The 72,089-nt window shown below is 34.2% G+C and overlaps 1 protein-coding gene across 1 annotated transcript; it reads left to right on the top strand.

Annotated features, from left to right (window-relative positions):
- Positions 1 to 14,817: 14,817 nt before the first annotated feature.
- Positions 14,818 to 66,955, top strand: Smp_129120 (putative shoc2; the record flags this gene model as incomplete). Its single annotated transcript, XM_018799284.1, has 16 exons — positions 14,818 to 14,843; positions 17,853 to 17,956; positions 21,901 to 22,074; positions 31,532 to 31,660; positions 35,586 to 35,742; positions 37,033 to 37,259; positions 40,695 to 40,821; positions 45,201 to 45,309; positions 46,523 to 46,616; positions 49,218 to 49,322; positions 51,983 to 52,097; positions 53,516 to 53,640; positions 59,425 to 59,512; positions 61,014 to 61,083; positions 63,534 to 63,601; positions 66,912 to 66,955. Exons 3-16 carry the CDS (start codon positions 21,934 to 21,936, stop codon positions 66,953 to 66,955), a joined length of 1,599 nt encoding a protein of 532 aa, XP_018651088.1. The 5' UTR covers positions 14,818 to 14,843; positions 17,853 to 17,956; positions 21,901 to 21,933.
- Between the last annotated feature and the right edge of the window lie 5,134 nt (positions 66,956 to 72,089).

The raw sequence follows: 72,089 nt of genomic DNA, 5'->3' as shown, positions 1-72,089 counted from the left end.
TCAAAATGTCGACGAAATGAAATTCCTAGACAATACTATAAGATCGCCTTGAACACTAACCATGACATTCGTTGGTCGCTCGGGAGACCCAATAACGCACAATTAATGAGTAAACGATCATATGATTTGATTGCATTTTTATTTTGAATTATCGCGAAGATCAAACGCTTCAGGTTATTTTGCTCTCTCCCCCTCCATGGTGGTATTGATGCTTCACGACTTCTTAAGATGTTTTTTTCCAATTAAAAGTTACTGGGGTTCGAAATAAAGGTATCATCTACAGTGTTACAATGCTATCTGATTTCGAATTTGTAATGAAACAACTAATTAATTGTTGCGATAAATTTGTTGTCAGGAGTGTTAAACGAAGAATGGACGACAACTTGTAGACCGCTGGATGTGGCTAAAATGGAGACTCGATATGTTCCTATTGAGTTTCTGGTCGTCAACATTTTGACAGAACTTTTCACTAATAGCTAAGTAAGTATCCACTGAGTACATGTTCATAAGGGAGTTCTTCCAAAACATAAGTGTTTTCACCACCACTCTCATCTTCTGCTGTTGTTGTAAACGAGTATATTGCACTCATACTAAATTTTATACAAATAGGTTGCATATTGATAACGTATCATAGCAAATTATTTTTAAAGCGACTACTGATCTACTTAGTGAGATCGATTAACTGACTTTTTACATTAGAGGCTCACCTGACGTGGTCGAAGACAGGATTAGCTGCTGCAGTCTCCTTTTTTGGAATTCCTGTTACAGACACAAAAACTACGTATCCCAGAGGCTGCATTGGATGGACGAGGATCCCATGATCAGTTCGCAATTCGACAGTTGTTTTTTGTAAAATTTAAGGCGGTGAAATAGCCGAAGACTATTCATGATGATCCTTGGAAGTCTGCGACGGCTTGTTTAGCTTACGTGTCGGTGCCTAGACTGACTATTATTTATACCTTACACGGAACTAACAGCAAAACGGGTGTAACTACCGACCCTACAGAACAGCTTGCAGTGAGTCAAGATTACAGTCAACATTTTTATACGGTGTTCTTTGTTAACGGTTTAGAAGTCCGACCTGTCTCGATTATGAGATAAAAAACGATGGATATTGTAAGCTGGGCGCACGACGCACGGGATAAAGTAAATAAGCGTGAATAGCGATTCAACGAAAAGGTAAGCTCAGTAGAAGTAATGTGTATTATTGAATATCTGAAAATGTTTCTATTACTTTCTGCAAATGGCTTATCTTTAAATTATTATTTACGGTATACTTCCTTGTCAGCTGGCTTCACAAGTACATACTGACCTAACCGTAAGTTTTTAATTCAGTAAACATTTTTACATTACCTTCCATAATTAATGTACATCTCACATGGTGCTAAGGGTATAGGCGATGTAGATACGATTTCTACGTGATAAACACACTAACTTAGTTGGAAAGAATATGAAGATATTAATTATTTCCGAAAAATGTATACGTACGTTCTATGTAGAAAGCTTATGCAAGCTACGTCGGTCATTGTCTTTAAAGAGATGTGTGACATGAAGAACAATAGCTCAGTGGTTTTAAAATGGAATTAAGTGTGCGAAATTCAGTGAAAATAAGGAAGACTTTCATATTCACTGAATTCAGTGAAAAATTCAGAGTAACTCTCAATGAAGTCCATATAACATACCCAAGACATTGCGGAAAGTTTGAGGTTTTATCAGTGAACTTTAATGGATTTTCTCCAAATTGTTGGATACACTGGGTAAATTTTAAGGAGATATTGGGAATAAACCACAAAATCCCGTAGGAACTTAGAGATTTACCAAAATCAACTTAAGATTCAATTAAAGCCACAAACCTGGAGATATTTTGGAGTTTAACATTTTACTCAGAATTCCCCCAAAATTGATAGAATTATAATTCTATCAAATTTGGGTATATATATACCCAAATTTGAGAGATTGAATTATAAATTACGGTTACATCCTGACTTAATGTCTCTAGTCAGAATGTTTTTCACTAGGACGTTTTCAAGCTGACAAAAATCAAAACTCACAAACTGTTTTTTGGTTATATATCATTAGTCCTAAATAACACAACAGAGGAAGTTAGCGCGTATTTCAAAAAGGGCAGTGATTTCGTACTTGTTGTGATTATCTTTGCTTTTGTGTACTTGATGCATCAAAAATTATTCTTGGTCCACTCTAACTTGAAGTATTTCGGTTAAGGTTTGAAATGTTGCTAAACTTTGTCTTGTGGTACCTTCTTTCCCATTGACTCTTACACTTGTGTTCATATTGTGTTTTAAACCTTCTTGATCTGATCACAATGATTGGTAGTACTTATAAATGTAGACGGTCGAACTATTTATTCCCCGTGGATGAAGGAATGCAGTGTGATGAGTGTTAAAACTGGTTCCATAAGATGTAAGCCCGTTTAAGTCCCACCGCACACAAAAGATGCTCGTCGCCTGACTCGCATCGGCTTTGCATGTTTTGCTGTTCAAATAATACGTTACTGATCCAGGAGGCTATGAGCCTATTAGCTTTGGCCTGTAAAAAGAAAGATAGTGGTTGCGTTGGTTACACAAGTACTGACAGTGAAGAATGCGGTAGTGTTGTATGTGCTGTTACAGGACGAGTTAAACACCCTAAAGTGAAATTTCCGTTAAAACTAACAAGGAGTGAAGCGCTACTTGATATTGACATTGGTAGTCATGCATCTCCAATGGAAATTGAAGACTCGGATAAAACTGTCACCATTCCAAATAGTCCTGTAGCTGTAAATAATCCCCCAAAATCAATAGCTTTCTAAGTGTTCGACATTGGATGCTGACCACGTTGTTTAAGTGCACTTGTTTAACTGAAGGCTTTCGGTCATGCATCCGTACCAGATCACGTTTCAACTCGGCGTGGGACATTGCTCCTACGTTCATTAGCCAGCTTATAGTAAAGGTTCCTCGATATATTGGTGACGTATCAAATATCTTTCCTACCTCTTCTCGTCTGACTTCTGATTTACTTTTGCCGGGAACGATCGATTATAGAAGATACTACTGGTTGCTAGTTGTAAAACTAGGATATCCGTCGTATACTTCAGTGGTGAGACCGACGTGATCTGGTACACCAAGCGCACAAACTGTGAGTCCGTTCCTTTTTGGAATATTATTATTCATTGTTATTCTTTATTTGAATTTTATGTGTTGTAATATACTGTTTCTTTCGCGAATTTTTTTTCCCGGATATATTTTAATTAGACATTTTTCGTTCTCTATATTACTATGACGGAACACTCACTTAAGGTTCTTAAGTTTAAGTCTATTCCCCCTATTTCGATTCAATTAACTCCTTTCTGGCCTGATAATATCGAGTCCTGGTTCTGCTACGCAGAAGCCGACTTTAACGGCCACGGCATTACAGACTCACGCTCACGATTCCTCGCGGTAGTTAAGGCGTTACCGCGCGAGTTTAACAGGTACGTAACATCTAGTATGTTTACTAGTGATGCTTCGGAACCTTACGAAACTCTCAAACGTTCGATTCTAAAACGTGGAGAACTAACCGACCGACAATGGTTAGACCAACTCCTCCGTAACATCGACCTGCAACATGATTCTGCTACAGATATGTTGCTTAGGATGAGAGAAGTGATAGGTCAAAGAACCTTCGACGAAGGCCTATTCAAAGGACTTTTCTTATCCAAACTCCCAAAACAGGTGCAGGCAGTTCTCATCTCGTTCCAAAACAACTCTGTAGACGAACTAGCTGCATCTGCCGACCGAATCTTAGAAATCACTAAATCTTCTAAGGCCGAGGTTTTTTCCGTCAAGGAAAAACCTCAATCGACCCCGACTGACATAGCCGAACTATGTCACACGCTTACACGATATCTTGAAGTTCGTAATGACCGTAGTCGGTCAAAAACCCCGCGTAAAAGTGTCTCACGTGGGCGATCTGTCTCTCGACCACGAGGGACAGATAATCCCGACTGGTGCTGGTATCATAACCAGTACAGTAAGTTTTCCAGAAATTGCAGGAAACCCTGCAATTATCCGACCTCAAAATCGACTGACACGAATAAGATTTCGGGAAACTTCCCAGCCGGCACGCGTTAACGGCCAATCATTGGTATAGACCTGTTACAATACCACAATCTACTCATCGACACACGCTCACGAAGGTTAATAGATGGAAACACTAAGTTATCTGTTTGCATACCTCCTTGTTCTAGTTGCAGGTTATCCCCAGTCACGATTAAGCACACCATAGACCCCTTGTACCAATCATTACTGGACAAATACTCAGGGATATACCAATCGCAATCGAAATTGCCTTGTGTAACCAGCAATGTTACACATCACATCTCGACTACAGGACCACCTGTATTCTCGAAAGCCCGTCGACTCGCCCCCGAAAAGCTTAGGTTAGCCAAAAACGAATTCGACCATATGATAGACTTAGGGATAATTCGACCATCAAATAGTCCATGGGCATCCCCATTGCACATGGTCCCTAAAAAGGACAGCAACGATTGGCGGCCAACTGGTGATTATCGGCGTCTGAGTGATAAAACCATTCCCGATCGTTACCCGTTGCCTCATATTCACGATTTGACAGCTACCTTGAAAGGTACAACTGTCTTTTCGAAAATCGACTTAGTTAAGGCTTATAATCAAATACCGATGGCTAATGACGACATTCCGAAAACCACCATCATCACTCCTTTCGGTCTTTACGAATTTCTACGAATGCCTTTTGGTTTAAGAAATGCGGCTCAAACCTTCCAAAGGTTTATAGACGACGTCTTCCGAGGTCTCAACTTCGTACATGCGTATGTTGATGACTGTCTAATAGCAAGTCCGGACAGAGAATCACATCTTTAGCATCTGGACATTGTTTTCGATCGACTCCAAAGGCATGGCATTACTGTAAACATTCAGAAATGCCAAATCGGAACCAACTCCTTAGACTTCTTAGGACACACTATTGATGCCCAAGGCATCCGACCCCTTAGAAGCAAAGTGGCGGCCATTCTGGATTACCCAGAACCGACCACGATCAAGCAGTTACGAACTTTTAACGGACTTGTAAGTTTCTATAGACGGTTCATACCTAAATGCGCATCCCTTATGAAACCGTTAACCGATCAGCTTCGTGGAAATGAGAAATCAATTAGTTTAGACGACACAGCTCGTAAAGCATTCTCCACAGTTAAGGAACACATCGCTAAAGCAACCCTGCTTGCTCATCAGGACACTCAAGCGCCCATTAGTATCGCCGTAGACGCATCCGACTCAGCAATCGGAGGAGTCTTACAACAACTCATGGCAACCTTTAGGATTTTTCTCGAGACGGTTGCTAGACGCGGAATCTAGGTACAGCACGTTCGGTAGGGAACTCATAGCTATGTATTGTGCTGTACGGCATTTCCAACATTCCATCGAAGGAAGAGAATTTACGCTTTTTACCGATCACAAACCTCTTACCTTCTCTTTAAGTTCATCTTCAGACAAGTACTCACCGCGAGAGTCTCGACAACTTGACTACATTTCGCAGTTTACTTCAGACATACAACACATTTCTGGAGCAAACAATGTAGTCGCAGACGCCTTGTCTCGAATTAGTTCCTTGAACAGTTTCCAAGGAATCGACCTTCTTAAACTCGCTCAGCTTCAAAAAGAAGACATTGATCTTCAGCATGAGTTATCTTCAACAACTCTTAAACTAAGTATTAAGCAGATGGGAACAGGTATGGAAACCTTACTGTGTGACACATCTACAGGTAGGGATCGTCCAATAGTACCAAAACATTATCGACGCAACGTCTTCAATACGTTGCACAATCTTTCTCACCCAGGTGCTCGTGCAACAGTCAAACTTATAGCCGAACGCTTTTGCTGGCCTGGCATGAATAAAGACGTGAGGGAGTGGGCACGCTCCTGTGTAAGCTGTCAGAAATCTAAGGTGATCAGACACAACAAATGTCCCTTAGGCTCTTTCAAAACCCCTGACGCCCGTTTCGACCACGTGCATCTAGATTTGGTAGGACCCTTACCCGACTCAAACGGATACTCTTATCATGCGTAGACCGTTTTACTCGATGGCCAGAAGCAGTACCGATTAAGGACATTACTGCTGAAACAGTGGCTCGCGCTTTCGTCGAACGATGGGTAGCAAATTTCGGCTGCCCTTCCACGATCACTACAGACCGCGGACGCCAGTTCGAATCTGGACTTTTCCGTTGTCTGACCTCACTATTGGGAATCACGCGCTTCCGTACGACCGCCTACCACCCACAAGCAAACGGGTTGGTAGAACGTTTTCATCGACAACTAAAAGCTTCATTATCAGCTTCAAACGTTTCACAGTGGACAGACGCTCTTCCACTCGTCTTGCTAGGTATCCGCAATGCAGTGAAAACTGACATTGGATACACGGCATCTCAACTCGTTTACGGAACGACACTCCGACTCCCAGGAGAATTCGTGGATCCTTCAGCTTCTTCATTGAACATGGATCTAAACTCTTACACGAGTAGGCTTACAAACGCTATGCGTTCAGTTCAACCTGCTCACACTCGACCTCAATCAACTGATGTTTTCGTTCAACCCGAATTACGACATAGTACACACGTCTTCGTTCGTCGAGACTCACATCGGCGACCTCTCGAATCAACATACGAAGGACCCTTCAAAGTTCTTCAACGCGAACCCAAGTACTATGTAGTCGATAAGAACGGTACAAACGATAGCATCAGTACCGATCGACTCAAAGCAGCGTACTTAGAAGGAAACCCTAGCTACGTCGATTTTCCTTCGGTACAAGCAAATGACACAGCTACTACACTCGTAGTACCCTACACGACAGCCGACACACAACTTGATTTTTCGTCAACGTCGATAGATAAACCTAAAACAACGCGTTCCGGAAGACGAGTAAGATTTCCAGAACATCTTAACGACTATTGCACGTAGGACACAGGTTTAATCTTGAATTACCCTTTCATTGTTTATTATAAAAAATTTTTTAATATGCTCATTTTTTTATTTATATAAAAAAGCCAAAAAAAACAAAAATTTTTTATTTTTTTGAGCGTATATAAAAAACAACCAAAAAAAAACATTTTTTTCCGATCGCTTTTACGCTGTTTGTAAGTGTATTAGTTTATTCTTTTTTTTTCCCGCTCATCATGTGTTCTTACGCAGGTACGAGTGTATTTTCGACATGCATTCACACGTTTTATTTTTCCTCTTTTCCAGGACGGCTGGAAAAGAACGACGAAGTTTCGCAAGGAACCGAAATTTTCATTGTACTTTATTTCTTTATTGCTACGTTGTACATTTTGGTCCCATAGTTTAAGGAAAGACGACCAGACGCTGCTAAACGAAGCAAGCTATCAGAAGAGTGTTTACCAACGACAAACTCGTTTGGTTTAAACTTCTGGCTGGTCACGTCTTAGGGGCATCACTACCTCACTAGGGGGGGGAGTGATCTGTAGCTGTAAATAATTCCCCAAAATCAATAGCTTTCCAAGTGTTCGACATTGGATGCTGACCATATTAGTTTAAGTGGACTTGTTTAGCTGAAGGCTTTCGGTCATGCATCCGTACCAGAACTCGGCGTGGGACCCAGCTCCTACGTTTCTATAGTTAGCTAAGAACGAACACCTCTCGATATATTGGTAACGTATCAAATATATCTTTCCTACCTCTTCTTGACTGACTTCTGATTTCTATCGGACGTAAGAAGGTTTCGAATATAGAAGGTACTACTGGCCGCTAGTTGTAAAACTAGAATATCAGTCGTATCCTCAGTCCCAATGTGGCTGTCCTGAGTGACGAAAATGAACGGCAGTACGGAGAAAAAGTGAAAGAAAAAAAGCTATAAGCAATACGTACTTGGTCAGCAAGTCATTGGTGAACTGGTATTCTGAGTCACGAAACACACTACCAAATTCTGATAGTAAGACAGAACTCCACCCTGTCGTGACTGAGAAGAATTTAATCTCATCGAATATTATTGTCATGCCGATTCAAAAAATAGACAAGTGCATTAATTGGAGAAGCTCGGAGAATATATCCGTAGCAGATAACTCTAAAGGATTCCAGATCAAGAAATTGGTTAGAATAGGTAAGAAGGCCGATGATAGTGATCAACCCTGACGATATAGCCTCCTTAAGGTTCTCTTAGAGTCGGAGAAACAACATGATCTGCTGTAAAGTGGAGCTCGTAGTCACGAAAATTCTGGCATTCGAGTAAGACCTGATATATCTCTTAAAAATCGAATAAAAAGGGAGACGGCACTAGCTGAACTAGGAACCCATCGGTAAAACGGTGAGGACAATCTCCAATTAGTGGGTTTTCGAATAGTCAGGTCTTGGAAGCGAGGCCTGTGTGGATAGGCCGTTCTCCCTAGGGGGTTCGTATGCCAACGCTCGTAGTCTAAGACATACATTCTATGAACTAGGAGCGTTAGTGGACAAATTAAGGCTACACACTGTAGCTGTGATGGAAACTTGGGTATTCCATGACTTTGGCATTACCCTAGAATTATCGGATACCACTAACTAGGAAGTGATGGACATAGATGCAGGAAAGGATTTGGCGTCCTTTTATACATAGTCAATAATATAAATATCCGCTTCTCTATTTGCAAATCCCATGATAGTGGAACTAGTGAAGTCATTAGCTGTAAGCTCACTATCGGATGTTTTACATTTATACTAGATATCATCTATCGCAGCCAAACCTGCTTAGATGGTGACTTTATTTTAAAACACACTCAGCTATATAGTGCAAATAACAGATGCTTGATATTAGGAGACTTTAATGCACCTGATATTAGTTGAACTGAGATGGCCACGGAAGGATCCATAAACTCCTTTGATAGTAGGTTCCTGATAACAGTAATGGAGCATGCGTTATTACAGCATGTATCCAGAACCACATGTTTTGGTGTAAATCAAGGTTCTTATCTGTTGGACTCGGTAATCACTCATGTGGCTGAGGGTATTGCCAACCTAAATATTCTTCCACCGTTAGTGAATAGCTATCATGTTGTTTTGTCATGCACGTTTAGAGCTAGTGACATGATATACGATCAGGTTAAACCTCACCCAAATGTATGGAGAACTAACATATCAGCCATTCAGGAATGTGCCGCCAAGACAGATCGGTCAGTAGACACTAGCTCGTCAGTTGAAGAAGCATGGTCTATATTTGAAGGCGAAATTAGTTCAGTCACGTCCTCGTTCATATCATACCTGGTACCACGTAGACCGAATAATAGTCCATCATGGATAACTAAACAAGTCGAGAAACTTCTTAGACGTAAGAAAAGCACCGGAATATGTTCATCTCTAGTGGCTTAGAACAGCACAAATGCAGTTATTTTAAGTTTAGAAGTGTTTGTAAGGCGTTAATTAGTAAGACTAGACGGTCATATGAGAAACAATTGGTTAGGGATTGTAAATATGATCCGAAGCGATTATTTTCATACATAAAAAGGCGAATTCAGAGAAGTGATGAAATCCCATCACTTTTGGTACAAGGAACTCCGTTAATATTGGCAAGAGATAATGCCGAAAAAGCTGAAGCTTTATCGGAATAATTCAGTACAGTATTTTTTATCAGTAATGAGGAACGATCAACGATTCAATGTGATTGTGGTGGCTTGTTGATGAACCCTGTATTTTTTGAGAAAGGTACTGTCGTAAGACTAATTCAGCACCTCAAACCTGATAAGTTCAGTGGGCCTGATCATATTCATCCTAGGATTGTGGAAGCCCTATCAAATATAATTGTTGAACCTTCAGTGATACTGTTTGATATGTCTCTGTGGCAGTCCGGATTGCTCTGAGACTGGTAAGACGCGATAATTAACCCAATGTATAAGGCTGAGAGTAGAGATTTAATTAGTAAATATCGACCCGTTGGCTTGACTAATACAGCTGTCAAACTAATAGAAAAAATTATTCGGTTGGGTGTTATAAACTATATGGAAGGGGATAATCTTTTATCCAGGAAACAACATGGTTTTCGGAAAAGCCTATCATGTTTGACAAATCTTCTCATTGCAAGAGAAGATTGGGCTGAGGCAAAAGATCGCAATATCCCTGCAGATGTGATTTTCAAAAACTGCGGTTCCCGGAGACACAATCCTCGGTTCTCTTCTCTTTTTACTCTATGCCAATGAATTACCGATTGTAGCTAAATCATCCGTTCCCTTCTTCGCTAATGACATAAAGATTTGGAGACCCATATACAGCATGTCAGATAGAATAGTATACTGGCCTATCCTATGCTGAACGATGACCTTGGTATTGATAAGTCTTGATACCTCCTATCTTTTCCTTCCGTGTAGGACTGATCATTTGAGGGGACATTCGAAGGAAGTTCGAAAACCGAGATCGAAACGTCTACAGCCGGAGTTTCGTTTCTCGCACCGAATAGTGAATTACTGGAATTCTCTACCACAACACGTAATATCAGCACCTGCTGATATATACAAAAGGAGATTGGACCTTCACAGTGTAACAAACTGAAAGGATTAAAATAGGTAAATAAATCTCCTATCCTTATTACTGGTAACTGAAATCCACCAAACGCACAGAATTGTGAACAGCGGCATTTCCCCTCATCCCATAACATCGGACCTTGAAGATAATTATGACAGAAAACAATAGCAATAAAGAAAATTTTGTCTTAATCGTTAAAAGCCTTTCTGATTCGTACTAAATTTTTTTGAATACATTTGCATTGCCTGGTCTCTTGATCTTGGGGAAATTTCGGGGAATTATCTGTAAATCTTGATATTTCCCTTAATGTCATGTGAAGATTCCTAGCCCTCCCCAAAGTTAAGGGAAATATACAAAAATGAATTAGGCAAAACCTGAAATCCGGGTAATATAGAGGGAGTTTCTCCAGACCTAAGAACGTTTTAGGGTTTTCAGCCATTTCTGTTGTGTCCTCCCCATAATTTCCACCAAGCTGGCAAAATTTTCCTCAAAATCGAAAGATTATGTAGGGTTTGTTACCGCGTAATATCAGGAAAACTGTCAGTATCACACGTCTGACTAAAGGTTAAATTTAGTGCATCCAAAGTCAACTTTCAGGAAGCTAAGAATCCCATATAAACCAATAAGACGCACCTGAGCCTTTTTATTTGATCGAAATTTTCGGCACAGGTTTCAGCTGACGATAAAATTGTTCTGTCGTATTAGTTACCGATACTCAATATATTTTCGATGATCATGAATTAACCAGTAAGTTTGTTTGGACTCGCTTTTTGATATTGAGTAGCTGACTGATATTTTTCGGTTACTTCTCGAGACGTTTGTCCAACCTTTTGACTGAAGTGGTTCTGGTGATTGGCAGTTTGGCATTTAAACGTTCCTCACTTAAAATTTGTAGTATTACTTTCGTTCGGCTGCACCAAGGTTTTCTTATTCCATAACTATCAGTCCACTATGGATAATACTCGTGTGGTGTGATGCACGACACTTATATATTTCGTGCTTTGAATAGATTACTGGGGAGAATGTTCAACAGAATTGATACTACCTAATATTATCTTCAATTTATGGACTTAGTTACTTGACTCTTGTTGCTGATTAATTAACGCCGAGTCTAATTGGCTGAGCTCTGGGCTTCTGCTAATAAATTTGTATTCTGTGCTTTTCACAGCCGATTGGTGGTTCAGTGGGTTGTTTATTCTGTTTATTCATGCAAACGTACCGAAAATTAAAATTTACAGTATTTTTCACCCTTCATTTTTTCTTTTCCTGAGTATTGCTGGACGGTGGTATCACAGGGGACAGAGTCACGTGCGTCAGATGAGTGACTGTTAGGTAGTTCGTAATTGTTGGCAGCCTGAAGTCTTCCCGGACACATAAAAGGAGATAATTACCTGTTTCGAGAGTAATGTCAGCATTTGGGTGGGACACAAGGGTGTTTTCTTGTGCTACTTCACTTGGAACATTTATTTAGGGAACACAAAAACGTGCACGTCACATTTACGTAACGATTATTATGGTTTTATAGTTAATCTATAACAATGCTAACCGTGCTAGTCCGAATGAAAACTGCTGATAGGTGAAGATCTGCCCAACGTTGTGGCCGTACTCTGAGATGCTCAGATTCAGACCGATCCATGTAGTTGATGAAGTGTGGTTTGCTTACCTTACCTCGTTGTTCCCTTCTTACTTCTTTATAATGTTAATTCACCTAGTAGTTGATTCTATAGTACCAAATATGTCTTTAACTGAATTAATTTTTGCCAGGCTAATCAAACGTTTCAACAGCAGTTCCAATAATTCGGATATTTTCGAAGTTTCCTGACAAATTAGAAAATTTTCTGCGCTTAGAGGCAATATAAAACCATAAAATTTAAGTATTTGTCCAAAAATAGATTTATTCTATAGACTCCGCGAACCAAGATGAACTTTCGTAAAAAGTTCCTCGTTGTTCGCTGTTAATTCTAGTGTAGCCGACAGTCAGAGAGCCTCCGTTACAATAAAACTAAGATCCGATTCAAGAATCCTACTAATGACAAACTGTTACAAGCCAGGCATACGATCTCCAGTATTTTCCAGATTTATGAAAGATCTGGCCAGTGAACAAATAAGGAGATGAATGGGTTTAGATAGAATATATCCTTAGGTCAAACTCAGACTAAGGAAATTCAAGTATCGCCAACCTAATATCTTCCTAAAATGGGCCAGGGTGTAAAATCGCTGAGGCTAAAAAGCATTGGCGTAGCATTCAGAACTCTAGGACCTACGACTTGATCATTTGTCAGGAAGTTGATGTGACAGGCACTCGTCTAAAGAACCAAGTATTGAAAAACATAATGACCAGGTAGCCATGTGGTACCAGTGAAAACAAAAAAAGGTACTAAAAGTACGAATATTTTGTAGCAACTTAGGTTTTCTGATTAAGAGTTGACCACAAACATCCCAAATCTGATTGGTGAGTCCACAAACCATAGACTCGCCATGAAATTATTAGTAACCAACTCAACGGATGTCCGATATAAAGCTCAAAGCGTAATAAACACCCTAGATAAGGTCGCGCAGAAGTGGACAGTAGGGTTATTATCATAGCCCGCCGCTATCAAATTTTTTGCTGAATCCTACATAAACCATAGCCATCCATTTTCTGTCTGTCGGAATCGTTCTTGCTGTATTTAGTTGTTCAGTTGATTGAAGAGTCAGCTGAGACTATTCGGAGTAGCATGATTCACACAAACGACGTGAGAGTGTCTTGGAACACGCCTGTTTGAGTCTGATGCGTGGTGTGCTACTGGTGTCGACAGATATAAGAAGTACGTGTCGCCAATCAAAAGTGAAATGTCTGACGGTAGAACGTTAAGAAGAACGAAAAGAAGAGAACGAGAACAGATAGTGGTTGGTATGAAAACGAAGGAACAATCAAGTCTGAAACGATTGATTGACCTTTTGCAGAAGGAACAGTTAAGTTTGAGACCGTTGATTGATATTCTGCAAATGAAGAATTTACTTTATGGTTCTCAGATTTTACTAGGATATTCTGTAACTTCGTGTTGAAATACATTTGGTTCTCCACACTTGTGCTCTCGTCCACTACAGGTGCACATGTTGTGATAACGGTTGTTGCAATCATCATATTCTGCTCCATTCTAAACCGGGTAGAAACATATGCGTTCACTCCAACGACGTCTGTTGGTACCAATAAAATTACCAATTGAACATCAATGAGAAAACAAAACGAAAAGCATCATATTGTGTGGAAAGTAATGTAAATTCATTGAAGTAAAAACTGATTTCTAGAATCGTAATGTTTCAAAAATACTTAAAATAGATAGAGAGTGACACACAAAGTTTTATGACTTCTGTTTTGCTATAATCAAAGTTGCACGGTTTATAAGCATAAAAGAAGCTTTAGGTCTTAGGATACAATCAAAACCTAAAGATTCGCTCAACGATCAAATATATTTTCGTGTTTCTCGAACAGCATGCGAGGAAAATGCAGTTGCCTAGGCCGACACTAAAAATGAAGACAGATCCGTTCAATTCAGAACCTACCTTCTGGACGAAACAAGCTCATTGAGTCTCTTATGGGTGATTTTATTAAAATCATTTGACCCCTAAAATGAGAGAGAACTGATTTAAGCTACAAGAGAGTCTTTTGTTCGGCAAAACGAGGAAAGACCAGCTCTCCTAAACTCAACCTATCACAATACCAACTTGCTAACACTGATTCTGATGCAACAAAAGCAACCCAAGTGACTGTTCTTCTATAGTTTAAGCCTACTAGTCCCTGTGAACTTGAGTAATAGTGCAAACTACTACGTATACAACTCTTGACATAATCCGAACGAATTTTGATATCGCAACTAAAAATATGTTTTGACACCCCAAATACTATACCCAATGCATATGGAAAACTACAATGCTTTAGCATACCTTCTTTTCAATAGAGGTAGGAACCTCTTTGAAATTGACTATTAACTGAATACAGAACTCGGCTAGTTAATCTGCAGACAATTTGTGGCAGGTCACTCAATATTCTTATTGGAAAAGTTTGAAGTAAACATGAGCTACTTTTTGATTTGTCTCCAACTACTAAGAAGACTAACCATCTACTCATTGATGACCTTTTGACTTTATTTACGTCTCTGAAAAAGACATAAAAGCGTATCGTTTGCCTTAAAGACCTTCTTTTATTACAGAAAGCACGAAGTTCGAGAAACACCATTCATTATATGAAAGATAAGGATTGGAGATTGAGTCACAGTCGGTAAAAGTGCGCTCAAGACATATATATTCGGTACTCTAATTTGTTGCCGCGGTTCAGTTTGAGTTCTGTTGGTACGTTTATAGTTTGTTATCTGTAGGTAGTCTGAGTCCTGCCACGGATTCATTTTAAATAAAACAAATGAATTAGGTGGGAAAAGTTAGAGTGGTTGCCTAATGCACCAGCGAGGTTGATCTTGATAAGTTAGTTGGCTTAGTTATTACCTATAAGGTTTTTTTTTTACAGATTTAGGCAGTTTATGGGTCAGTAGGGATTACTATGGTGACGACAGGCAATTTAGATTCCTAGGCTTAGAGTTTATTTCAAGTTTCCTGGAGACTTGGTAACTGAGAAAAAAACATTTAAGGTTCTTTTGTATTTTGAATAAACTGTATTACAGATCTTCTGAATGATTTTCTGAACTGTCAATATTTATGAAAACTGATTTACTGTTAGCTCAAGTGGATATATAGTGTTTATGGAAAACCATCGTTTATATATATATTATATATGCTTAAGATGTTTGTTCACCAGTGTTTTATGTAGATTAAATATTTATCACTGCAATATTCATGCAGAAACCCTTTTGATGGTCATACTTATTTACCTTGACAATTCATAAGATCGGATTAAAGTGGAGAACAAACGAAACTCAATCTAAGTAGTCAAAGTTTGTCATCCATGCATATTAACTAGTATTGTGTTAGTAACTTAGTACCTTGTATGCTACTATATTCCGTGATGTGTTCATAATTCTTAAAACTTATTATTCGTAATACCATGCTTAGTCTCTTAACTTGAAATGGTGTCTCTGTGTGATACCAGCACACTATCTGGTACAAACCAGTTCATCACTTTCCAACGTCAAATTATTTGTTTTTGTTTCTTACTAACTGTTAAGCATCACTTTAGGCTAAAAAATATCATAGACCTCATTTCGGAAGTTCCTGCTTAGTATTCCGGGTTAAAAATTATGGGGACAATTCCCCTTTTTTATTTGGCGCGTTTTTGCAAAATAGACATTTAATGTTTCAAAACAACACCGAAAAACAATACATCTATTATCTAACGTTCCAAACAATTGTGCTGATTGACGTGGTTTGAAAAAATGGGGTTCTAATAGTTGTAACAAATCCCAAGTAACTGAATATAGCATCTTATTTGCTAGTCATGTTAATCGTGTCTCTGTGTTCTGTATACTTCTAGGAGTTAACACTCGACCACAGTAAAAGTTTGCAATTCCAGACGAACACATTTTTCTCTCAGCGTTCTGTGATGCTGTCTTGCTCTAATGAATAAGTCGAAATTTCTTTCGTATGATCTAGTTGCTTCAGTTCGTAAGTTTACAATCTTACGGCAAAATGTTCACTCAGCTTACTAATATTATTTCTGAAAATCACTTCTTAATCATTTCTACGTATCTTCATAAGTTACTTGCTTTTTTAGGTCATCCTGTAAATCAAAATCATATCATACGTATATGTACTTAATGAGCTTTTATAATCCCCAAATAAGGACTATCTTGTCTGTATGTTTCGAAAACAGTTGTCTCTGTGTATATGGCAAGCCAAAACGTAATGTGAGGTTTATTATTCCAAGTCAGTCATAGTCTATTTCGAGAAAGCTATTCATATGTATTTAAATAAACCAGATTTTTCAAATTATCGTTATTTAACGCTACTAATCTTATATTTCATCTTTTGTAAGTCCATAAAAATGAAACTGGGGATTGGAAAAACATTTTAGTTGAAAAATCATCACGATAATCTGACCTTTCTTTCTTTTCTTCCGAATCTTTAAAAGGCCTTTATCACAAGATATATAATATATGATAAAGCATAAGCAGAATGAGCACTTTAACTGAATTCGGGGTATCAGAGTAAGGAATGGTCGTCCGGTTGAATGTTTAGTTGATTGATGGATAATTATTTCACGACAATTGTCTCAACAAGCTACATGAGAAGTTTTTATAACCATCGTTGATCGAACGGAAAACCATTCTTTTAGCCTGTCAGAGATGTAGTTAACATTCAGAACTCTCACATCGTTCATCAATTTATTTGTTAGCTTTTTGTTTCACGATATTGTTCTTTGTCGAGAATCTGAATGAAGTGAGATTCTATGAATAAGAATGAGAATAATCAAGTTAAAAAAATCAGGTTTTATCAAGCTTATTCTGAGATTTCCGTATTAGAACAAAAGTATCGAAATAATGTCTGGCGTTTAGAGTATAGAGAGCTTTAGTTTTTTATCCAAGCGAGAATAAAGTATGGATTTTGGTGGTCAATGTAAAAACTATACATGATTGGCTCGCTAACAGTGTTAAAGAAATTGATCATAAACTTATAGACTGTTGGTTTTAATCAACTTACAATTTAGATTACTTTCAAAATTTGTTCACCAATAATCGCTCATCAAAGCCACTCCAGTTCATTTAACTATATGCAGTCAATGCACTCCTGGACTTCAGATTGGATACAGTTCTCTTTAAAGTCCTTCAGAAATTAGTACAATTTCTGAGTTTTCTACTAGCTTTCCTCTGTAAGTGGTATAACAGCCTTGGCTACTCCAAACATAAGTCTTGTAAAAAAAGATTTATTTAGTAGAGATCAAAGAAGACAAATTTACACTCCGATTAATCAAATCACACATAGATTACATGCATTGACTTTTAGCCAAAAAATGTCAAACTAAATGAATACCACTTGAAGGAGAAATACTGAACTTATTTATGTATTGACAGTTCGTTGAAAGTCAATCGAATAAAATTAATCCTGAAGCAATCTAGTCTTACAATTGGTTTCTTCCTAATCTGTTGTGTTTTGGGACTTAATATCCTTGACAATAAATCAAGTTTATTGTTTGACTGTAAACATACATTAAAAATGTCACTAAGTATTAAGCTACATCTTTTTAATAGCGTTCAAATCTTATTCCTTGTCTTGTTTGATTTTTTCTTCTTTGGTCTTGAGGACAAGCATAAAACAATTTTTACATTCTTCATGGTCATTAGCTTCCAGAAGTTTTCCTATGAGCAAAATAAAGACAAAAGCGTTTATAGATGAATATATTTTATTTCATAGGATCCCAGCAACTGTAAGCAACCAAACCTCTAATTACAGTCATTTATAAACAAATGAATAACTCCTTCAAAGTGGGAGCGAATTCTTGAATATCCACAGTGCAAGTGAGTAAAGTTACAACAGTCCAATAATCAGAACAATTGTTTTCTATATTTATTATAAGTGAATAATGCTTAGATATGTCCTCTTTTATTTATTTCTGTATTTTGGTCACGTCAATGTTTCTGTATGAACTTAGTGTTCTAGTGTTGTTAAGTTTCAGACACCTAGGATTCAGTTTTGGGATCGTATTTCTTAATATTTGGAACTTGGGAAATTCCTTATACATAAAAACAGTATTCGAGAGTGATTCAGATCATCAACGAAATTGTTTATTGTTCATTTTTTTAATAGATAGTATAGTTTTAAGTTAGTTGAGATTCATTTTTACACCAAAATTATACACTGATATATCTCACAGTTCACTCTACAAATATTTCCTTGTTAGTTAAACGCTTAGAAATAATAACTATATATCCAACGTTTTTAAACTATTTCAGTTTTTTTATATGCTGTAGTATTTTGCAATACCAAAGCTGCGTAAATAGTTTTTTTTTCATGACTGGAATATTTCTTTTTCATACTCGTATACAATTCGTCGTAAAGATAATTATTCTTAACGTACGTGACTTAATAACTACTATCGAGAATAACTGTCTGATGTATTATTGTAAAACATAGTCATCTGATGCTTGAATGTATCTTTAGGTGCAAATGAATCTTGACTTATTTTTTTGTGTGTTCAATTTAACAGTCAACGATATACTACCCATGCTATTCATATAAGTTGTAGTTACTTTGGCTACATTTGATTTGAAGGATTCGGTACTGTATTTTCTTATTAGATAAAATGCACTTTACTCTCAGTTCTATCACATTAATTTCCACTAGAAATTTTGTCTTGGAGCAGTCGTTTAGTGGTTAAATCTCTTTACCTTTAACTGTTTGATCTTGGGCTTGAACCGGGGCGCATTCACCTTGATTTCATAGTTCGAGCTGTATCACTGATCATCACGCAAATAGTGCGACTCGAATTTACGGTTCACAAGATTATCGTTGCTAAAAAAACTGGGGTTTTTCTTTTTCAAGAACCTTTTTGTTTCTCAATAAATTTCTTTATTCAGTGATGCTGATGGTTAATTTTCGTGCATTATGTCACAGGTTTGGATCTTATGCCAGCTACCAAGATAGTAGTCGGTATTCTTCATAAAATAAGTTTGATAGTTTAGTATTTGAACTTTCACAGCATTATCGATTTACTCTTATTAATAGCCAACTATTTTAATTTATTTTTCTTGTAATGTTTACCATTCTTCGACTTGCGTGCTTTCTTAGTATACGATATTAGATTTGACAATGAGGTGATTGAAATTGTGGAAAAGTAGCTTGTCTGCAAATGCTGGTTTTCCACGGGAAGCACTATTTCTGTCATACCCATGTACATTCTACAGTACAACTTCACACTCGGACTTTGTATTTGTTACTTTTAGTCTTGTCGCTCTCCAATCGACATGGCTAGTTTATTAAGACAAAAAAAGTATTCCTGTCAATATGACTCGATAGAATAATATACATTGGGAAGTCCAACTATTACATCTAGGTAGCGGATACAGTCGAATCATACTGTATTATGTAACATAAATCCAGTCTTTTAAAGTGGTTTTATATTCTATGTTTTTTTTATCTGGTCAATATGGAAGGTTGTTTTCAAGGTATCTATTTTTCTAGGAGAGAGTTTTATTTCATCAATATATAAAAGAATATTTTATGCTATTTTTTCTCATGACTTGGAGATATTTAACGTATGTCGTCCTGATGCTATTTTGATGAAGGTTAAATAAAGGGAGATTTTATCTTATGTTCTTTAGAAGCTGTTTAGTGGATGATTAGTACATATTAGCACATCTAGACTCTTTGAGTGAACTTATGATGCCCAGGGTACCAAGTAATTCATGACATTATCTGTGGGTTCAAAGAAAAGGTGATTTTAATCGTAATGTTTTTCATTCCCTCCACCTGTATAAATAACAAAAGCGCTCCTCAGACGCTGTCGGGAAAAAATTTATTTAGTAGTTTGCAATAATATTTTCCTTTTTTAATTTGTGTCAGCTACTTTTCAATATCTTTATATTCCATTTTCCCACTCAGTAATTACATTTCACTACTTGTTGAAATATATTTCAGTAATTCATATGCGATGTGTTGTTTTCATAATGCAGTATGGACTAACTTAAATACCCAGACAATATATCACTGTTTGGTCAGGGCTATGGCAAAATAAAGTCATCGCCTTGAGCAAAAATATAAGGATGTTCGCGGTGCGTTTTTCTCCTCCCAAGGGGAAACTGTTTCTTCAGGACTGTTCTGCATTACCACCTGAACTAATGATGAGGAGTGAAGTATTCGAGTGTGTTGACAACTTCATTTACCTTAAAAGTTTCATCAGTCTTGTTGGGTTAGAACCTAACATAATAGCACGGATTTAGAAAGCTCAGTCGGCTTTTGCCAACTTGCATCACTTATGGCGTGGGTGAGATATCCAACTAACAACTAAAGAACAAGTTTACTGCACAGCAGTTCGTTGTCTCCTACTTTATGGCTGTGAGCAATGGTATTTGGAAGTATGAAAAATGTGCAGGCTCCAGCTTTTTGATCATAGTCTCCACAGTATTGTTAGCATTTCGTTAGATGACCATATGAGCAATGTTCAGGTTTTTCAGAGGGTAAACAAAGTTAGGAAATCGGTTGATAAGTTTGTAAATCTTCACCGTCTGAGGTGGTTAGGGCATGTATTACGTATGCGTAACCACCGCCTACCCTGATAAGTGATGTTTGCTGATGTACAGATTTGTTGGAATAAGGCCAGGGACTGTCAAAAAGACATGTAGTCATTTCATGGAGTCATTGACCGTTGGTCTGAGCCACGTTAATAAAGACGGACTACTCGACTGCGGTCCGCCTTATACACGCGACTAATGGTTTGAAACTTTGGGTGACATCGTTTACATTGACCCAGATGCATTCATTATTTGTATTCCTCTCGATCTCAAGTTTCAGTATTCATTAATACATGTTTTTCGACTGCCTGTTTGAACCTTTTTACCAATGTTCTCATAACCATTGTTACTACGTTATTTAAGTCTTCCTGGCTATTTATTTTCATCTTGTCGTGCTAATGTGGTGTGGCAACTTGCTCCAAGACACATCTTTGGCGATCTTACTTTGATGGCGGCTGGATTTAAATACTAAATAAATTTCAGTTTATAATGAGTATATGTTTTAGGTGATTAACTACGCAATGTATGTTTAAATACCAACTTTCAACTAATCTGTTTACGGACTTAATTGCCGCTGCTGATAACAAACATTATCCCTTTATATGGTATATTAAGTTTCATTGTTGTTACTGAGCAATGTATTTTCTTCCTCCAAATGCTCTGGTACGGTCGACGATGGTGAGTCATCCCCCCTCTCGAAATACTCCCACATGACCACGCGTATGCAGACACTGTCAGGGAAGTCCTACTCACTGTCTTCTCTCAGAGGGGTGTTGTTTACGAAATTGAGAGGATGAAAGGCGAATGGCCGGCACTGGGTTAATGGACACGGAGAACCCACCTAGGGGAGTTGGGAAACCCTGATTCCAAACCAATGGTACACATGGGCTCCAGGATCCTAAAGAAACAAATGACATATGAACCTATTGTTGGTCACCGACTACCATGTAACTGCATCTCCTAACGTTGCTCCATTGCCTTGTGTATTAGACTTTGGGTCAAAGGTTTGAGGAGTGTCCCCGTCAATAAAACTACGTGCTTCGTTTGGGTGCCCGGATATTATCATAGCCCTCACACAAATCAATGATAACTACTACTGGCTTTATTGTTGTGTGGCGCATATGTATTTGGTGCCTCATTGTACCAATGTTTATTTGTTTAAATAAATAAATAAATTCTTCCTTTTTCATAGCTCTTCTTAAATTCTTTTGTTCACTTTATATTTCTGACAGTTCATCCCACGAGCATATTTAAAAAAAAGTAGAATGCTTGCTTCCGGTGCAGGGACTGGAGGTAGTAGTACACCAGATTCGAATGAATTTGTTCGTGGTACTAGTCCAGAGTTTACAGACGAATTAAGTGAACTTGTTCCAGTTCTTGACTCAATACATTTAGTTCCTTATAAAGTGAGTATATTTTTAAAAAACAACTTCATTTAAAGTTTAATTGTTTGATAATGTTAAACTTGTTTACATGTGCATAAATTGATCCCATTGAAAATCAGTGAGTTGTTAGGATAGTCCATAGATAATATATCTGTCGTACAACTATGTGAACAGTTCAATCCTATGGAGAGTGTTTTTTCAAAGTTGTTTCTACACTTTATTGTTGTTAACGTGCACAACGTTTAAACGCAGTGCTTCTGGTTGAATGATTTCAAGGAGTTATAGACGAGAACAATATCATTAGCTGTTAGTTCTTTTGAGCATGTGGCTGTCAAACATGACCTATAAAAGCAGAAGGCATGCACATATTGCAATTATTCGATCAAATTCGTCAAAACATTGTGTATGTTAGTACTATGAAGTGAGTTATTCTGTAATTAGATATGGGGCTTCCACTAAAAAAGATAAGTCGATTCTTGGACCTTTATAATTAAATAGGTTTTCCATTTCTACTCATCGTTATTCATTATGTTCATTTTTCACCGTTTGTTTCTACACTTGTTATAAATTTTTCATAGTTCTCTAGAACTAATATTACTACCCCTCGTGGAGGGGTATAGGCTTCCTGCCAGCATTCTCTATCGAACTCTGTCCTGGGCAGTCCTTTGCAGTGTTCTTTAATCTCCCTCTTTTCCGTTTCCCTTCAGGATTCCAAGTTAGCTCTTGCTTCATGATGCAGTTTGATGATTTCCACAATATGTGTCCCATCCACTGCCAGCGTCTTTCCCTGATTTCCTCTTCAGCTGGAAGCTGGTTTGTTCTCTCTTACAGTAGACTGTTGCCGATGGTACCCAGCTAACCGTAGCTGCTACCTTGACGTGGTGGTCGGATTTGCCTATCGTGATGACCCAACCGAGCTATATTGGCTGGAACATATGTTCCTGTGGGCTCTACCATGCCAGGCAGGTCGATTGGAAAACGGTAAGACTAAAAGCAGCAACTCAAGGTCTGAGGGTGAAGTCGTACTGCTGACTGTATATGGGTGTGACAGCAGTAAGTTGTTTCCCTCGAACTACTACCATCTGCAGCGATGCTGCCTTCTCACAAGGAAGGAAGGAGTTAGAAAAGATCGCCCCTAAAAATGTCACGCCTCACCTTACCTCACGGATTTCCCTTTGAAGAACTGAGCTAACACGTCAAAAACTTCCCATAAAAGGCCGTGCGTGACCGGCCTCAAGCAGTTTGTCCCTTGGGCTCTGCGGTCACGCTCCCAGGTCGTTAAGACCAACATTAATCCAACTTCTTTTTCAGGTCCCTCAAGAAATACCCTTCCACGGTGTGGGAAGCCGGGAAGTGATATCAGCCCTCATACTCGTAACAGTACACGAGACCAAGTTGGTCACATTCAAATCCTTCCTACACCTCCTAATGACTCTCTTATCTCCACGACAAACCCTTCTCACGTCCCTTTATCACCTCGCACCTCTAGGGCAAATGATTCGAGTACGCGGAACGTTATTCCTGGTCTCCTGAAACCACGCTCTAAACTACGTGTAGGAACTTTTAACGTCCGAGCTCTGTGCTGAATAGGACAGCAGGCTCCCTTAGCTAGGACTTTAGAATCTCGCACCTTCGATGTGTGCTGCGTCTCTGAAACGCATACAAGATCCGATTAGCGTCATTCATTTGACTTTATCATGCTAAAATAAGGAACCAACTCGATTCACGCTTCGTGTATCTGGATGCCCGGATGCTGCTTCCCATGGCCTCGCTGGCATAGGTATAGCATTGAGTTCTAGAACAGAAGTAGCTCTTTTAGAGTGGCTCCCAGTAGACAGTCGTCTGTGCGCTGTCCGACTAAACGGAACAGTAAGGACTCGGAAAGATAGGGACACTCGTCGTTGCCTCTTCGTCGTCTCTGCCTACTCTTCCACCGACTGCAGCTCAGATGAGGTAAAAGATGAGTTTTACAGAAATGTTTCCGACCTTCTCCGAAAAGGTAGGCGCTCTGGTGCAGTAATGGTGGTTGGTGACTTTAATGCTCAAGTAGGTAAACTAAGCTAATGACACCTGGGTGGATCTTATGGTGTCGTGGCTCAAAGAACAGATAATGGAGACCGTCTGTTGCAGATGTGCTCAGATAATCGCCTGTTTCCTGCAAATACTAACTTTAAGCATAAGAAAAAACATCTTTTGACATGGCGACCCTCAAATTCGTCCCAACGTTGAACCCAAATAGACCACATCGCTATCAGCCACCGAAGGAGGGGCTCGATAGAAGACTGTTGCTTATTCTAAAGCACATGCTTAAATTCAGATCGTGCCCTAATGCGAGCACGTATGTCTGCGTCTTACTGGATGTAGGAAAGACACTGCAGGGAAACCTCTTAGGGTTCTACTTAATGATAGGCAAGCTAAGAATATATTTCAGGAACAACTAGAAAAACATTTTGACGGCCATGCAAGTGATGTTTACCCCGAGGCAGTTTAGAATGATATCCGAAAAGCTATGAAAACAGCAGTGACATCTGCTAGTACGGTAAACCATAAGGTTATGAAGAAATACTAGATCTCAGCAGCATCTATCGTACTGATAGATGCTCGAAAACTCATCCCATCTGGCTCTGAACATTACGAAGAGCGGAGTCAGCTTCAGCACAGGCTGTTAAGAAGCCTGCGTAATGATCGCGAACAGTGGTGGGTAGCGAAAGCAAGAGAGATGGAAAAGGCAGCGGCAGTAGGTAACAGCAAACAATTGTTCAGACTTGTTAAAGAGACCGGCATTAGGAACCCAACTGTCAGCGGAACTATCTCGGAAAAAGATGGACATATTATTCATTATCAATCCAGGAGATTGGATCGATGGGCGGAACACTTTAGGAATCAGTTCAGCTGGCCTTCAGCCACACTTCGGTTTCCCACGATCCCCAGTCGACCTGAATGGCAAGTTGATGTAAGTCCTCCAACTCTTTATGAGGTTAAAAAAGCTATAGGAAATCTGAAGCGAGGGAGAGCGGCAGGCCCTGACAGTTTTACCCCTGAGATTTTTAGGGATGGCGATCGAGTACTAGCAATGAGGTTGACTGAGGTCTTAGGTAGAATCTGGGAACTGGACGTAGTTCCATCTGACTGGTTCCAAACACTGATTGTACCAGTTTATGAGAAAGGACAAAAGGTCTCTTATGACAATCACAGAGGAACCATTTTGACTAATATATTGTCTAAAATATTAGCTTCAATAATACTTCGACGCCTAACCAAAGCTCATGGAGACCCATGTGGCTTTGTGTATGCGTCTGTGTGGAAATATTGTGCCACCTATAAACATTTTGTTAAATGCACATAAATTTGCAAATCTGTCACCATTCTCGTTCCTTTCTCCTAGTCAGTCTGTGTCGTCACATGAGATTCCCATCGTATAAGTGCGTTAGGTGCTTCTTTGGACAGCATCAGAGCAACTCCCTGTGTGCATGGAGCATTTTGTTTTTCGTGACCCAAGTACAGAAGCATCTCTCCCGAATTTATCCTTTTCTGTCCAGCTCGGGTCCAATAGATTTCACTGATTCCGAGAACGGCCAAGTTGTGTGTCTTCATTTCCGTAACTATTTGGCTGATCCTTCTTGTCTCCTACATTGTCCGAGCATTCCATGTAGTTATAATAATTCTTACTCTGGTTGTTAGAAGGGGTATCGGTCTCATGGTTTCCTAAGAATCTCGACTTCCACCATGAGGCGTCATAATTCCTGTCAATGAAGATGTTACAACTCGGAGGACAGAGTTAAAATGGTTTAAATTGTGTATTCTAGTTAGCGTTTTTTCATCAGGGTTATTTTCTACGGGATTAAGTTGCTAACCCCATACCCAACCCTCCTCCTTTACCCGGGCTTGGGACCGGCGATAACCCTAGCAGGGCTACAGTTGGAGTTTAAAAATAATGTAGTAGGTATTACTAATGAACTTTTTTGTGTTTCAAGTTCAGGATTGCTAATTCACGTGATGAGTGGTCAACACTTGTACATCCTCCTCAAGTTATAGATAAATATCAGTTTCATGCCGTGTATTTACAGTTTCACTTATCTTTTAACCTATTCTTAAGTTCAGTGTTATATTTCATTTATTGCACGGTAAGAGGCTATTATCGCTTTGTATAGTCATCATACGTAACACTACTATTCTTGTCAGTTAATGTATGTCATTCAAGTTTTTAAAAATCTTTGTGTCTAGTGTATTGAAGTAGGCTGAAATAAAGCTAGGTGCGGCCAATTGAAGTCAATGCATCATTGATTGAGGTCATCGACTATTGAACTGAATATTTTAGTTGTAGACTACCTGTTTTGCTTCTATGAGGTAATCGTGGTTAGTGTTTGAGAACATCCAATGAAATGTAATAGATAAATAATATATTTGTAATATCTCAATGAATAGAAAACTTAGATTTTCTGACGTTTCGTGACTCAGTGTAAGCCACTTCCCCAATGAAATGATTCAGAATGGTCAAAGTAGTCTAAAAACACTAATTTTTCTCTAGTTTTTGAGTTTGTACATAATTTCTTACTTCTTGTTCCGGGTATACATTTTCTTTTAGAACCATATTCTTCATGTTTGTCCATTTTTGATCAATACTATCACTACTTTAACTTCTTTAATTAACCCCCTTTGAATTTAATCTCTAACTTTGCTAACATGGTGTAGGAACCTGGGGTAATACATATTTTGTATTATGTATGACTGATTGATTGACCGACAATTATTTTTTCTAACCGTAACTGATGGCTTTCTACGAAATAACTAATTTTTCAAATTTCTTGTTTCATGATTTTGTTTTATTGAGGATTAAAGGCTTCAAATTGTATATCGTTATAAGAATATAGTATTTCTCTTAATTCCACCTCATTTGAACAGGATAAGCACACACACACACACGCAATCACTTTTAAAAATCTAATGCTTACTGAACAATACTTAAAATCTTCCAACTTTAGTGTCTATTAGTGAAATACATTGCGAATTCAACTCAAGTTATCGATATATGTGGCTTTAATTTCTAAATTAACTGAACTAGATCCTATCGTGGTTATTTTGCCGATCAAAATATAGAATGACTGAATTCCTGAGGTTGTCAATAATCTAAAACTTACCTTGTAACAAATTGCATGTATTGATCTTTAGTTGGATATTGAATTATCACCATCGTATTTTATCTACAATCACCGACAGATGTTCACCACCATCATCAACAACAAGTTTGATTTTGCACGTTTTATTTTTGCGCAGTTTGTATGACTCATATATTTATTTATATAAAAGGGATGTGTACTTTTACGATGTTTTTATTTGTTGGTTTTGCATGTTTGTTCTTATTTTCTCACATCTTGTTGATTATGTTAGTACTGACTGATTTGCAATATACTTTACAATTATTACTATTGATATTATTACTATTATTGTTCGATAAGAATGATGCATTTACATATCACAATTGTTATGTTTGTTGCTGTCATTGTCGTCGTCATCGTTACCGCTGTTGTTGGAAATGGCCATAGTTATCATGGTGCTACTTAAGCCTATGTTATCCATATTTGATATGTCTGTTGGTATGAATGAAAGTAGAACTAGAATTGAAAAGATTAAAAGTAGAAGGAAACAAGTTGTTGATTTGTAGTTTTTTACTTCAAGTGATATATGTGAATGTCAATTCATGTACACCCTAATTCCTCCTTTTATTTAATGTTCACTACAATTTTTGGAGATGTTTAAATCGTGATCCTCCCCTTAAAAAAAAGCAAATTCCTTACCCGCTACTCTGTTTTTTTTCTTCCGGGTAAGTTTTTAATTTTGTTCTTTATATGTGGTATTTTTTTATTCTAATCTCGAACAAAGACTTGTTTTTCTCTTGTCGGTTCTTCTCTGTTTTCGTATGATAATTTTTTGTTCTGCCCTCAGATTCATTATAAATTTATTTATTTACGATTATTCCTTACTTAAGTCTCTCTCAACAAGTCCATGGAAACCAGTGCAGCCACTGGATTGCGAAGATCTGGAAGAAATGGAAACCACTTAACTGGGGAGCATCATTGACAAATAAGGAGGATCTGATGCAGATGTCAAGGCACGAATTAACAAAGCAAGATAATAATTCCAACAATTAAAAAGTATCTGGAATTCGAAGAACTATCACTCAACACCAAAGTCAGAATGTTCAACATAAATGTTAAAAATAGTTTACTGTACGGAGCTAAAACTAAGAGGACTGCCATAACCCTCACTAAAAAGATACAGATATTTATAAACATCTGTTTATACAGGACACTTCAGATCCTTCGAGTGGAGACCATCAATAATAATCGAATGTGATAGAGAACAAACTAAATGCCAATTGAGGTGAAAATTAGGAAAAGCCGCCGAAGGTGGACAACCATTAAAGTGAATTACGAGGCAAGCCCTAATTCGGATTGATCAAGGCAAAGGGAAAAGTTGCGAACCAAAGAACACATGGTCCAGGGAACTGAGGTTACATATCATGGCGACAAATAGTGCCTAATAGCAACTGGAGAGAAAAACCCATGACAATGTTGGTTGGAGGTCCCCGGTCGATGGCCTGTGCCCCATGAGGGGTAACAGGCTTAAGTAAGCAAATAATTTCTTACAGCAAAACTTATCTTTTGAACTACCTGGGACTACGGACAAAATAAAGGAGATTGGTGTATTGGCTCCATTGAATTTGAAGCTAATCGTTTCTAAGCCTGTGCATGAACCCTAATAATGGTATCAAATTATAACACAAATAAGTAAATACCTACTTTCCTTTATTCACAAATATTATTTGGAACGGAACATAACTTTAATCTCAACCTAACCTTTGTAGTGTTGTATCGAAGTTGTTTAAAGTGAATGTTTACGTTTTCACAGGGTCTTACCATTCGTTAGTTCAAACATTCCATGTATATTGAAAAGCATTTTGTACTTACATGAAACCTAACCCAGAAGTATCAAACTTAATCTTTGTTTCTATCTTCAATTTTGTTCCTTCAATAAATTCTCTTCAGGTTCTACAATTCTATATCCAAATAAATCATTTCAAAAATGATCAGGTTTAAGACAAAATATATCGTTTATAATTATAGCATGTGTATTTGGGATTGTAAAATAAAATAAAGTTTTCAATGATAGGATGATTAATATAAAGTGTTGACTTGATTAAATTTATACGTTAACTAAAATTATAAGATTATTGGTGAGAATAAATATAATTAACAGGGTATGAGAAAGATTATAATGTAATTACAAATGAGAAATCACATAATATGTAAAATAATGTAAATTAGGTACGAACTAGTAAACAGGGTCGAATGTTGAAGAAATTTCTCGGAAATGTTGACAGCTGTTCGTTCATATATCTATGTTTTAATGTGATAGTAATTTTCTAGGAATCTACCAATTTGAATTCATTCATTATTGTTTGTTTGAATCTTCCCATCGATTTGTTAGGACTGCAACTGGTCAGTCTCTAATTGGCAGACGTGCATACCGACGAGTCCCAAATAGGACGAAACGCGCGTCAAACTGGATTCCACTGCTAGCCACTATCCATCTCTGCTTACCATGCTTGTGAATTAAGGCAATATCGAGGCAATACGCACAGTATGCACATATGCCAATTAGAGACTGACCAGTTGCAGTCCTAACAAATCGATGGGAAGATTCAAACAAACAATAATGAATGAATTTAAACTTCACCCCATCGCACAAGCAAGGACTCAGTAGCCGAGTGGATAACGTGATGGCGTTTGAAGCGAGGGTACTGAGATCGAGTCCCAGAGTGAACATCAACTCTGAGATGCAGGTGCATCCGCCTGATGAGTCCCGAATAGGATGAAACGTGCGTCGTGGATTCCACTGCTAGCCACTATCCATCTCTGCTTATCTACCAATTTGTTTATGACAACTTTTTATTCCTCAAATAATTATCCTAATAAATTAGTGTATAATCAAATTGTTCATAATGTTTCACACTAAGTATATATCATATTGTTTTGATAAATTTTGTCTTCTAGTTACTTTTTAAAAAGTAAAATAAGGTGATTAAGATAGTGATAGTGATAATCATTATGTAAAAATCTAAACACACTTATCTGGTTACTTTCCAATTGCTTGTCATAATATGTTCGATTTCAGTTCGAATGTACCATATGTTGTAGGTGGTTAATTATGGTAATTCAGTAGTTTTGGTAATCTGGAGTCGTCAATTAGTCTGTATTCAGCAGTTTAAGTGTAATATATCTCATACTAATATATATATATATATATATATATATATATATATATATATATATAGTGAATTTTAGAGGAGTGGCTTAGTGGCTGATTGACACTCCTTTTCCAGTTACAGATTTAAATCCTAATCTACCACCCATTTTGGTTTGGGGGTTTGAAGCATACCAATAATGCTCTTCTCACAATGAATGCAGCTCAAATTGATAAAGGTTTTAAACACACGTATTTACATGTTATTTGAACAATTAAATCTAGCTTACTAGAGTGGTCTTAACAATATTAACTAATCAAAAGATTGTCTAAATTTCCTGTCACAATAATTCATAGACAAATAAGCTTAGTAAAGAATTATTATTCGGTAGTGTAAGCATTTCGCTTTCAATTTTCCACTTATTTCACATATAAATGTACTTAAGACATCTAAGTTGTATCTCTAGACATCAGATGATAAAGCTTAGTATACGATTTTTTTCTCCAGTTATGTATTTGTATTAATTACTGACATCTGAGAAGACATCATGGTGATATTGACCGATTCAATGATATACACATTTTTTTGTTTTTACTGCATTGCATTTGGTATATTATTCAACAGTTTGTACGTAGTTTGTTTACTGTGACTTTTTCGTAAGATGTACCAATGGCGATGTGGTTTCTGTATAATACGATGCGAAAGACTTGTGGTTCAGATAGATGTTGCACTTGATTATGTTTTCTCTAAGCTGGATGGTTAAATTGTGTAGCTATCCATTGTTCTTAACAATGCCAACTAAGTAGTATCTTCCACGTAGATTTGATATAGTTTTTTATTTAATTTATTTCAAACTATAAATATTGCTTGAATTCCTCGTACATGTAAGCTGTTTACGTTTTAAAGTTAAATGTTTTTGACAGTGTTCACGTTCTCTACCACTTAACAATTAATATTTACTATTGTCATTAACTTGCAATTACTCATACTGGTCATTAGTATATTATTGTACAATGATAATAATGAACACCTTCATTGACTAAAAGGTTATGTCGACCTGTATGAATGGCTTTCTCTATTCTACCATAGATGTAATGACAATCTTTCACGGTACTCACATTTAGTATATATATATATATATATATATATATATATATATATATATATATATTCGATAGCACATTTCTATTTAACTTTCTTTTTTTATTGTGTGTTGTCATTGTCGTCTTTCAGAAAAGTTCCCTAGTTGGTTCCTCTTCTCCTTTTGATCCGAAAAAAGTTAAAGTTACTGTTCAACGTCCTGGTGACCAGAAAGCTTATCAATGTGGACCACATCTTAGAAAAACGAAGAAAACAGATTCAGTAAGTGATTTTTAATTCTTTATTAAAAAGGAAGTTTGTTTTTTCCCTTTTTTTGTTTAGTTAATTACATGTTTTGTTGTTAATTCATACCCTGGTACGGCTGAGGGTAGGAAGAGTCAGCACACCCTCTCGAAATACTCCCACATGACCACGCGTATGCAGACACTGTCAGGGAAGTCCTACTCACTGTCTTCTCTCAGAGGGGTGTTGTTTACGAAATTGAGAGGATGAAAGGCGAATGGCCGGCACTGGGTTAATGGACACGGAGAACCCACCTAGGGGAGTTGGGAAACCCTGATTCCAAACCAATGGTACACATGGGCTCCAGGATCCTAAAGAAACAAATGACATATGAACCTATTGTTGGTCACCGACTACCATGTAACTGCATCTCCTAACGTTGCTCCATTGCCTTGTGTATTAGACTTTGGGTCAAAGGTTTGAGGAGTGTCCCCGTCAATAAAACTACGTGCTTCGTTTGGGTGCCCGGATATTATCATAGCCCTCACACAAATCAATGATAACTACTACTGGCTTTATTGTTGTGTGGCGCATATGTATTTGGTGCCTCATTGTACCATTGTTTATGTGTTCAAATAATAAATAGTACGAGATGTTTTTTGTGAATCACACTGCTCGCATGTCGACCAGGTTTTGGGTCAGGTGAAACTTTCAGAACTGCTCTGCGGGGAATGCTGGCTTATATTTTTATTGTAAAATTATTCATACGCTTGGATTTTTATATCCTCATATTCCTGTTTTTGAAAGCATCCGTTTGATCTAGAAATCGTCCTTGTTCCAAATTTACCTTCTATTTCTTTGTTGATCCGTATTTGTATCAATTATGCCTCAGTTTGTGTATACATTAGAATTTCCCACTTGTGTTTCTATGCGGTCTGAGTATTCGAAGTATACTGTTTTATGAGTTTGGAGTCATAAATGAACAAGGTACAACGAGAATATGTGCTTGCTAATTCCATTTCTTTACTAGACACTGGGTTTGTAAGTTGCCCGAGAACCAGTAGCAGTTAAGATCTCGGTTGTTGTTCTTTAGTCGCTTTCTTTGTTAAAATTGGTTGTCAGTCTTCCAGGCAGCATAGGGAAATAGGGTAATAATCAGGTTAGACGATACAACTGCTTTCATATATATACTTCTATTGCATCATCATGTCTATTGATTGTTCATATATCTTCATAAAACCAAACTTATATATATATATATATATATATATTTCAATGTAGTCAATATTAAGAAAGGTACAACGAATAACAATATTTCTCAACTAAATATAACTTTAAATGACCATTTAGGCATTATTCATACTGAAAATTACAGATGATAATAAGTTAATAAATTGACGCCTTAACAAACGGGCGTTTATAATAAGTTATACGTATATTTGCTACATGGAACATCTTTCGACGATTCTGGGTATATCTCAGGCGCTATGTCTTGCAAACTGAAGATCCATCTCTAAAATTCTCTGCCAATCTATATAATGAGTCTGTGAAAATGCTTTCTCTTTCATAATGAATCTTAATGGATATGAAGATCGAGCTAATAATAGTTGGTTCCTTTTTTAAGAAACTGAATTAATTAATTTCACAACAGCTTAGACATAGAGTATAAGTGAGGTTTCGTTTTCTTGCTACTTAAACTCAACTGTGAAAGTTTGTTTGTTTGTTGTACCTAGATTTTCTCTGTATGGCATCAGTTCATGAAATCATTAACTATTGGATTGAACCATGTAGGTAGATGGAGACTATCTGGTTGAGGTCTGCGTTGCCTGGCGAAATGGCTCAAAACTATACTCAATGGAGCTGGTTCATTCACTCTTTGTATTTCCTAAGTTTCCAAATCTTTTATAATTTTTCACCTCACTAATTAATATTTTCATCTGAAAACGTATCTCAGAAGTCTAATGTTTTTTGTCACCAATATTGTTACTACCTCCACTACTCTGAGTTTTTCCTTTATTATTTCATTTTTCTGTGCTAACGGAATGTGGGAACTTGTAACGATTCATACAACTACTTAGTTTTACATTGCGTATTGCTCACTGGTTGATACATAGACTTTTATGGTCCTTTATGGATATATATTTAAAGACTATCTCAATCACCCAATTTGAAGGATATTTGATACAGCAATTTCTGTCCAATGAATTTAAGGTTGATTTACGATTTTTGTTGATACCATTAATTTGTACAGTAGTTTAGTGCCTACATCAGTGGATCGCTATTTTTTAGTTTACTGGAAGTTAAAGTTAAACCAAAAACAACTAATCCCTTCTTAAAAATCTAGTTAAAAACTTATTCCGGTAGTGTAGAAAATAATTTCTTGACAGCTTTTCTTAGATTTTACTGCGAGGTGATTTTTATTTTGTTCGTGAAAATTTTCATTTTCCTGTGTTTTTATTTAGATAGAATCCAATTCATAAATCAGCTATAAAAACGAGTTTATACTAGTTCAAACTGTTTCAGTTTTAAGATGAGATATTCAACTCTTAGTATCCCTGGGAAAACTAAACAAATAACTGGCGTAGAATTCTTTGGTCTAGGAGGAGTTATAATGTTAATGACGGTTAACTACTACATAGAATTTGTGTTGTAGATAAAATTATACCTCTTGGATAAAGATGTATTTTACTCTCTGACTATCAAAATGTAAGTAGAGGAGAATTCGAATTCATGATAAAATGGTTAAAAGTGGGCTGTCTAATCTACTTTTACGTATTTCAGTTCTTACATCCGTTCACTTAGTGGAAACAATCTAGCTGTATTCATTAATACAGATATTTTGTAGAAATTAAATTCGATATTAAATTTAAGAGTTGACAAAAATTATTCTCTATTCCATCGTAGAAACTGACTCTCCATTCTCTTGACGAATAAATTTATGTAGCCGACTGTACGATTATAGTCTATTTGAATGCGTATTGCAATGTATATTTTGGTGGTTGGCTTAATGCATTTTCAGAGTTATTCACGGTTCCTCTTGTTCATAACTATGTAAGGGGAACCATATATGAGTTTAGTAGTGTTATTTAGGTGAGTCCTACTTTTTGTTGAAAAGTTTTACACGATATTGGGATTTCTGTGAATTGCATTTATGGTCTTGGGAAAGTGCTATCACTTAAAGTCTTCAATGTTCAAATCTACTAACTTGGGGAAAAGCATTTTATCAGCTTTATACTTCTACACAGTAATTGACATGAGTTAGTGTGTATTTCACAATATAATTTGATTTCCTCTTCAGTGTGTTATAATAGTTGTTCCTGCTCATACTTTTGTGTGGATGACTATTTTTTATTAACCAAATGAACCTGACAATGCAATTACTGTGACCATTATTCTGACTTTATATGTTTGTTATGATTGGTAAAAAGCGATAGACTTTTAAACCCGTCACTTAATGCTAAAAGCAAATGAAAATTGATTGCATAAATATTTTTTGACACTGTCTAATCCATCTCTAAAACTATTCTGTTCTAATTTAATGGCTATTTATATTTGCTCGCTTGTTTTATTGAAAATTTTAATGGAGTGTATGTATGAATAGACTTTCATAAATCTGCATTATAAACAACAAAACTTTCTCAGTTCGGTTTGTTTTTACGTATCATTTTTGCATAATATATGCGCATGGTTTTTCAGAGGAACAAGTAAATTCTAAGGTTAGCAAACCATAATCTTGAATGGATTTTAAATTCATCATTTAACACTTTCACTTTTCTACTATTAACGCTCTGTTATTTCTTTTTTTTATACTTCTCTCTGTCATATGATCCATTTCGCCTTCTTCTCCCTCCCAAACGTGTACAAACATTTACATACAAAATGATCATAATGAATATGAACTGACAAAACAAAACCTTATTATCATTTTAAAAAATGCATGTTTATTTTTATATATATATAAAAGGATGCTATCAAAGAAATTAATCGTTGTCGTGAGGAGAATACAACACGTTTAGACTTAACTAAAGGTCAATTGCATTTTCTACCACCATCAATACGTGATGTTGCACATCATTTAAAAGAACTTTATCTATATTGCAATAAATTAGTGAATTTGCCAAGTAAGTACTCGCTTTATGCTTGTGTGTATGTTGAGCTATTTGTGTTACATAATTCTCATGTTTTTCGTTACTTTTCTGTTCTGTGAATAGTAATAATAATAACGTTGGAGTTTGCTTCATTGTATTATTTGTTGTTAAAATCTTCGTGGTATTTGTGCGTTTGAGGATACATACGTTGTAATTTGATCGATTGACTTCCATCATCACTGAGGTCTGGACAACCATGACATTAGCTGCTACTCCATGATCAATTAATGTGAAAATTTCAGTCCTATGAGAGGCATTAGCTTCCTCAACATTAAAAGGATCCTTTTTCTGACAACTGTTAACAGCATCACATATACATCTAGGGCTTTCTGCTGATTCCATATGATTGCATAACATAAAAAACGAATCCCAGTCGTATATCAGTCCTCTTAACTTATTACTTCAAATATGCAACATGATGAATAACAGATTTTAGCATCAACATTAAGAACTAAATAATAACATGACACTAAGTACAACCTAGAGACTAATTTGTGTCACCTAAGGTTTGGCTATCAGTATCTTCATAAAACATTTGAACCAATCGATATGTCAATAACCATCAGTCCATAACTTTATGAACTGATGTAACATTTTAGTCTAGTCGTTCATAGTCTTTTACTACCTACTAATAGCCCTGGATACCATGAAAAGTTTGGTTCAGAGATGATGTATCGTCAAAGTCCAACCTCTATATTACTTAGTGATTACACCAGATCGCTAATACTTCAAGTGACACATTTATGTCCTATTACTATCAACTGACTCATTCGTCAATATGGGGTTGTAGATTTTCATTGAAATGACATACCAATCGATGTTAGATAATTATTAAAAACCTGGAAGCACCGTTAATTATTTGTGCGTAAACATGAAAATCCCGGGTTCGGTTCCTGGTTTCTAGGTCGTCAATTTGCACTGCTGAGGAACCCCATACCAGGATAAAATGGCTGTCTAGTACTCCCCGGTTTTCAGTGTTTGCCTAAGGACTTGTGATTTTAATAATGCATATGCCTGTACCTTCTAAAATTAAAATATCTGTATATGTTGCATTATTTGTAATTTCATACCTTTTTTTTCCATTAACCTGTTGTAGTGTTTTTCTACTGAAATATATGTACACGTAGATGTGTTCACATTACATTTTGTATACATTTATTGGGAATATATGCAAACACATTATTACAAAAATTGCTTTGTATATATATATGTTGTTTTCTTTCATTCTTTTCCTTTTTGATTTTATTTATTTTATATTTTTAGATGAAATTGGTACATTGTTTGCATTGGAAATTTTAATGGTACAAGAGAATTCATTAAGTGATCTACCAGAAACATTAGCACAATGTACACAATTACGTGTATTAGATATAAGACATAATAAATTATGTGAAATCCCTCAAGTTGTTTACAAACTACATAATTTAACACATTTATTTCTACGTTTTAATCGAATTCGTGTAGTAGATGAAGAAATTAAATATTTAACCGTAAGAAAAACCAAATTTTTTTTGAAAAAGGTTTTTTATTGCTTGTTATTTTGTTGTTTTTTTGTTCTTGTTATTTGAACTTTTTTTTTCATTTACCCAAAAGTATATTTCAACATTTAAATGAAACGTGGTAATTCCTTTAAAAATATGTGGAAGATGAGTAAGCGATCTTGATTGAATCTAAAAAATAAATACTACATAAATATGATATATGATAATGCTAGTCTGGCTGTAAAAGGTCGGATCTACAACGCGTCTGTGAGAGCAGTTTTGCTCTATGCTTGTGAAACCTGGCCTCTCCGAGTTGAGGATGTTAGACGACTCTCTGTGTTCGATCATCGTTGTCTCTGAAAGATTGCTGACATTCAGTGGCGACAGCATGTTAGTAATACCGAGGTTCGGCATCGTGTGTTCGGGCGCAGAGATGATAGTTCAATTGGTGTCACCATCTTGAAACACCGACTTCGGTGGCTTGGACATGTTTTACGAATGTCGTCCCAGAGAATTCCACGTCGTGCATTATTTGCCGACTCTGGGACTGGTTGGAAAAAGTGGAGAGGAGGTCAGTGTATGACATGGTGTCGTGGCATGAAAGAAAGCTGCAAAAGGCTAGCTTCTGCTGGTCCTTCACGACTCCCTGGCTGGGGTCCGAGAGATGGTACAACACAGTGGCTAGAGACGTTATCAGATATGGCTCAGAATAGAAGCCAGTGGCGATCGTGCTATAACCTTCTTCTACTTTCTTCATAAAGAGTGGTTATAACTTTCCTAACTGAGAGAGTCCTTCTGGTTGTACATTTCAGTTCCCCCCACCATTACTCTTCTCTTTCTTCTCATCCTTTTTTTTTCTTCCTTTGTATATACGCATCTTCCCCCTTCCTCCTCCCATTCTCATTATTTTGTGTGGCGCATATGTATCTGGTGCCCCTTGTACCAATATGTATGCGTTTAAATAAATAAATAAATAATGATATGGTGTATATAATTCGAACATAATTCAGCATTAAAATTTGCTGAATAGCAACCAATGTCATTTTTTTTCTAATCCTTTGTTACTGATCGAATTCTATCGATTAAGTCACAATGTAGTCACTAGTATAAGTGACTCGACATCACATTCGTTATATTAATATGTCATGTGGTTGGAAGTAGTCGACAGGAATCCCTCTTTGAACTAGGTTTCGTGCTAATTGGCATTTGTCAGCAAAGAGTACCCGAAATCTTTAAAGGAATCGATGCTATCTGTGAGATTCGGACATGTATGTGTCACTCAGCTTCCTAGTCTAAAGTGTTATCATTGAATCAATTTCTTTTCAAAGTTTTATTTTTATTTATATTTTAAAATCATCTTGATATTACCACTAATCTGGCTTTGTAACTCATTATTATTATTACTATTATTATTAGTATGAATATGGATAGGGTTATTATTATTATTATTATTATTATCGACAGATCCACACTGATTCTCTGTGGCTAACTTGTTTATTGTTATTGATTTAATCATTTCGACTATTTACATACTTTTGAAGTAACAAACGTAGCTAACCTAGATGTTTTGTGTTAGGATTATCTCATAACTGCTATTACCATTGTATTTATCATACCCTGGATAGACAGTCACATTTACCTTGCCATTCATTTCACGATATTTTAATTGATTGAAATGCTTTTCTAATTATTGTTTATTAACCAATCACACTTCATGCTTGTTGTGTGTGTATGTATATTATTTATCTGTTAGGATTTCTGTTAGTTTGTATATGTTTATCTTTGATCATTTGGCCTCTAACAATAAGACCCTAGATTATTTGTATGCTGATTCTGTGACAATAATTTTCACGATTTAAAAAACAACGATAATCGCACTCTTTCCGTAATAAAAGGCAGCATTTTCGGTCTTACAACATTTATTTTCGTTAAAATCATGACGTAAAATATCATTTAATCATGATAACACATTCATTTTCTTTTTGGAAGTAAACTTAAAAAAAACTGGTGTTCAAGAAATACATAGTAGACAAAGTAAAAAGACAACTAAGAGACTAACTGGAAAACATTAAACAACAAGGTTTAATCACCGAAATCCTCTTTAAAGTACTGAAGTCGACAGGGATAATGACAACAAGACTATATGGTCTGCCTAAAATACATAAAAGCATCATTCCCTTCCTACTGATCTTAGACAATGACTAGTTTTGGTTATCACACTACAACGAAATAGTCAGTAAATAATTCTAGAACCAACGAAATGTTAAAGCAATAGGTAATTGAAGATTATTCTAAATGATATCATCATGTAAGATAAAATATCAAATCTTTTTCAAAGATGCTTTCATAAACAAAGAGTTCATATCAGTCGAATACACTGCTGTTTTCTTAATATTAACGTCGCATAAATGATCGACTGACTTAAAGAAATCCTTCGGTGAATACTGGCACTAACGACTTCGAATATAGTTCAATAGATTCGTCAGCCACTTAGATTATGAATAGGCAACTGACAGGTGGATAGAATTGATGGTTAGTTTTATGAATTTGAGGGAATCCTTTTAAATGAGTGTTCAGAACCCACAAGTTTCAAGTCACTAAACTCCACTTTATTAAAGATATCGATGTCTAGCATTTTCAATTAAGTTGAATTTACTATTCCCCTGACTAATTCCTTAATTTCATCATGATGAATAGGTACGATCTTACTTTCGTAGAAACATACAATTATATGATTCCTTCAAAGCTGTTTACAAACACTCATCTTCCTCCATTGCTAAACACAGTTGAACATAGATTATAAGAGTAATCTTAGCTCAGCCTTTACGACTTTATGCAAAGATTATATTGGGTACATACTTAATTTTTTTCGGGACCTTATCTATATAGAATTTCAAATCCTTTGTGTGTGTTCGGGAACGATTTGTACTTGTACTAAACTGACGCTGTTATTATTGATTTATCACATTGTTTTCCTGATTATTTTGTTTTTCTCTCATACTACAATTTGTCTAGTTGACCTATATATATATATATATATATATATATATATATATATATATATATATATGCATGCTTAAACGAGTGTGTGATCAGATTGTTCAAATTGTAATGCTCTAATATAGCACATAATTATTGGTTCATCAGCATGAATTTTATTTCGTTATTGTAAGAAAATGCATTTTTGTCATTTTGAATTGACACAATAAACAACTACAATTTTACACATTCACTCCTTAGTTACTTTTCTTTTGTATGAAGGCAATTAATATTACTGACTAGTACTAGTACTCAAGTTCAGTAATTCAGTTGTGTTAAAAATCAAGGGACTTAGTCATCGAACTGCTGTTGCATTGTGTTGATTTTGTAATTTATCTTTATTTTTCCGTAAAATGAAAATCAGAACTTGTCTCAGTTTTTTCCTTACTATTTTGTTTTAATTAGAAGCTTCAAGTTCTTAGTTTACGAGAGAATAAAATTCATACACTCCCAGCTGATCCTGGTATCGGTCAGTTGACCAATTTGATTACATTAGATGTTTCACATAATCATTTGGAGCAATTATCTGAAAGTGAGTTGATTTATTTATTGACATATATATTTAACATCACTTATACTGGTTGATGGTCATTTTGCTTCATAGTTAATTACATCATCCTACTTGTTGCATCACTTGTATTTCTTACTTTTCTAAGATTGATATTTCGTGAATATGTTCAGGGCATAACCTAAAATTATTTAATTAAGTGAAATATAGCTATGTCATCACATCGTGTGTGTTTTATAGTGTACTGTGATATACTCTATGTGTCGAAACTAGCTAGAACTCTAACAGTACTTATTTGAGATTTAACAGATTCTGTTCAGATACTAACGAAATTGCTAATAATCTTAATAATTAATACACAGGATATGGAAAATGTTCAACACTTGGAATCATTTATTTTTATTGAATCATGATGTGCTTAGGTATCAGCAAGGTATATATATTCACTTGGCTTTTTTATTCAAGATTTCATAAATTCGTATAACAAATTTCCAAAATTTTCATTGCATACATCTATCGGATTTGATTTTCGAATGTATTATCAGTTACCAAGATTATATGCATAGTGTTAAGTTGTTGTTTTTGTAATTTCTAAAGAAAATCTATCCTAAAACTCAAAAGAATTACCTTATTTATATGCTAGGATTTTGTTCTAAATGCGTAGTGGGCAAATATTTTCGGTCAAAGACTACATTAACATAAATAAGTAAATGTGGTGGAGCGGATATATAAAATTTCAGTGTGTTTTTAAATCAAGATGTTCCCTCTGTCTGCAGAAAATAGAATAGTCAGCAAGCTAAATTTTAGTGGATATATTTTACTTCAACAACTATATTTCTCATCAGATTTCAGTGAGACTGGTTGTTTACTAAAATGCTAGGGAATAAGAATAGGTGAGTTTCTCAGCTTGCTCAAATAGTAGGATGAATTTGTTTTCTAGTGCTTTAACTTCTACACATAGTTTGTGTCGCAAAATATCTCTACGCTGCGGCTTCTTAACGAATTTACTCGGTACATAAAGAATGTCAACAGCAAATGGAAAATCAGAAAGTCACTCGAATAGTTTTTATTATATTAAACTCATATGTGGTGTTTTTCATTTCAGGGAATATCACGATTTCTCCTAAACTTTCAGACCGTATTCCAGGGAATAAAAATCAACTTAAGCACATATACAACATATTTAATAGAACATTCTTTAAGATTTCTATCTGAGGTGCTATGGTTTGTGTAAACTATTTTCATATTATTTCATTTTATGGCTCCCCGTCAAATATATATATTTACATGGTTTTCTTGGCCTTAGTTTCTGTACCTCAATTCCCACTGCTATGTACAGTTTGTTTTTGAATGATAAAAGTTACATCGGTGCAGATTAATTATCTCAGAGTTTTATTATATTTGGTATATGGTTAACAATAGAATAGAATCCGCGTTTCACCCTATTTCGACTTGCCAGCTAGGTAAATCTTGTTCCTAGTGTTGGTGTTCACAGAGGTACTTGAACTCATTTCTTATTTCTTCAAACGTCAACTTGATATCCATTAAGCTACTGCGTCCAAGTGGCCACTAAGTGGTCCAACTTATGTGAACACCAACCCTGGGATTATTAAAGGTTATGTTGAAGCAATCTACTCAGAGCACACATATAACGACAGAGGTTGACCAATTACAGTTCTGAATATCAACGATTAAAAGTTACAAACGGTTACTAATATCTAAGAGTTATTATATTTTATTACTATTTACTCCATAGACTTCTATGAATTAGATTTATCTTGCATGGACTATTTTTTTTGTAGCTCTAGATAATATTATATAATGAGAAAAATACACCCTCTAATTTAGTAATTCGATTCAAGTTCTTCTTACATGATTCCGAGTTGAAATTATTGTTTGTGACTTGATTCTAGTTGTTCAAGTTGAAGTCAATGAATTAAGGTGTAAATCTGCACTCCTATTTTTTATTATTTATTTACATGTAGTTTGTACACTTTGATCAAAGTATAATACACCATATCACCATACATATAATCAAATCTATGCAAATTATCGTCAACTTCAAACCACTGGTCATTTATAAATGTGTATTAATCAAAATACTATTTAATTGATACAGTTTAATGTTTATGTGTATCAAACAATCATTATCAATAGTGTATTCCATTACTATAATATGAAATATTTTTTAAATAAGAAAATAGCTTTTAATACATCTAGCCTATATACACCATATATACTGATTACATTTAAATAGGAAGTTACTTTCATTAAAATTTGTTTTTTGTTTCCGGAAAGTTGGTAAATTTCGTCACAGATTTCTTTCATAGAACTTTCTTTTTTTCGTACTTCTCAACACTTGAAATCTCTGTTACTTTGAAAATTTTCAAATCCTCCTAAAGGAAAACAATATTCAATCACAATGTATTGTAATCTTATGACTGAGTGGTTTAACATCTAACTGTAGTCAAGTGAAATTAATATCTCTTCTATTCGTTAGTTTTTAAATTTTATTTTCATGTTATTTATTTTTGATATTCTTCTGATATAATCTGGAAAAATTGTATTTTAAAGTGTCCCAGGGATAAAAAGTGTATATTGATCAATTCGTTCCATTTTCTATTATTTTCCGTATTGCTAAATGTTTCTACTCAGATTTCTGGATTACTGTTTACATATCTTTATTTCAAACTTTATCAGTCACAGTTATTCTGTTCGCATTATTGAATGTGTGTTTATTATGTTTCATCCTAATATGAATATACACGGCCCCACACGCTGGATTCGGACCCAGGACTTTGGGTCTCGCACGCGGACGCTTAACCTCCAGACCGTTGAGCCGGCATCCTACAGTGTTAATGTCTAACTTCAACCAATCCAGGATGTTGCATGACCATCACCACCATTGTCTAACACTCATCCATTCATGATACCAATCTAAACTCAACAATCTTCACAACCTTATACTAATTATTATGTTTCATAAACTTCCTCCTTCAATACCTATTTATTTACTTAGAAAATGCAATAAAATTTCACATTCCAACCAACCAAACTGAAAACGATCACTTCGCTAAATATTGAGTTTTTGTACCAATATACAATATCCAATTAATTTGAACACTGCCGCTTATAATTAACAGTTAAACAATTTATTTCAGAATTATTATTAGAAACTACATACGCTCATAACATACAGTCATTTTGCTTGATTTATAAAATTATTATTCCGTCATGACTGATTACATTATACTATGCATAAAATATATTATTTGTTTTATTAACCTCTTATTATTAGTTCATTCATTTGTATATGTATTATTTTCAATGACATGTTTTTTTCAAATCCTTATTTTAATCAGTTGAAAATTGGTGTTAACTGAATTTACTAACAAGGCACAGTCGTTCATTTACTTATAAGCTATGTAGAACGTATTACATACATATACATTGACTGCCGCACCATTTGAGCACAAAGACATATATTTATCAAGACATATTCTATAGTAAAAGATGTGGCAACATATCACTATTGGTACAAAAGATTACGTATAGACAATGTAGTTCGAAAAACAATGAATTTGCCGAATAAGAAAAAATTATAAGGTAATTTTAAAACTCAATGTCTATGGTAAGAAAAATAGTGGATACATCTGCATCAATATCAGAGATTCTGAGTCTTTTTACACAACGTCTCTAACCATTGGTTATAATAATTGCGTAGACCAACTAACTAGTCAACTCCTACAAACACAGATCAGTTTAACAGTCAGTGACTTCATAAAATCTTGTTATGTTAACTGTAAATAATAGTGTTTTTGTAGTTTTAAGCATCTTTATTCAATGTATCAAATGTTCAGCTTGATTTTGCTTAATAATATATTTAAAAAATTTCATTGGTTTTGATAACGATTAATCAGCATTTTATGGAATAATATAGAAATAATTTGTCTTTTTTTAGTCTCATACTTCAGTTCTTTTTCTGAACTCTAGATACCGTATACATTCAGTGATTAGCTGCAAAATTTTTCCGAGATTATACTGAAAACCAATTACCGATGAATTTAATAAAGTCAGGATTGAAACAGTAGGGCATCGATGATATTAGTTACGGAGACATAGTGCTCTAACGATATCATGCTCATCGCGTAATCGAAAATTTCTAAGTTAAATATAGTGGAGGTGGTAACAATAAGTGGATACTCTTGAGTTGCAGCTAAAAAAATATAACTATTCAGATCTTTTATTTCTCATGTGATGTAATCCCATTCAGTTAGTGATAGAAATAACCTTTAAAGAAAATTATTGTCTAAATTGTGTAATTTTAAATATGTATGCTCAATTCGTCTCAACATTGTTTTTTTGTTCTCTCTGTTTCTTTTTTGTTCCTACATAAAATAAAGAAATTGGTCATTGCCAAAAGTTGTGCACATTAAGCTTACAACATAATGAACTACGTTCGCTACCGAATACCATTGGTGATTTAAAAATGTTAGAAAATATTGGCTTGAAGTTAGTAATAGTTATTACGAAATATGTTTGTAATCTTTTTCTATAGTTCATTTATATGTGGTTATTTGTCAAATTAGTTTTGCTGTTTTCTTGGTTAATATTTGTTTGTTTCGAAAAAAGAAACTTGTGTTTATGTTTATATTTTTAATAGTTTTACATTATTTTCCCAGAAATATTTGTTAAAAAAAATGAATAATTCATTGTTTTCCAAATAACATATAAATTTGATCATTGTCAATGGTCGTCTATTCAAGGCTATAGCATAGTGTTGAACAAATGTTTCCTTACTAAAGAGTTGTATGTACTGCATAGCTACATCAGGAATGCCTTTACATAAACAAAATTCCCAAGTCTTTTTTATTTAAGATACTGACATCAATCTCTGATAATCATTCGTTTACTGGATTATTAGAATTAAAACTGTCACTTTATAAATGACCTAAATTCAGCTTTATTAAGTAGTTTATGTAATTATGAATCGTTCTATTTATCATAGTGCGTATTACGTACTGTAGATTTAGATGTGTTAGTTCAAATCTGAGTTTAAGCTTATTGAAGATCCTAAATGAAAATGTTTGTCCACTAGTGTGAGTTAACCCGAAAAAGCAAACATTTTGCTCGCAAAAGTTTTCGAATTATGAAACTTATTTTCTTTCAACGATAAAAGGAATGTTATTGTTTAAAGAGTTCATTCAAGCTATTTTTGGTTTAGTTATTAAGGTATTAATTCCTCGTGAAGACTGTGATTAACACCCTTAATAATAAAAGAAGATAGAAAAGTCAGTAATTTCGAGTTTAGTTTAAACACCTTAAGTTTGTTAAAACTTCGTAAAATTTCTGTATTTCAACTCTGTACTCTGACACTATATTATTCATCGGACTCCAGCTAGAATTGTTTTTGTTCTTATTCTCCTGATTAAAGCGTAACTCGGTTTTTTTGGCAGTTGCTTAGAAAACAGATTGTGCATCAAAAAACCATATTTTAATACTCTAGAATAAAATACAATTTTTCCTCAAAAATATTCCAAATAATCTTACTTCTGATATTTTTGTTACAAATATTTCTAAACGGAGTTTTTCCTACCTCTGTTAACTTTCCCTTCTCAAAGATTCATTGTTTCGCATAATATAGTAGACAGATATGTAATTACTGAAATGTAGTTTTTATCGGCTATATACTAACTGCCTTATTTATACATTTTATTCTCTGCAGATATAATCACTTGGAATCATTACCAGATTCGTTAGCACTTTGTACAAATCTCTTAGAACTAAATATTGAAGGCAATAATATTTGGCAATTGCCAGTACGTGTAAATATTCTTCATTGATTTCCCCTTTTTATTTTTTTACCGTGTTTATTTTCTTTGCGTAAATATTCTATATTGAATCCAATTATATTAGAGAAAGTGAAACCCATACACCATATATATATATGGAATAATTGCAAATTATTATTAATCTGTTTTTAAAAACTAATGGTTATGAAAAGGTAACTTTAATTTATAGAATTATTTTGTTGCCTGTACAATAACATTAAAACTGTCTGTTCGAATAAATCATCAAAAGAGTTATATTTCAAAAAATAAGGCGAACGATAAACTCTCTCGGGAATTGTTGTTAAAACAATTAAAGCTGGCTGGTTGGCTGCATACACATTTTCATTAATTTACAAATTGAATAACCATATTCAGGTAAAAGCATAACATTTTAAGTTTTTTTATAGAATACTAATGAGAACTTCACATGTGTACCTATCACATTTGTTGTTTTACATCAAAAGTGATTGTACATACAATAAGACAATTAGTCAAACTTTTCCTCTTTATATATTACTGTTTTATCATATGATTTCATTGGTTTTCGAAAGAAATCATTGTATTGATAACAGTAGTATTAGTAGGAGCGAACATTTATTAACCTGTAATGTTCATATACGAGATTGACTATTGTACCTTCTATATTAAAAATAGAAGGAGAAAAGCCTTCTAAATAATTTGAATTGCATCATAAATGATATCAATAATGTTGTGTATTTATTTTGTCCTTGTATTAATTCGATAAATTTACAACTATCATCAGTTTAGGGTTGTGGAGACTGTTAAGATTAATACCATGAATGGATCAATGTTAGACCACCATTGGAAACCTGGAAGCACTGGACAGTCGGCTTTGTGGTCTAAAGGTGAACCATTCGCTCGTGAGGCCGAAGGTCCTGGGTTCGAGTCCTGCGTGTGCGATCGTGTATGCTCACTGCTAAGGAGTCCCAGATTATAATTAGCAGTTAAATATTAATGATACAAAATGTATTGAAAGGACAGTTTTGGAACTAATCTATAGTTGAGCTGTACAATCATATTGTATATATGATTATGTATATATGTTTAATTTTGTGAAGGTATATGAACAATCAATAAACATGATGATGCAATAGAACTATTTTATTACTAAGTCATATTACTATCAGTAATTACAGTTAAAGTTTGTGTAACGTTTTAGTGTACCATCAATTTGTTCGGTTAAGCCTACGGTAATTACTAATTACAAAAGATCAAAATCATTCTAGTACGAACACAGTCTACCGTAAACTCTATAAAGCAGCGAATGACATACACAACTCCTAAACAATAATCTCCAACAATAGAACCCATAGAAAAAACCAAAAGTGTAGAAGAAAACGTGATATTTAAACTAGCCTCATTTGAAATATAACAACTTTGTATGTATAGTAACCAAATATGATCTTTAAACACTAGAAAGCTAACTAACCATAATGTAGAGACAATCAATAAGGGAACATCAAGGTCATGCGAAAATCTGAATTTAAAAAATGTCCCCGTGGTTGTCGTTAAGAAAAAGAAATTAACATTTATTAACAAAAATAAGATAAACTCTTATCTCCTTAACCCTTCCGCAGGATGTGTGCAATTAAATGAGCGTATAAAATTAATAAGCTAACATCGAACTATAATATCGTTGGAGTAAGATATTTAAAGTGTAGTTAAAGGAATTAGGTGAAGTGGTATCAGAAACAATTATCACTAAAATCGTGTGAATATAAAAAATAATTAAAGCAAGGAGGGGATAGTTTTGAGTGTAAAATCAATAATATGGAATATAGATCTCTCTTAGTGAATGTCAGTTGATTTTAGCTATATTGAACGTCTTATTAATTTCTGATGACAAACTACTAATTTTTAAGTACACCCTATAAATTCCAGATTTATACAAAGATATTTGTTTGAAATGGAATTTGTGTTCGTTTTCAACAAGAATGTTGACTTAATAGACATTCTACATTTTTTCGTTACCTCCTTTCCTTCTCTAGGATTCATTTTAGACATTTATGTAGGCCATTTTATCCTATTTGTGAATGGGATTCTCATATATGAATTAGTGATGGATCCCTGAAAAAATTTCACTTACAGAAAACAAACATCAAATGACTCAGCTAATCAATCTCTGTGGTTGGGTTCCATTAATCAGAAAGAGGAATCTTATATGTTCTTTGTATTATCGAATATACAAGATTTATCTTACTGTATTTGGGTCAAGGAAAAACCTTTTTTTTAGTTTTGAAAAACGACAACAAGATACGACAAAATGTTATGCAGTCTTTCATTGTTATTATTCACGGTAATATAAAACGTAGTATTGAAATATTTCTATTACATCACCATGTTCATTGATTGTTTTTATATCTTCACAAAACTAATTTTTATATATATTACAAATGATCATTTTTGAAAGACTAGCCATTCATGTCTTTTATTTAAATATAGAAAAAAAACATGAAAATAATGTCAAATATTTTTTTAGTGTCTGCTTATCATTTATTATCAATATTTTCCTAAGGACAATTTATTTTTCATTCGTTCTTTTTTTGTTATCATTAAATTATTCACAAGGAGGGACTGTTAACACATTTGAAAAAAGTCTCCTGTGTGACATTGTCAAGAAATTATTTTAATATTTTTCCATCTGGTGGTCCTCAACAATTTACTTCAATACAAGTTAGTTATGTTCTATAATCTTTCACTAAGTTTGTATTTAAAGTATTATTTATCAATAGTGTTTGGTAAGAATATTTTAAATTATATGCTTAGTTTGATCACATGTATTTTAATACTTTTATTGTTAGTCACTGAACATTTCCGTTGTAGGTATATTCAAAATTGAGTTGATCATCAATGTCTGTCTACAATTCAGACTATTTAGACCGATATCTTGATATTCAGAAACCTCAGAAATGTAATCTGATAAGCCTTAATAGGTTGATGAGTAACAGAAATCTCGACTTGGATTCAGAAAGTTCACTTTACCTTTTCCAGCTTGCCTTACTTGTGGCGTAGACGAGATTTTTTTTTATTTATCTGAACACATAAACATTGGTACAAAGGGGCACCGAATATATATGCGCCGCACAAATCTCCTTTGATTTGTGTGAGGTCTGTGATACTGCCCAGGTGCCCAAACTGAAGCAGGTGGTTTTCTTAGGGGGCCACACCCGGAGCCTTTGACCTAAAGGTCTGATCCACAAGGCAGTGGAGCATCGTAAGGAGATGCAGTCCCATGGTAGCCGGTGACCAACGATTGATTCATACGCCATTTGTTCCTTCAGGTTACTGGAGCCCATGTGCACCATTGGTTTGGAATCAAGGTTTTCCAACTCCCCTAGGTGGATTTTCAGTAGACGAGATAGTGTCTTCCAAATCAAGAGAGACTTCACTCAAGAGCAGTCCTCTCTATATTACCTTACAGCTGTGGAAGTGGGAGACTTGCAAAGACTACAGGTTTCTTATCATAGCTATTTTCGAAGAATTCTCCATACATCATGATTGAGTGAGCAATGTTAAAATGAAGCATAGGTGAAAATTCTTAATCGGTTAATAAGGCTGTAAATGTTCATCGACTCAGATGGTGGGATTATGTATCACGAACCCCACCACCACTGCTTAGCTCGACGGATGGTGTTATATGATCTAAAAGTAAGTAGGAGGCTACGGGGGACTAGAAACGACATGATGTCAGTCTGTAAAATCACTGACTGTTAGTCTGGATTGTTTCGGTCAATCCAGACTTACCTGTTATGATCTGCGTTATGATCTTGTTCAGTGTTTGAAGACTTCGGGTTACATAGTTCAGAATTGGTCGCGGTGGTTTGAATTCACACATTATCTTTTTCTTGATTTTGAGTTCTGTTATTCGCTCATTGATATCTTTAGATTGTGTACTTTCAAATCTTATTATCGATGTTTAGTCTTTTTCAGTATAATTACTACGACATTATTTCGATCATTTTTGCTACTTGTGTTGTTATTTTCACTTTATTCGGGCTAATGTGGTGGGTCAACATGGTCCAACACAGATTTGTCCTAGGCTCTACGTTGATCATAACAAATAAACTACTGATATATTTTGGTATCGTTAACACTCACGTGCTATTTTTAGGATTTTAGTGAATAACAATAAGATACTTCAAAACACATTTTGTCTTATTTCGAAACTTGTCAGCTGCATTTGCCTATTTCCATTGATATCGAAAACCAGTAATAATTTCAAATCGCTTAAAATTCTTCCATTTATTTTTGTATATTTTCATACTTAGTTCAGATTACCATACTAATAAATGAGTTTTAATTATATAGCTACACAGAAGTTTGCTCATGTAGCTCAGTGTAATTTATCTAATCAGATGCTAGCTTATCCATTCAACTTCAAGCCACCTTGTTTACGTGAGGGTTATAAATACTATGTGAACTAGCTACCCTAGTAATAGCAAATAATGATCGATATGCTGATGAATGCAGTGATATCCATACTGAGGCCTCCTAAATAGGTGATTTCAGATGTTTTCAAGTATTGGAATCTACCGAGTTACTTGTATAATATTGTCACCGGAGCAGAACAGTCCCACAGAGGGAACTGTGATAGAAATACATGGATCATTGGACATCCTTATCTCAAACGTGGTAAATCATTTAGTCACAAGCCAATATTGTGCACATCAGAACATTGTGTGTCCGACGTTTTGTTACGAGATTGACGTCACATCAACCTTAGAAATTTGAGTTCTTTCTACTGTACTTTTACAATGTTTGCTATTCAAAGAAGTACCGAATTTACAGCACTTCTATCAATACCCAGACATTAAAGCATTAAGGGCACATCAGAACAATTTTAAAATAGACTATGCTCTTCAATAATAGACAGTTCATTATGCTTTTCATCAGCAAGTGTAATATAAGAGAGACGATAGAACTAAATCATTTCCATGTTACACAATCAAGAACAATTCTCAATTTACATCAGTGTTATTATTATTTTTTGTCACGATCTATCATTTCTTTTGTACTATTTAAACTTGTGTTTATTTATTCTGGTTGTTTATTTACTCTGAAGAAGTTGCTTGCACGAAGTCACGAAATACATCTTTTCTACTCATTGGGATATAACAAGAAATATATTTATAACTAACTTTTTACCCAACGCTCAATGTATTTGCAGTTATCAAGTCCAACCTTGGCATTGATACCTATAAATCTATCACTTCGCTGACTCATTCGTATCAAAAGTTTTGTTATTTTTCATTTTTATTCATCAAAAATTCGATTCAACTAATAAATTCCTTTATTTGTTTATTTATTTCAAAAAAATATGCATCAAACTTTAGTCTCTGAATATGGAGTACAATCAAATAACTCGAATACCATTTGGTATATTTTCACGTGCCTCAAATCTAACTAAATTAAATATGAAAGATAATCAAATCGGTGCTTTTCCACCGGGTAAATGTACTGCTCCATATAATTTTTTTATTATCCAATATTGGTTGATAACTACACCGAAGCCATGCGTCATTTTCATTTTTACCGTTTATAATTACATTCATGCGTACTATATTCTATGTAAAAATGTCTTTGCAAATAATATTCACTTATCAATATCAGTCATGTTGGGTGTGAGACGGTTATCACCGATAGCATCAAATGATCGTTGCGCTAGAACGTAAATTAACTGAAATTGTGGTTGTACTGTCGGACTCTGACCCATGATGTTCTAATGGTTAAGCGCTTGCTATGAGAATTGAAATTCTTGAGTTTGATCCATAATGTGAGGCCATAGGCACTCACTACTAAGGAGTCGCATGCTAGGATTAAACAGCTGTCTAGCGCTTTCTACTTTTCAATAGTCCCCCGACTGACTGTTACAAATACCACCTACCAATAAGAAAATATATTTACTAGTAAAGTGTTATTCTTGCACAGGCACATTGCATTGGAAGTGGTATGAATAATCGTGGTTTATGTTGTGTTTAGCTGAAAGACTGATTTATTAGTATCTCGTATGTATGTATGTGTGTACGTGTGGGAGATCCGAGCTACTAGTATGTACAACTGTGTTGGTCAGGCTTGGGTTCCTCTTCTGTAGTTATTATCGTGTAAATAAGATACATTCCTCTCCATATATATATATATATATATATAATAAGAGATATTTTATCATTAGGGATGTACTCGTCAGAATCAATGAAGCATTCAAGTGATCGAAAAATCAATAATAGTTCTAAAAAATCACAGTTCTAGATGGAATATTCACATTCTCACTAGATTTAGCTTGAAACACATAATCTTAAAATCTTCAAGTTATCGTATTTAAATTCTAGAGATATTACTTGGTTTCCCATACTAAGGATGATGGAGTGAAGTCGGAACCTGTACCTCAGAATTTAGTAGTAAGGACCCATACAGCCAACTTGAATTCTCTTAACGGCAAGTCTCGAGCATTACTTTTGTGCTGATGATTGATTGTATGAAGTCATTCGATCTGTAAATTTACAATTTAGTGATTTTATCAATTTTATTAATTGTTACTAATTTTTTAATTTGTTTTCCATTGTCTCTACTCTGAAATGTCATTCACATTTTCGCTTTACATAACCTTGTCAGTTGAAAAACACTTCAGTGGTTATTACTATTTCTACTCTTTCTACTACTAATACCACGACTACTACTACTACTATCAATAATAATAATGATAATAATTATTATTATAAGTGTATATAAACTGACTTAGTTTATAATCAATATTATTTTGAAAATACTACATCATATTTGTTATTATCTTCGTTTATTTTATTTATTCTATTTCATTATGTATATATTTGATTGTTAATTATACTTATATACTGGGCAATGTATACAAGATATTAAAAGTTGGACAAGTTTAGTTGAATTAAATGTTGGTACAAATCAATTAACAAAGCTTCCAGATGATATAGAATATTTAATCAATTTGGAAGTATTAATTTTGAGTAATAATCAATTAAAAGTGAGTGATTTCTATGTTATTTTTGGTACTTTATGATATTTCTTTATGTTGATGTATTCATGTATATACATGTATGTGTGTGCAGTGCTGGGTACGTTTCGATTGTACACTTTAGATACAGTGATTTTTTTTAAACATCTATCTTGTTCCAATAACCAATTCCTATATTAAAATGGTGGAGATTTCAAATGAGGGGCTATGTGTTTTCATTAAATTGTGGAAGACAACTATATTGTACATAATATATGAGTAGAAAGAAAAGCCTAATTTATTAATTCCTAAACAAAATTTTTAGATGATAAAATTATAAGATGGTAACAGTCAGTTACTTGGACAAAATCTTATCCTCCATTCATTATGTAGCATAATCACGAGAAAAATTTTAAATTTTTGTTTTGATACTTTGATTTTAGGTAGTTGAGGGTAGTTAGAAGAAAACTCGAATAACTCAGTCTTAGATTATGAAGTTAATTGGCGCATGTTTGAATCCCACAGAGAACACTGGGATTATTGATGATTGCATTTAGTCACCCGATATTTCAAAACAGTACATACCATATCTAGTCATTTAAATTAGTTCACACATTGAAAATTGGTTGACAGTTTTTGATTAGAACTAAGGGTCTGGATGAACATGACATTGGTCACTACTCTATAACTAATCAATTGTTGACGTTGATTGTGTATATTGATGAGATTATTTATATTTTAAGGTTGAGTTTTATTTTAAACTAATTCTTTGTGATGAATCTATGAAAAAAATTTATGAGAGTACTAAAGAGGTTGTTGATACAGGGTGGATATCCATGGCATTTCTTTTTCACACACATGAGAAATTCTTCATTTATTGTTCATTGGTTTATTACAAAAACAAATCGTCAAATGGCAGGATTCGTTGTTTTATGCTATCCAATATCTCGTAATGTTGTTTATTTTCAACAAGCTTTTTTAAAATTCTTATAATTAGCAGTAAAATTGATCATAATTTGTTGAATACTGTACGAAACGTTCTATAGTTGACAACCAAAAGAATTAATGAGACTTTTTTAAATGTATTTTTATTTTAGAAATCACTGTCTTACTTTTAATCTTATGTCTAGTTAATTTATTTCTTAAAAATAATATTTATAAAGTCAATAAAACGGTACACTGAGTAGTCTGATTAGAAATAAAGGAACAGAAATGAAACAATATTTGAGGGAACAATTGTTTTCAATAACTTCATCATCAGGCTCTACAGTTATAAGTCCATAATTATGATATTTTACAAAGGCCAACATGAGGCATGTATTAATTAATTTGACAATGTTATGTGTTTGGCCTTTGTAAAATATCATAATTATGAACTGATGATGAAGTTATTGAAAACAATTGTTTGCTCAAATATTGTTCATTTTTGTATATTCTATGGGGATCTTTAAACTGCAGAAATGAAACAGTAGAATACAATCAGTTCATATGGAACAGTTAGTTAAAAATGGATGAAAATCAGACATTCGTGTGCTATTTTCTTTATTATTGCGTGAAACTTCTGAGTATTGTTCAATGAGATTAACTTCCAAAATCCAATCTTGAGTTCTTTGACTTTCTGTTAAAAGGTTTTTAATATGACTTAACTGTTTCGAGCGACTATAGATGTTATAACTTCTCATTGAAGCCTCATGAAACCTGTAAACAAAATCGTTTTGATCCTTTCGATAGATTGCTATAAATGTTTATTATTATTAAAATGTTATGTTACAAATTGTTGGTGTTGGTCGAAAAAGCCACTCATTGATTTGAATAGAATAGCTTTATTTATATTTATTAATGTGATTGAAAAATAAATTTTTTAAATAAAAATTCTAATGTTTACAGCATCCGTAGCAGTAGGCCTCAACATACACGAAGGGAAAACCAAGATCCTCAAATACAACACGGAAAGCACTTAGTTTCCAACTTACGCCTGTAACTCCTCGTGGGGGAGCATAGGTCACTCATCAGGATTCGCCATCGAACTCAGTTCTCGGAAATCCTATGCAGTAATTTCCGATTGCACTCCATTCATTTAGTGTCTGGTTCCAATTCTCGACACAATGTGCTCCTTGGTCTTCCGCTTTTCCTTTTCCCTTCAGGATTCCAAGTCAGCTCTTGCCTCGCCATGCAGTTTGATGATTTCCACAATATGTGTTCTATCCACTGTCAACGTCTTTTCCTATTTTTCTCTTCAGCTGGAAGCTGGTTTGTCCTCTCCCATAGTAAACTGTTGCTGATGTTATCCGGCCAGCAGTCATTGAGTGTCTTGCTCAGACAATGGTTTATAAATACTTTACCCTTTTTATGATGGTTGTAGTAGCTCTCCAATTTTAAGATCCGTACAGTAGAACTGTCTTGACGTTCGTATTGAAGATTCTAACTTTGATAGTCGTTGACTGTTGTTTTGAGTTCTATATGTTCTTCGATTGTAGAAATGTTTTCCTTGCTTTGTCAATCCTTGCCTTTACATCTGCATGCGTAAATTTATATATATATATATATATATATATATATATATATATATATATATATATGCGTGAGATGGTGTATATATATATGCGTATGCTGTTCTGATACAGACAGTTGTTTTCATTTAGTTTTAGGTCAAGAATTTCCGTGTTAGTTGACTCTTTTTCCGTTTAGTCGAAAAGTATTGATCTGCTGTCTAGACTGCGTGAGAATACGTGTGTCTTCCTTGACCTTGATTTTTTTTGACGAATCAATAGATCAAAACCGGAAATGAATTCTAAATTACATCATTTTTGTAATTAAGAAAACGTCTAGTGTTTATTCTCAGTGTTCGCTATCATTTAACATAACAAATGTTGTAAACGTACATTTATAAACCGTAATTATCATTATTATTATTATTATTATTGAGTTTGAATTTGTAGGACACTGGATTTCTCCGATTCACTATTTTAAAAGCTACGCACTCGTCACAATATATGAAGGTTTCAAGAGCGATTCCTTACACAGAAGTGCCTTTTCATAATTCTAAATAGTTGTTTACTAAAATCAATCCACCCTGTTTTTTAATGGTTTTTATACAATTGATTTTATTCTGTGATGAAATTTATCTTCACTTTAAGCTGCTACTATGCATACCAGAGTATTATGCTATCTTTGATCAAGTTTAAATTCCAAGTAGTATGTGCTATAATGTCGGTTGAATTTTTTTTCATGGGATTATTCAGACGAATTGTTTATGTGCGTATCTTAAATGCAGTGTCATTGAGCTGTAAATTCACGATGTTTCCCAATCTATTTTTTCATGTCTATGGTCTATGTTATTTCTCGGATATGTCTTTCCGTAAGAATGACTATTTGCATTGAATTATTTGTATTTTGACTATAATTAGATCAGCTACCTAAGACTATTGACTTGTCAGTCTTTCGGTTCTACTGCTCGACTCGACCAGTAACCTCGTTTATATTTTTCTATACTTTTTGCTTGTCCGAAATCTGCTTCTTTCTTTCTATCCTACTATTAGCCCGAGCGAATAGGGTAATTTCTCCCATAAATATCCATCCATATATTCGTATGTTTAGTCGGATACTACTTGGGCATGCAATCTGAAACATATGGATTTCTTAGGGTATCACTCCCTGAGTCTTCGACCTGTGTGTCTAATCCACAAGGCAGTAAAGTAACATCAGGAGACTCAATCTCATTGTATCCGAAGACCAGAATACATCTGTACGGAATTTATTCGCACGAGATTCTGAGGCCCACTTTCACTCTTTCTTTTAGATGGATCCTACGTTCCCACCAAACTACAAACATTTACTTATAATATAGTTTAGTAGATTCATCAATAATCTTTCTATCATCCTTTACGTTGCTACTTAATACAGTTTATTGCTTTCCTAAAATAAAGTCCAAAATGAAATATAGGGGAAATGGTGTGGATGATTGAAAAATTGCAATGAGAAATTCTGCTTTATGTCGAAAACGCATTATGTTTTTGTATAAAATTATTTTAACAGAGAATTTTTTCGGCATTAGCAAATTATTTGGAAACGAGGAGGGGTTTTAGAAAGGGCTACTTAAATAAATACCATTTAAACTACTCTTTACAGATAGTACATAAAGACTACAGAAGTATCTTTATAGTTATATGAGTATTATTATCTCCTGCAATAAATGGTTATGGAGGTTTTTCTATTTAACCCCACTTAAATAGTCTAAATCGTGTGATCGCGAAAATTTTAAAATTTTTACTTTAGTGAACAAAAACACTTACTTAAAAACTCTTCACATATCTCACATTAAAGTTTTAATAATTTTGAAATAATATTAATTGTTGAGTAGAAATGTAATGTTGTCCAGATTGAATTTACTGCAATCTGTTCATTTATTGGTCGAATTTGGACTATTGCCAAATACAACAATATATTTATAATTTAATATTATGGTTTCGTGTTTGATTTTACTGTTACATAGGAATAAAGTTTCTAGTTGCTTTATTTCTTGAACAAGAAAAAATGATTGTTCTTTTTATTTTATAAAATACTCTGCTTTCTACTGCCCCAGTTGTTTATTTGGTTCATGATGCATCCATACACATACATACATATAAAACAGACTAGCATTATTTTATGTAAGTTAAAATGGGAAAAAAAATTTCCTGTCTCATACTTCACGGTAGGAAATATATTGCAACCCTGGATTGTTTTTTGTTTCAATGTTTAATCGAACAATGTCCTTGTGTCAGTAAAACAGAATGATCAATGCCAATCTAGAAAGCATGACTTAAAAATTCCAGTCAACCAATCAAAGTTAGTGATTTATGAGCCATTGACCTTGACCATGTAAATTCCTCGATTCACCGATGTAATTTGATAAATTCGTCTCCAAATGCATGCTTCTCCTGTCCAAAAATGAACTTATTTTGGACCCTGGAAAGTTTATAATTGAATACATCACATAGTTATGTCTAAAACATTCAAGATGCTTTTAATTCACATGACTTTACCAAAAATTTCAAATTGTCACTCAAACACTTAATATCCCTGTTGGAATTCATTATTATTACTATTATTATGTGTCGATTTCTTACTTTATTGTTTTTCTTGATTAGAAGGAAGTAGTTATCTCATTTCATATTAATAATGTCTTGAAATAAAGCCATTAATAATAGTAATAATAAACCGTCGCGATAACATCTGTCTCAATAAATATAACGAACCTTGTATATGGAATATACTTTCCGAAAGTTAATGAATTGAGAAATTAAAAACTATAAGTGGCAAATTAAAACCTTGGATAAAGACAAAAGCTGAAGACAGTTGCAGTGGGATTCTAGCCATGTCACCCAAAGTCTCTCGAAATCTCTAAACAGTAACTCTTCTCCTGACACAATCCAGCTGAGCAGTCAATAACTATTTGGACTGATGTCATATCTCAGTATTCCAACATCTGTCGTCCTTTTCTCTGTTAACCACAATTACTTTTCGAAATGGTTGATGGTTGGTTATGTATTCTACTACCCTGCTCAATATAATTTATTTCTAAATAGTTATAGAATTATGATCATAGTTCCATGCTTCCTTTCCTCTTTAAATACTCTTTAGTTAATCTAACAATGACGAATGCACCAAATCCGTTTGGTTTTTTTCATGTGATCTGTAATTTTATTTCTTTAAAATTGTTCTCTTTTCCAATGTGTATATTTTACTTTGTTATTTCTTCCTTCCCTTTCTTACACCCTTCCTTATTCTCCTACTATTAATCTTTTGTTACGTTTTTCCTTGCTATTTCCTTAGCAAATCCCAGTAACTATTCGAGAATTACAGAAACTACAAGTTTTAGACCTGGAAGAAAATCATTTAGAAAGCTTACCTCCAGATATTGGTATGTAATCGTTTCTTTGTTTTCAATGGTGCTTTTACTGTTTAAAAATTCTCTTCATTTTGTTAACGTTGTCTTTCTAATGATTTTTTCGAAGGGAAAGGGATGTTGTCAAAAGGTTTTTTGCAATCAATGACTGATATCAGTTAGCGACAGCCGTTAACCTCTAATTTTTAACTGTACAGCAGGACACATCCATACTCCTACACGGAGCCCTCTCTATTACATATCCCTAGGTTTAAGGGGTATATTTTACATTTACAGAATAAGTAATGTGACTAAGGTTAAATATAACCAATCTCTTTTCATTCATTTATATCATTAGAGTTTACTAGTAACTGTCTAATGTAGTGAAGTAGGTAATTTCGTTCAATGTATATTGGAATTTAATTACATTACTAATGCATAACAGTTGATTGTTCATTCACTGCAGTTTACTACGACCTGCAAATTTTACTTTTTATAATCAAATAATTTACAAATTTCTACTGGTTTTGGATTGAACTTTTCAGAAGGAATATTTTACCATGTATCTTGTAATCATAAATTATGCTTGACTAATACTATTATTTAAAAAATTATTTCTTACAAATAATTTCGATTTATAGAAAATAAAAATAATAACCTGATTCGAATAATTGACCTAATTTGTTAGAATAATTATGTAAACACATTTCGAAGATCTATTGAATTCGAACGCTAATGCGGTCTAGGCATATATGTGGTGTGTGCTACTCATATTGACAGATATAAGTATTATGTAACAGCAATCAGAAGTGGAATGCCTGCCCGTAGAAGATTAAATTGTAGAGAACGGGAAGAGAAACAGAGAGCAGTTATAATAATAACAGAATTGAAGGAGTCGTGAAGCATGTAAAAGACATTTTAACGAAGGTATGGAAACGATGTAATTAGTGTATGGTTTCCATATTTTATGAAGGCATTCTGTAATTTTGCATTGATAAATAAATTGGTTTCCTCCACCTGAGTTCTTGTTCACTACATATAAACATTGATGATTTAGTGTGAACATATCACTTTTGTAAGGGAGAGATGGTTGCTCAGTCATTCTCAACTCTATTGGGTTTTTTTGAGATATTAAATAATACTTACTTTAATTCTACATATTTACTTTAAGTAACCAGTTTATTCAACTAACTGTAGAATTAAAATTAGGTTAATTTGTTTGATCATGTAAATGAACTTTTTGATATAATTTTCTAATAAAAAACCAATGATAGAAAAAGATCAACTTTTGCTATCAATCTACAATAAATAAGTAAAATGAACCAAACACTTACAATAAAAAAACCCATTTGGAACTGATGATATGTTTAGTAATTATGTGTGTCAAAACGAAACAGAAAAAAATCACTTGTTGTTTCTTATTTTATCTATATTTATGGATGATCTTCATGTCAAGCGTCTTTTTTCAAACCATATACACCATTACTTCTGGGCTCATAATGATTTTGAATTTCTCCTATTTACTGATTATTATCAGGTTATCTAGGTGAACTTCAAAGATTGGTGGTCCAATCGAATAGACTGACTAGTTTACCTCGAGAAATTGGGTAATTATTATTTTTATTGTCTTTCATCTAACTGAGTTATTTGATAAACAGATATCGTAATCATATTTTACGTGTGTTTGTGCGCCTTTTATACTCAAGTATATCGACCGTTCAATTCAAATATAATGTTTAACGGTTAAAAATCTGGACAATGGGAGATTCGTTTCGATTTTCTGTGTAAATATGAAATTCCAGACTTCGTTTATGGAGTTAATTTTTCCATCATTTATTAATACCAAAGCTGTAGGATATTTGAAACCAGAGAACATTGAAAAAATGTTTTGGACCAGCTTAAAGTGCTAATCTGTAGTGATCAATTACAAATTGATACTTAGTCAGACCCCTTGAGGTTTAGCACTGACCACGATACGCATATGGATTACTAAGTTGCGATAGAATAGTTTATTTGTCCGAATTCCATTAATTTAACATATTGTACATCGACTATTCAGTTTCAGAGATGATATCTTTTGTATTCTCAACACGGTGCAAGTGCGATGATCACAGTTTTTCACTATTAGAAAATTATGGACTATGCCCTTAGAACCTAGTAGCAGGCACATGGTATAATACTCTACATTAAACTTTTAAGTCCATAATAGGTGTGTGCAGGTTCATATTTCGCGCTAGTGAGAAGTAGTTCTAAATCACATCAAAATAGTTCTACACTCCACTTAATTTGCAATTGCTTTCCGAGCTGTTTTGCCTGTGTTTGGCGGGTATTTGATTCCCTGTTGAGAAAATATCTACAAACAACTTATTTTATGTATGCTTCTTTTGATGTTATTACTTAAGTAGTCATGTAGCATTTATTGTAATATCAAACTTTAAAATGTTTGAGAATAACCATAGTCTCTCATGTATAACATGAAACTGAATTCGGGTTAATCAAGTAATAATAGTAAACCATATTAATGGAAATTAGTACATAACGTGTTGTGATACGTATTGTACTCGGATATTTAATAATGACTTCATAAACAGTCCCTAGATGTCAAAAATTTTTATACTCTTTAGCCTGGAAATGTAGAGTAGTGCGAAGAAGTAGAAATAGGACTTTTACTTCGACTTCTTTAGTTATGCAATAAACAACAGTATTTATAGGTTATGGTTGACCCTGATATTCTTGAGACTTTCGATCAAACATTTAATGATATTATTTAAGCTACTTATAAGTAGTAAATTAATTTATGGAAACTAATCTAGAATTTCAGAAATATTAGTTATCCAAGTTCCCCATGCCACACAATATTGATCGGTTTGGAAAAAAAACTTGATGCGTTCATTATCATGTACAGAAAAAATCCGATGCAGAATCAATGAATCGAGGAGTCTTTTCTTTGTCATGATCTAATTTCTGTACTTAAAAATCACAGCTGATCTGCTACTGATGACCAGTGACATATTGTCAAACACACTGTGTGATTTATGTGTTTTATATTTTCTTTAATGAATCAACAATATACTTCTGTATTTTTGTTGTTAATATGCAAAATAATGATATTCTGTCTATGATGAGTGTAATTTTGCTCAAGTTGTTACTTCCATATTATTTGCTCTCTATTGGATAATATTTTAATTGATTTTATAATCTCAATTATACTCAACAGTCTAGGAAGTTCATTCTAATAACGACCTTGGCGACTTGTTAATTTTACAGTGTGTGTGTATATAGTTTACTTTTCTCTTGGATAAATTAGTCAGTAGTTTTAATGTTGAACTCAACTAGAAAATGTAATCAATTATTACTTATAATGAATAAATAGAAACTTTTACTCACATCTCAGGTAATTTCGGATTTTAAATAAACCGATAAACATTACAATTATAAATGAAAAGATTCAATAGCAATTAGCTTTACAAGAATATGTTACTCTGTGAATGCTTATGTATATAAAAAAATAGGTCCAATTGTAACGCGCATATGAAACCTAAAGGTTTGTTGGTAATAAATTTGTCATCCATATTTATTATTCTAGTATTTTTTTGATACGCAATTGACTATAGATTATCAATATATTACATGGATTACTTCGTCATTATTATGATTATTTATGTTCGCAGCAAGTCATTGATTATTAGGGGAGTCAAGCAGATACCAGAAGAAATATAAATCTTCACCGTGCACGGATTGGGAAGTATATATATATATATATATATATACAATCATAAGTCAAATAGTCAAATCGCACACTAATTAATATACTGATCGTTAATTCTGTAATCTCATGGTCTATCTTCTTTCAAGGTTATTTCGCTAGTGTTCTGCTATACTTTTCCAGTGATAATTAGATCAAGTTGCATTGATAATAATCATTTTCTTTTTTACTTGAACCTTTAATTGAAACTCCAAATTTTTATTGTTCTGTTAATAACTTCATCATTAATTAACTAAATCTGTATATAACTGCCTGTACTAAATTTCTTTTGCTTTGTCTCTTTTTTTTCAGTCGTTTATATAATTTGATTTATTTAGCTGTTGGTGAAAATGAACTACAAAGTATACCGAATGAAATTGGTGAGTTTTATTCCTCTATTATTATTATTATTATTAGTAAACTACTGCTATTATTACAAGCTTTCCACTTTATTTTGAATGGTTTTTTAAAATTAAGTTTTAATAACCTTCATTGTTGAAAAAAAAACAGCGTTGTTGGTCGTCTATTCAATCAGCTTCAATTACATATTTAAATAATGTTATTTCTTCACAAAGCAATTTATAGAGATCTAATCTTGTTTGAATATTTTGTGAATAAATAACGGCTTCAACCTTTTCCTCTTCCCTCCCACCCCTCACACATACATTCAATACATATATTTAGTCAACTGTTTAATGATTTCAATTTGACTCAGTTGGATTAATAAAGTATTCTTAAAGTCACTTTGTTCAATTTTCAGTCATTCCATTTTATGATACTCTGTAATAAATCAATTATTCTGATCATAATTGTAGGTTTTAATAATAAGTAATTAAGCTATCATTTCATTATCATGAATTTAGTTGGTAACTAAATTCATAAACTAATGATTCTGTACATATTGTTGAAAATATAGTCCTAGATTAATAGAATTTCAAACTTTCAATTATCGGTCACCGTTCCAGATAGTATGGTGCAGATAGTTGATATGTTATCACTCTTCTTTTATATGGAAACTTCATTTTAAGGTAGAATTCACAGAAATGTACATTTTTTATTTTAACGTTGATAAAACACGCCAATTTGTTTGTCACTCAAAGTCAAAACACTAAACTGAACGGTGACAATACATAAGATGCCCATTAAGTGAATATTTAGTGTTGATGTTAAATAGTTAAAACTTGTTAGCAAGAAACTTTGAACGTATACTTCACACTAGTTTCTATTTGTCACTAATATGTATCTGTGATCTTCAGGGGATTTATATTCCCTTGAAAATTCGAACCTGGGTCACCCACGTTACAACTTGCCTAACAGAATTCCATCTGCACTGAGGACTAGACAAACGTAACATTGGTTACTATTCAGTGACTAGTCAATGTAAATACCTAACGTTTTCAAGCTGAAGCTCGTACTTAATTATGTATCAAAAGTTGATATCAATCATTCTTATTCCGAAAAGTCGTTACTTTATAACTGGGAGTATAAATAGTTTCTCAGTCTAGTCTTTTTTGTGTATGCTTTTATAGGTCTTTCAGTGAATTAGGCATTGTTTGGCTGAATACTAATAGACAGATCGAGGAAAGATGTGTATTAATAATCTTTTTTGTAATTCTTTCTTGTGAAATAATGGGTAGTTATATTAGATTTAAGCGTAAAACATCAGATTGTTTTGAGTGTATGCAACTTTGAACTCGAAATAAACTCAACCATACATCACTGTCCACATAATTTTAATCCGGTAAACAAACAGTAATAATTAAAATGGGACTTTTTAATTACTTGTATATACTAGGCAAATGTTACACTAAATAACTATCTTCACAATCAGTATATTTTAACATAATTCAACACAAACTGAATCACTAGTTAATTACTACTCTTGTTAGGGCAATCTGAATAAAAATTGACGAACATACCACACTGAATATAAATCACATTATTTTTAATTGATATAATGGTAGAGAAAATGAGAAATACCTAAGCGTATAAATGCATAAACTATTTACCTAGTGATGACCAAAGGACTCAGTTCTCACCTAAAAAATCTAAGTTTTGAACGTCGCTTTATCCATTTCGTTATTCAGGTACTCAGTTATCCAGTATGATCAGCAACCTGACTCACAGTTTAACTCAAAGTTGAGTGTATAAACCTACATTGATTTTTATAAAATGTTTAAGATATGAAGTGGGAATCGATTTACACTTTTCATCTCGTCGGTAAATCTGTTCAATTTCTATGTAGTGTAATGATTTACCAAATTAGACCATCAAGTCAGCAGTCGTGGTTAGCGAATTCACTTTATAGCCTAACCATTGTGCATTTAAACACAAGCAGATATTCATTTTCTCTAATCATATGTACTTAACTTATCGTTATCACTTTTGCGTTTCTATCTATACTTTTTTCATAATTTTAAAGGTGATCTACATAAATTGGAAACATTATATTTAAATAATAATTTGAATTTACATGATCTTCCAACTGAATTAGCTATGTGTTGTAGTCTACAAATGATGTCCATTGAAAATTGTCCTTTAACTCAAATTCCTGTAGAAGTTGTAACCGGTGGTCCTTCACTAGTGATTCAAGTGAGTTGCAAAATTAAGAGATTAATTAACTCAATACTAAAATTAATATTTCTTACTTATTGTATAATAAAATTTGTTTATAAATAGACTAGAATATATTTGGTAAATGTTCAGTAATGATACGAAACTATGTGTAAAATAAGAGATTATTGATATCACGGTGTATTCTTTTATTGTTGTTATTACATAAAATTGTATGATATTAGAGTCGCTGCAGTATTTGTAATTTTTTAGTCCATGCAAAAACATATACAGCACATCAGACCTCATTCTTTGTGCAGCACTGCATCTGTCCAGAAATAAATGATTATAATTTGTAATATTCAGAATTAAATGATATTTACAAAAAGTTTAGGATATGCGAATAAATGGTAGATTAGAACTGCGCTTCATCCACTTCGATTAAAACAGCTGATTATTATCACTAGGCCTCAGACAAACAATTTAACTCAAAGCCAGGTCATCATCCCTTGTAATTGTCAAATAAGTGAGTATTTAAATGAACTAGAATGATTCCAGTGGATATTCAAGAACTTTATGGAAAGCTCATGTTTCCGATGAAAATAAAACAAGAATTCATCTATACTACTATTGTTTAGTTCAGTATATATCAATTGCTATCTCTATATTAAGCAGATCAAACATCAGTAAACTTAAAGAATTCATCAAAATAGAGACAACTTTATTTTGTTTCAAATAAACAGGTTAATTGTTTAATACTAAATACATGTTATTGTGTTAAAAAAAGATAGCGTGCCCATGTATGTAGATAATGTATGTTAGATAATTTTATTTAGTTAATTTATTCATAGTAAGTACATGTCTTCAAATTGGTCAATCCATGTTGAACGACTTACATCTTCATCTTGTACAAATACTTAAATACTGGTGTTTGTTCTAATGCATATTACTTACTTTGTCGCTACCGCTCTTCCTAATCATGAACTTGAAATTTTGTAGTTCTATGATTTTCAACTGATTAACCAATAATTTTAAAATGAATATAGAATAATCATATTTCAATGTAATTGAATGCTTCTTTTTTTTGTTAAAATATTTGCATAAACAACTTTCTTTTATTGTTTTTTTTCTGTTTAGTATCTACGTCTACAGGGCTCTTTCAGTCATATATAAATCGTTAAGTTATTTCAAATTATTTCTTCATCGTATCTTTGAATTTTCAACATCATTGAAATATAAAACAACAGGAGGTAAAAGTTTTCTGTTGTTAATGGATGATACATTGATTCCATATGTCAATTCAAATGTGTTTTTGTATACTTATATGCTCATATTTATGTACACATGTATGATAGCACATTTGTGTACTTCAATTACTTCAAAAACTTGTGATTTAGTACTATTACACCAAACTTATTTTTGAAATATCTGAATCTGCACAAAATATTTATGTAAATTACTTCGAAAGGATAACAAGCTTCTTTCATCAATGTCCAGTTTTCAATAATATCTTGACTTGTGTACATGTTGATGATTTTCTTTGCATGTAACAGTTAGCTAACAGAAAGTTTATGATTGATCATCTGAGAAGTCTTTCGCTTCTGATTTTTGATTTATTTTTGTGAATATTTCTCTTACAGCAGATCAATAGAATATCGAAAGATGTTTGTATAAAAAAAAAAATCAGATTTCTTAATGTATCAGTGTGTATGTGTATTCACCTTTTCTTTTTCTCTTTAATTTTCTGTTAGTTATTTTATTTCCACCTTCGTAAGAGATTTTCACTTGTTATCTTATTTCTAAAATCTAGTCTCAGTGCATATGCATTTAATATACTCTATCGATTTTTCTGTTAAGCCATAAACTTTAAAGTGTAATTACTTTTGCATAGCTATCACACTCCTTAGAACGGTGTAATGTGACAAATTAATAACATTAGGATATGAACTGTTCTTCAGCAAATAAACTCTGCGATATATATATATATATATATATATATATATATATATATATATATTCAATATCTTCTATTCGCATACCCCCAAATAAAACGAAACATCAAAATTCTGTGTAATTATTATTTTCTGTAACTTCATTTTTGTGTACGTTTCAACTTTCAGTCGATTTCTAACGGTTTATCATCATCTTCGTGTTTATTTCCGATTATCTTTATTTTTTTGTGACTTACAAAAGCGCATCTTTCCTTTGATTTCTTTATTCAGCTTCATTCTTTTTGCTTATTGCTTATCAGTCAAGTTTTTAATTTATCTAAATGTTTATATCTCTTTTTCTAACAATAATTTGATATGATTGATTTTAACTGAAAGACAGATTTGTGTTTTCTTTACAGAATTAAAAATTGTTAAAATACGTTGTTGACATTTACTAGTTTTAACTGGGATTAAGTTATCAAATCAGTGGTCTATCATAACAAATATGGGTTGAGGATTCATATCACTTTTCATTTGAAACTACTGGATTCTTATAGTCTTCAGATTTAAATGTGGCCTAACTAGTTCGTTAACCTAAACTATATGTTACACATTTTGATTTCATCGCTAACAAGAGCAAACGAAAATACTGTAAATGATTCGTTTGTTTATTACTTACTGTTGAACTACGATCCCGTGATAACTCATTTTCTGTAAAAAAATTTATTTAATATCTTTCAAACTGAGCTGTCTAAGTGATATCTTTCTTGCTTCAAACAAAAATAAGCTAGTAAGTGTTGATGAAAGCAAGTGTAATATGATAAATGGAGAGAGTGGTAGAGAACTGAAGTTAATTTGATATGTTATGAGCCAAACAGTTTTTTTTCATCTTGCTAGATGTAGCTGACAAACTAGGGTAATGTAAATGAAACTCTTTTAGGGCGTGATCAACAGGTTATATTGCGAAGCTACAAGTAAATTTAGATGATATCAGCATTTGGTCGGCTGTTTGTGTTCAGTGATTGTGGTAAAGCATTGGTTTACAGTTAAGTACGTCCAAGGAGTTTATTTATAGTTATTAATAATCATTTGTCAATTGAGAGTCTAACGTCTTTAAAGATGTACTGAGTATTCAGAGTTTAACCCTATAAAGTTATCTTTGTTTGAATGGTTATGAATTAGTGACGATGACTAAAATTTACAACTATGTAAAACGAAAACTAAGTGATTTCGTATGAAAGCGAAAGTATTTATAAACAGGAATTTGTTCAATGTCTGAAATTTTGTAATATAATGGTTTGAAACAATCCCTACATGAAAATAGTGGTATCGCATAAATATGTATAGATTTTGCATCGCACGCGACCGATAACATGGACGACGGGCTCGGTGTTTCCTCAAAATTCTGTTTAAAAAACACCGGAGTATATTTTTGAACTGCTGAAGCATTTTTCTTAGCATTATTAGTTCAGTTTTTGTCTGAAGTTTTAAAAGAATGGATTTGATCTTACACAATTTGGAAGAAACAGTAGCATCCTACTTACGATGTTTATTACTGTCATTGTCAAATATATACAACTGCGTACTAATTTTTGGGTGCCAGATCTCGTCAAATATATGGCCTTCAAGCAAATTAACTAAATGCTACTGACTTACTTGTGTTCAATTATGTGAACAGATCATGGTTTGATACACCTCGTGATCTACCTCTACTAAGAATCCAAATATTTCTTTTTCTTTGTTCATTCTTAAAATCTAGTTTATTGAATTTGAAATCGTTCGCTAGATGGGATTCCAACAGTAGCGTTGTTAAATCCTGCGCATCCGACATCACTTTGGCCTCAAGCAAATCGTTTATTCATATTTGACGTAAAGTTTACATCCAACAAGCGATGTATGAGATAAACAGACGCGTATCTAATCTTCAGTTACGTACTGTACATGGCTTCCAAGAAAATACATGCAGTCTTGCGGTATTTGACCAATGCTCCAACTATTTCGGAGTGGTCCTATATCGTTGGGATCAACATGGATCTTTTGAAAATGTAAAACAAATTTATTGCCAACACATCTTGATTGATAGGTACGTCATACCGTTGAAAACGAAAAACATGTCCTTGCCATAAGTATTTCCAATCACAATATATGATTACGATGCTAGTGAAGTTTTAATGAACCGATTATGTCTGCTTGTATGAAATAGAGATATCGCTTTTGTATTTTCAGATTGTTTTTTTCTTTCATTCGTATATTTTATCTTCATTAAGATGGTGTAGACACCTAAGCTAAATAAGATCAAGACTCTTTCATCTCCCACCTTTTATCTCATACCATTCTGTCTATAATATCAAAGCCAGGTTCTGCTACGTAGAGGCAGACTTCGATGAGCGCGGTGCGACAGACCACCGTGTAAAATTCCTTGCAGTAATAAAGGCGCTACCGCGCGATTTTAACGTGTACGCCACATCTAGTGTGTTTACTAGTAATGTTGTTGTAGCAGTTTAAATCTGATTCCTTTTTGTTCGAATGATTGTTTGTTGTCGAAATATACGTACTGTCTATCCTCATATGTAATAAATGACTTTATTCCGCGATGGTGAACAACGGAGTTAAATACGTCAAATACGAGAATGGATTTAAAATACATATATTTTCTACAGTCATTGAGCTGGCCAGGGAATCAGAGCGATGAAGTGAACAGAAGAGAGAGAAGCAAAATGATGTGCGCTTTGGAGATTGCGGGGGAGCCAACTCATTTTAAGCAAGCGTTAATAAGTATTTATAGCAGACAAAAATGAATGGCACATATGATGAATAAGATACGAAGTGCGCATACACATACGCTCATATAAAATGGTAGTCAAGGTTAATAAGCGAATAATTAACCAGATCAAAGTATGACTCATAATGTATAGGTGAATTGGCTTGGCCAGTAGCTAGAATAAAGTATATGGGCTTAACATATAAACTGATACTACAATGATTCTGAAACTTACGACACTGTAAAGATGGCAATCCTTAAACTTGGGGACTTAACAGACAGGCAAATGTTAGATAATCCTTTCCATAATGTTAAAATGAGATATGGCTGAGCAACAGAAGTATTGCTAATTGTGAGAAAGGTCATTCGTCAACGGACCTTTGGCGAGGGCCTGTATAGAAATTTCTCGTCTAAGCTTCCCAGCACTGCAATATGTATGGTACGTTCTCTAGAGATTTCGAGAAGCCCTTAAGTTTCCCGATCTTTAAGCACTCCGACACGAAAGCTTTTCGGGAAACTTCCCAGCCGGCATGCTTTAACGGCTACCGTAGCCGGACAACAAGGCGGTTTGTTGAATATCACTGATGTGGTGACGAAAGTTCACTAACTCGTCTACAGCGTCGCAGACGTTAGTGTTCTTCTCGCAAATTCTAACGGCTTACTGCATGAAGCAGTTTTCAACTTACAGGCAGCAAACGGAAAACCGGTTGCCACATATGGTAAGCGGCACGTTCATCTTAATGTGGGTTTACGAAAATTCATTCGCTGAATTTTCATCGTTGCAGATGTTTTTATGCCAATCATTGATATAGACCTGCTACAACATCACAATCTACTCATCGACACGCGCAAACTGAGGTTAGTGAACAGAAACACTAACTTATCTGTTTGTGCAACTTCTTTTTCCGGTTGTAGATTATCACTAGTCACAGTAAGGAACACGATAGATCCATACTACCGAAAAACAATTCGGTAAGTCACCTGATATATACCAAACGCAACCGAATTTGCCGTGTGTAACCAGCAATGTAACACGCCATATCACGAATAATGGACCACCTGTTTTCTAGAAAGCACTCCGACTAGATCCCGAAAAGCTGATGTTGGCCAAAAACGAATTTGACCATATGATATATTTAGAAATCATTTGACCATGAAACAGTCAATGAGCATCTCCCTTTCACATGATTCCTAAAAAAGACAGCAAGGACTGGCGTCCAACTGATGACTCGGCGATCGAATGTACAATCGTAAAGCGTTTGAATGCAAAAGCCATTCCTGATCGTTACTCGTTGTCCCACATTCACGATTTGACAGCAACCTTGGAAAATACACCTATCTTTTCGAAAATCGACTTGGTAAAAATAATTTACCGGATCCACATGGAGTCTGATAAACTTCTTAAGACCGTTATCATAACACTTCAGGATATATGAATTTTTTGCATGCCCTTCGGTTTAAAAAGTGCTGCTTAAAGATTTCAGAGATTCGTGGATGATTTTTTTCGAGTTCTCATTTTTTTACATGAGTATGTTGATGCCTGCTTGATTGCAAGTCTGGATAGAGAATCTCATCTTCAGCATATGGATTTTGTCTTCAGGAGACTGGGAAAACACGGAATTA

The sequence above is a fragment of the Schistosoma mansoni genome, chromosome 3 (assembly GCF_000237925.1).
Source record: "Schistosoma mansoni strain Puerto Rico chromosome 3, complete genome".
Taxonomy (NCBI): domain Eukaryota; kingdom Metazoa; phylum Platyhelminthes; class Trematoda; order Strigeidida; family Schistosomatidae; genus Schistosoma; species Schistosoma mansoni.
Note: the sequence above shows the minus strand (reverse complement) of the source record. Positions and strands in the feature narration are given on the sequence as shown.